A 72,089-nucleotide genomic window follows, 5' to 3' on the forward strand; every position below is an offset into this window, starting at 1 on the left:
TAACTGTCTGAGAACTCTTTGAATCTGGGGACAAATTGATTATTTATTCTTTTCTGCATGAACAGCAAACTCCCATGTAATAAGTCCAAAACACAATAATGCAAAACATCTACATGATTTAACCATTTAGATAAAAAGATAAATGTCTTCCCTCTCAAATAGTACATTTCGGCACTTGATGATTGCAAATTGCTTATACCCACATCCCCACAAATAATAATGACACTGGCTGAAAAAAATGTATTAATGTTCTTTTTCAATGCCTGGATTGGAAGTTTTTCCCGCACACTTTTTGTGAATGCAACACAGATGCCTTCTCTAGAGAGATATTTTATCAGTAGTTGATGATCTTTGTACCCGCTGTAATCATCAGATCTAAGAATCCCAATCCAGTTCCAGCCAAAATATTTCAGTAGTTTGCACAAAGCAATATATTCCCCCTCCTCACTCTGTACTGTCCGATAAACGTATGGGAACGTGACTCTGTCACTGAGGGAAGGGTCTGTAGCTCCGTAACTGATCTGTAAATAAGGAAAGAAAGTGACAGTCTCTCTTCCCACTCCCGGTGTCTCTTCCTACATCCAACACAATTCCCTTCCTCAGGAAATAACACCAGTAACATTAAGAACTTGTTTTTCTACCTGGAGTTGATAAACTTTTTTACGTTCACACACCTTCTACCATCTCAAAGACAAAGAAAAGCTCCTTCCTGTTCCAGTTATAATTAAAATTGACAATTATCCCACTGGTTTGATGGAATAAATGAGAAAACAGCATAAGCCACAAGTTGCCCACAAACAGATGGTTTGGCTATTGCCCTGATATTGACTGGGGCAATAGTACTGCCAGGACAGTAACTGGGAACAAGTTTATAAACTGCTGCATGACAACTTTATGTCACAGGTTGTTGAGGAGCCAACCAGGAACCTGCTATACTAGATCTAGTGATCTCTAATGGCCCAGAACGTATAGCAAATGTGCAAGTGGTTGAACCCCTGGGTAATAGTGACCATAATGTTATTTCATTTGTTGTTTGGTGCAGGAAACAAATTTACACGGGGGCAACAAAGACAATGAATTTTAGGAAGGCAAATTTTACCCCCATAAGGGCAGCGCTTCAGGGCATAGATTGGGGCATTATGTTTTCTGATAAAAACACAGAGCAGAAATGGTTGTCATTTAAAATGATATTAAATCATTACTGTTCTCAATTTATTCCATTAATAAGAAAAAGTAGAAGTGTAAGAATCACCCCATGTGGCTTAACTCTGAGGTAAAGAAGTTAATAGGGAGAAAAAGGAAAGCTTTTAAGAAATATAAGTCAGAGGGGACAGTAGCTGCGTTTAATGAATATAAACACTATAACAAGTGTGTAAAACAGCAATCCGGAAGGCAAAGATAGAAAATGAGGAGCGCATCGCGGCTGAGGCCAAGACTAACCCCAAAAAGTTTTTTAAGTATATTAATAGTAAAAAGATGCAGGTTGAGGGTGTGGCCCCATTGAGTTATAATAACAATATGGTTACAGCGGGTACAGAAAAGGCAGATGTGCTTAACCAGTTCTTTTCTTCTGTGTATACAGTAGGGGGAGCCAGTGGGCCAAGTCCCACCCAATAGCTTCACTGTTGCCTCAGCTCCAACTACACAGTGGTTGGCACAGGATATGGTGCTTAAAGGGTTACACACGATAAATGTAAACAAGGCACCTGGGCCAGATGGAATACACCCTCGGGTACTGAGAGAGCTAGGGGCAGAATTGCAGTGGCCCTTGTTTCTGATATTCTCAGACTCTCTTTCATCAGGTATGGTACCTAGGGATTGGAAGAAGGCGAATGTCATTCCTATATTTAAAAAGGGAGTAAGATCTCAGCCTGGCAATTATAGGCCTGTAAATTTGACATCCGTGGTGGGCAAGTTATTTGAAGGCTTGTTAAGGGATCACATTCAAAATTATGTAGTGGAGAATGGCATTATGAGCAGTAATCAGCATGGCTTTATGAAGGACAGGTCATGTCAGACCAATTTAATTGCTTTTTATGATGAGGTAAGTAAGAAGCTGGACAGTGGGGGGGCAGTAGATATAATCTATTTGGATTTTGCCAAAGCATTTGATACCGTTCCCCACAAACGACTGCTTTCTAAGCTAAGGTCTATTGGTCTTAGTGAAGCCGTTTGCACATGGATAGAAAACTGGCTACAGGATCGGGTACAGAGGGTGGTTGTTAATGGTACATTCTCTACTTGGAATAAGGTCCTCAGTGGGGTCCCTCAGGGTTCTGTACTGGGTCCACTTTTGTTTAATTTGTTCATAAATGACTTAGGGGAGGGGATTATGGGTAATGTATCAGTGTTTGCAGATGACACAAAACTCTGCAGCCCAGTCAATTCTATCCAGGATGTGACATCCCTGCAGCAGGATCTTGACCAACTGGCAATCTGGGCAGCTAAGTGGCAGATGAGATTTAATGTGGATAAATGTAAGGTCATGCACCTGGGATGTAAAAATATGCCCCCACTTATACCCTTAATGGGACTGCACTAGGCAAATCCATAATGGAGAAGGACCTTGGAGTCCTTGTAGATAATAAACTTGGCTGTAGCAAGCAATGCCAGGCAGCAGCTGCAAGGGCAAACAAGGTTTTGAGCTGTATTAAAAGGGGTATAGATTCACGGGAGGAGGGGGTTATTCTTCCCCTTTACAGAGCGCTGGTAAGGCCCCATCTAGAATATGCTGTTCAGTTTTGGTCTCCAGTGCTCAAACGGGACATTATTGAGTTAGAGAGGGTCCAGAGAAGGGCAACTAAGTTGGTAAAGGGTATGGAAAGTCTCAGTTATGGGGAAAGGCTGGCCCAGTTGGGTCTGTTTACACTGGAGAAGAGGCGCTTAAGAGGTGACATGATAACTATGTATAAATATATAAAGGGATCATATAATAACCTTTCTAATGTTTTATTTACCAGTAGGTCCTTCCAACGGACAAGAGGGCACCCACTCTGTTTAGAAGAAGGGAGGTTCCATTTAAACATTCGGAAAGGATTTTTTACAGTGAGAGCTGTGAGGTTGTGGGATTCCCTCCCCAAATCAGTCGTGCTGGCTGATACATTATATAGCTTTATATAGGGGCTGGATGGATTCTTAGCAAGTGAGGGAATACAGGGGTATGGGAGATAGCTCTCAGTACAAGTGAGGGAATACAGGGGTAGGGGGGATAGCTCTCAGTACAAGTGAGGGAATACAGGGGTAGGGGAGATAGCTCTCAGTACAAGTGAGGGAATACAGGGGTATGGGGGATAGCTCTCAGTACAAGTGAGGGAATACAGGGGTATGGGAGATAGCTCTCAGTACAAGTGAGGGAATACAGGGGTATGGGAGATAGCTCTCAGTACAAGTGAGGGAATACAGGGGTAGGGGGATAGCTCTCAGTACAAGTGAGGGAATACAGGGGTAGGGGAGATAGCTCTCAGTACAAGTGAGGGAATACAGGGGTATGGGAGATAGCTCTCAGTACAAGTGAGGGAATACAGGGGTAGGGGGGATAGCTCTCAGTACAAGTGAGGGAATACAGGGGTAGGGGGGATAGCTCTCAGTACAAGTGAGGGAATACAGGGGTATGGGAGATAGCTCTCAGTACAAGTGAGGGAATACAGGGGTAGGGGAGATAGCTCTCAGTACAAGTGAGGGAATACAGGGGTATGGGGGATAGCTCTCAGTACAAGTGAGGGAATACAGGGGTATGGGAGATAGCTCTCAGTACAAGTGAGGGAATACAGGGGTATGGGGGATAGCTCTCAGTACAAGTGAGGGAATACAGGGGTATGGGAGATAGCTCTCAGTACAAGTGAGGGAATACAGGGGTAGGGGAGATAGCTCTCAGTACAAGTGAGGGAATACAGGGGTAGGGGAGATAGCTCTCAGTACAAGTGAGGGAATACAGGGATAGGGGGATAGCTCTCAGTACAAGTGAGGGAATACAGGGGTAGGGGAGATAGCTCTCAGTACAAGTGAGGGAATACAGGGGTATGGGGAGATAGCTCTCAGTACAAGTGAGGGAATACAGGGGTATGGGGGATAGCTCTCAGTACAAGTGAGGGAATACAGGGGTAGGGGAGATAGCTCTCAGTACAAGTGAGGGAATACAGGGGTAGGGGAGATAGCTCTCAGTACAAGTGAGGGAATACAGGGGTAGGGGAGATAGCTCTCAGTACAAGTGAGAGAATACAGGGGTATGGGAGATAGCTCTCAGTACAAGTGAGGGAATACAGGGGTAGGGGAGATAGCTCTCAGTACAAGTGAGGGAATACAGGGGTAGGGGAGATAGCTCTCAGTACAAGTGAGGGAATACAGGGGTAGGGGGGATAGCTCTCAGTACAAGTGAGGGAATACAGGGGTATGGGAGATAGCTCTTAGTACTAGTTGATCCAGGGACTGGTCCGATTGCCATCTTGGAGTCAGGAAGGAATTTTTTCCCCTCTGCGGCAAATTAGAGAGGCTTCAGATGGGGTTTTTTGCCTTCCTCTGGATCAACTAGTAGTTAGGCAGGTTATATATAGGCATTATGGTTGAACTTGATGGACGTATGTCTTTTTTCAAACCAACTTACTATGCTACTTACTATGCTACTATGCTAAACTACATAATATCCAGAATGAATTTGCTTATCAAAACAAGTCTTCTATGAAATGTCACCTGCTTAATACTAAAATTTTTCTTATCTTATAAATGAAGAAATGTAATCAAGATCCAAAATTACTCCCAAACTGGTTTGGTGCCTTGCACTTTCTATACTAGAAATGAAATTAAATGAGTGACTCTTAAGAAAAGCAGAAGATATAAAATCTAAAAATAAGACCCTAGCATTCCAGGTACTGATAGGTTAAAGGAGACCTATTGTGTGAAAAACAAGAATGTGCCCGTGCATTATACACTTTTAAATATAGAAGGAATGTGCTGAGAAAAGTTGAGTTTTGGGCTGATTTATTGAAAATTTCCACCTATCTGTTCCACTTCCTGTTGCCTCCTTTCCCAGGTTTTGCAGGTATGCCATTAGCACACAGCACTGTAGGACAGGAACCAATCAGCATCTAGTCTGACCTGATACTTTACACAAGTAATAATGAGTGAATCTGTCCCATTTTGCTGAAAAATTTACGAAACTGAAATATACATGAAACATGTCATGTTTTTAACGCTTAAAATATGTCTGTGAATTATGCGTTAGTATTATTTCTATTAGATAATTGTCGCAATACGATGAAAATAACCCTTTGCGATAATTGAGATCTTTGCACATGCGATATGAGTAGTAACGCACGTGAAATTACTTTGATGAATCGGTACTTAATTAACGAACAAAAATATGCTTTAAGTGTTAACGACCTTTTGTGAATCGGACCCATTATGTTTTAGGATTATGTTTGAGCAAAACCCTTTAGCATAGAGATGTATATGTCCAAAGATGCCCCAGCATCAAATGGACTTGCTGTCTTTTTCTTGAAGAGGTTTTGTTAGGGATCTCATAAGGGTAAGGCGCTTACAGTGCTGTTTTGGCACCTCCACCTGGACAGTTTAATAAAACCTTATAGCTCCAATCATGCTAATACAATGAACACCTCACCTTCATGAGATCCCTGACTCCATGCTGGTTATGATAAACAGATTTAGCTGATTGGAGCAACATTCCAGGGTATTCATCCTGAATTAAGAAAGGCAGTTGGATGAATGGCAAAATGTCTTCAAGAAAAACACAGCAAGTCCAGTTGATTTGCCTTATTACTATAGATATAGCACCACTGTGGAGACCAATGTGGGGAAGCAGAATAGGAGTCCCAAAGTTTCCACCTTGAATGGCCCAGATGCCTACAGCTGACTTGAATCAGGGAGTTTAACTATGCCTGAATTCCCTGTCACTACTGTAGTCCCTTCACTAAGGCAGCAGAGCCTTGGGAGAACTACTCCCACAAGTTTCTCCTTGTTGGAGCCACAACTGCTCTTTCTAAATAATCCTGAACTATCTCACATTCCTAGAACATGCTCTTATAATTAGATAACCTGCACACTGATTTACCCTAATTCATGGGGTCCCTGATCCCTGACTTATAGTTATGGCTTTCTCTAGGGCTAGATGCTTCTGGGCCTAGTTTGTCCAGGCTCCCTGGAACACAACCTTCTGATGGAGAGAGGAAGGCCAAAGAGGAAGTGCCCATTTCCTGTCAACCTAGTGGTACAAATCTTCTATATAACCTTCAGTATAAGTGGGGTGTAAGTTACAAAAAAGATAATCACGTTTCATTATCCCATTTCCCTTTTTGGCAAATTCATTAGGGGCACAATTAAAGCCAAAACTGACTCAAGCTTTATGTTCTCTGATTGAAATACACTTCTAGCACCTTCTTCTAATACTTAGAAGCCATATTAGATACAAAATAAGAAGCTTTAACAAATAAAACTAGGTTTCTCACCTGGGAATAGCCCAGCACACCCAGAATAGATGCCATAGATATAGTTGGTTGAGACTCTAAATCCCCAATAAAGCCAACAATGTTTCTCTTTCCCACACAGGAATAATTAGGAACTGGTTCCCTGGTACCAGATAAAATCTTTAATACATTCATCAGAGCCTTTTGTGAGGCTCCACAGGAATCATGTATATGGTATCCCAGGGTCACATTGGGTAACCTTGATGGATTATCATTAAGTTCCTTGACAAGGAAGAGAAACTCCACAAGATAACGGAACTTCTGGGGACTTGGTCTGGGGAAAGAAATCATAAAAATCTTCTCTAGCTGCTTGTATCTAAAGCATAATTATATTTCTTCAATCTAAAAGTGATATAAAAGTTTCAAACAAGCAATTATAGACCTACCTCTCCAACATGAAAATATTTGAAATCTAGAAAACAAAGGCACAGGAGTGCCATATCTAGATAATCTGTGCTAAAGAGCATGCTCAGTTTGTTCTATAGCAGGGGTCCCCAACCTTTCTTACTCGTGAGCTACAGTCAAATGTAAAAAGATTTTGAGAGCAACACAAGCACCATAAAAGTTCATGGAGGTGCCAAATAAGGGCTGTGATTGGCTATTAGGGGCCTCTATGCACACTATCAGCTTACATGGGGCTTTATTTAGTAGTAAATCTTGTTTTTATTCAACCAAAACTTGCCACCAAGTCAGGAATTCAAAGGGGGTTGGTAAACAACATGTTGCTAATGAGACACTGGTTGGGGATCACTGCTCTATATCATAGCTGATTATTATGTATGTATCTGTCAGGGCCATAATATATTGCTTTTTGGCAGGATACACTGGCAGACCCAGAGCCCCAGCTATGGATAGTGAAATATGTCGCAACAACTATGAACATTTCCGAATTCATTCAAGCTTCAGTATGGTGACTTTCCTTGGGCCGGGTTGGAGCTGCAGAGTGCCATTGAGCCCTATAGTAGACTTTCCTTGGGCCGGGTTGGAGCTGCAGAGTGCCATTGAGCCCTATGGGAGACTTTCCTTGGGCCGGGTTGGAGCTGCAGAGTGCCATTGAGCCCTAGGGGAGACTTTCCTTGGGCCGGGTTGGAGCTGCAGAGTGCCATTGAGCCCTATGGGAGACTTTTCTTGGGCCAGGTTGGAGCTGCAGAGTGCCATTGAGCCCTAGGGGAGACATTCCTTGGGCCAGGTTGGAGCTGCAGAGTGACATTGAGCCCTAGGGGAGACTTTCCTTGGGCCAGGTTGGAGCTGCAGAGTGCCATTGAGCCCTATGGGAGTCTTTCCTTGGGCCGGGTTGGAGCTGCAGAGTGCCATTGAGCCCTATGGGAGGCTTTCCTTGGGCCAGGTTGGAGCTGCAGAGTGCCATTGAGCCCTATGGGAGACTTTTCTTGGGCCGGGTTGGAGCTGCAGAGTGCCATTGAGCCCTAGGGGAGACTTTCCTTGGGCCGGGTTGGAGCTGCAGAGTGCCATTGAGCCCTATGAGAGACTTTCCTTGGGCCAGGTTGGAGCTGCAGAGTGCCATTGAGCCCTATGGGAGACTTTCCTTGGGCCGGGTTGGAGCTGCAGACTGTCATTGAGCCCTATGGGAGGCTTTCCTTGGGCCGGGTTGGAGCTGCAGAGTGCCATTGAGCCCTATGGGAGGCTTTCCTTGGGCTGGGTTGGAGCTGCAGAGTGCCATTGAGCCCTATGGGAGACTTTCCTTGGGCCAGGTTGGAGCTGCATAGTGCCATTGAGCCCTATGGGAGGCTTTCCTTGGGCCAGGTTGGAGCTGCAGAGTGCCATTGAGCCCTATGGAAGACTTCCCTTGGGCCAGGTTGGAGCTGCAGAGTGCCATTGAGCCCTATGGGAGACTTTACTTGGGCCGGGTTTGAGCTGCAGTGTGCCATTGAGCCCTATGGGAGGCTTTCCTTGGGCCAGGTTGGAGCTGCAGAGTGCCATTGAGCCCTATGGGAGACTTTCCTTGGGCCGGGTTGGAGCTGCAGAGTGCCATTGAGCCCTATGGGAGACTTTCCTTGGGCCGGGTTGGAGCTGCAGAGTGCCATTGAGCCCTAGGGGAGACATTCCTTGGGCTGGGTTGGAGCTGCAGAGTGACATTGAGCCCTAGGGGAGACTTTCCTTGGGCCAGGTTGGAGCTGCAGAGTGCCATTGAGCCCTATGGGAGTCTTTCCTTGGGCCGGGTTGGAGCTGCAGAGTGCCATTGAGCCCTATGGGAGACTTTCCTTGGGCCGGGTTGGAGCTGCAGAGTGCCATTGAGCCCTATGGGAGACTTTCCTTGGGCCGGGTTGGAGCTGCAGACTGTCATTGAGCCCTATGGGAGGCTTTCCTTGGGCCGGGTTGGAGCTGCAGAGTGCCATTGAGCCCTATGGGAGGCTTTCCTTGGGCCGGGTTGGAGCTGCAGAGTGCCATTGAGCCCTATGGGAGACTTTCCTTGGGCCGGGTTGGAGCTGCAGAGTGCCATTGAACCCTATGGGAGGCTTTCCTTGGGCCAGGTTGGAGCTGCAGAGTGCCATTGAGCCCTATGGGAGACTTTTCTTGGGCCAGGTTGGAGCTGCAGAGTGCCATTGAGCCCTAGGGGAGACTTTCCTTGGGCCGGGTTGGAGCTGCAGAGTGCCATTGAGCCCTATGGGAGACTTTTCTTGGGCCAGGTTGGAGCTGCAGAGTGCCATTGAGCCCTAGGGGAGACATTCCTTGGGCCGGGTTGGAGCTGCAGAGTGACATTGAGCCCTAGGGGAGACTTTCCTTGGGCCAGGTTGGAGCTGCAGAGTGCCATTGAGCCCTATGGGAGTCTTTCCTTGGGCCGGGTTGGAGCTGCAGAGTGCCATTGAGCCCTATGGGAGGCTTTCCTTGGGCCAGGTTGGAGCTGCAGAGTGCCATTGAGCCCTATGGGAGACTTTTCTTGGGCCGGGTTGGAGCTGCAGAGTGCCATTGAGCCCTAGGGGAGACTTTCCTTGGGCCGGGTTGGAGCTGCAGAGTGCCATTGAGCCCTATGAGAGACTTTCCTTGGGCCAGGTTGGAGCTGCAGAGTGCCATTGAGCCCTATGGGAGACTTTCCTTGGGCCGGGTTGGAGCTGCAGAGTGCCATTGAGCCCTATGGGAGACTTTCCTTGGGCCGGGTTGGAGCTGCAGAGTGCCATTGAGCCCTATGGGAGACTTTCCTTGGGCCGGGTTGGAGCTGCAGAGTGCCATTGAGCCCTATGGGAGACTTTCCTTGGGCCGGGTTGGAGCTGCAGAGTGCCATTGAGCCCTATGGGAGGCTTTCCTTGGGCTGGGTTGGAGCTGCAGAGTGCCATTGAGCCCTATGGGAGACTTCCAAAATCATTTATTGAAGTTTCAAAGCCAGAGAAGTTTTTGCACCGTTTACGATCGTTCGGATAAGAAAATTTTGTGACTTTTGGATAATACCACGATATTTTCGTACGACCAAGAAAAGAATTTTCGAACATCGGAAATTATCGTGGTCACTCCGAATTTTTTCCAATTGTACTTTTAAGTGGCGAAAAATCATACTTTCAGGAGTGAGCCCCTAAGTGTAACTATCTATTCATTAATATAGGTATTCAGAGCAGCCATTTTGTAATAGTTTGCTGTTAGGGTAATCTTGCCCATGTACTTCCCTGTGTGTCCTCTCATAATCATTTATCATGAATAAAGTGTTGATGCTCAGTGCTTTGTAGCAGGGGCCCCACAAGGTACCATGGTCATCAAAAAGCACTGGACACTGGAAATTGGGTTTTTCTAATGCATAGATCTCTATAGCCCTCTCTGCACTAGTGTGATGCCCCCTGGACCCCCTCTGATGCAGTAAAGGTAAGCGTAAGGGGGGTGAGGGGATGGCATCTTAAAAGCCCCCCCAGATAGTTTTGGGCCCAGAATTTCCTCAGCTTTGTTCAGTATTATTGCCTTTCTTTCTTTTTTTTTATTCCACATTATCAACCAGCAAATCTTAAAGGGACACTAAACCCAACCATAAAGCTGTCCCACTGCGCCCCCTAGTTCTCTATAGATGTTGATGAAAAACATAATTACACATGGAAACCAATTCACCAATGAGAATTCTACTGACTGAAACCTTAATTAAAGATACAAGAGAAGTGACCAGTGAGAATGCTGATTCCCAGCACTGTGTCAGGCATCTTGCTGGTACCTTACATATAGAGATGTATGTATGTATAACTTTATTTATAAAGCGCCACAAGGGTATGCAGTGCTGTACAATTTTACAAAATTACACACAGGGAGAACAAGTAAGGTTTTGCTTAGAAATAAAGTAACCAGCAGGAGTAAACCCCACAGTATGACTTTATTCATCATTTAAAAACCTGCATAATTATTTTTATTTAAAAAGAAAAACAACACACATTATGTCAAGTTTCGAATGAATGTCAGTACTTGATACCTCACATTGTTCAGTACTTGATACCCTCTAATTCTTCCTCATCCGACCAGGTATTCAGAAACTCTAGTATTTCCTTGTCAGATCTCTTTTTCCAAAACTGATATAATTTTTCTCCTCTAGTATCATACTCTTCCTCACCAGATGGAGCTACCTGAAGGTCTCTGTTCTTCTCTTTCTTTTTCCTTTTGACCATAGGTGTTACCTCACTCACTGGGCTCGAGGGTTCAGATAAACTCTCTCCAGAAAACTGCAAAACCGGGGAAGCACTGAGATCAAATTCAGAAAGAAATGCAAGTGCCTTACCAAACTCACTCTCTGTTCTCCCTAAAGCCTCCACTCCCAAAGACATAACTGCTGGTTCTGTTGCAACAACCAACTTACCAGGGACCTCATTCTTAGTCTTTCTTTGTGGGCATACAGCGTATAAATGTCCTACGTGCAAACAGAAATTACATTTCTTCAGGAGAGAACAATTTATCACTTCATGCCCGGCCTTACCACAGTTCTGGCACAACATACACCCTTCTGCCATGTGCCCATATTGCCTGCACCTCCCACAGAAGTCCGGCATACCATTAAAGAAACAGTCTATGTTGACTGCTCTCAAACGAAACCTTGCTGGCAGAATAGTTCCCTTCTCAAAAACAGCCTTGAACCTGTATTTACAAGTCCAGATACCCAGCTCGTTAAGGATCTTACCTGCAACTTCTTGCAGTACCTACCGAGCACTGTTTCAATTTCTTTTAAGGGAACAAACGGAGAATACGGTTTCACCACCAGAAATTTCTCCTCCTCAGCAAAATGTGGCAAAATCTTGAAGTCCTTCAGTCAAGGATCAGACGAATTTTCTCCAAGATCTCCAGAAAACTCCGATAGATGCCTTCACCATCGAAAGTAACATCAAAGACACCTCTCCTCGGATAATCTTGAATGGCGAGGATCTCTCTCCTTGAAACCCTGCCGATCTCCTTTAGAATCACCTTCACGACATAGCTCAGACCCTTCTCCGAATCAGATGGATCAGCCGCGATGACTCTCACTGAGTGCTTGACTCTCACAAAGGCAGGAACAACGTCTTCCTTTGTAGCCTCTTGAAGAAACTTCCAGCTTCCCCCTCAGATTAGGGTTACCACTGGAGTCTAGGGTGATCACTCCTCGTTGCCCAGAATAGAAAGCCCCCTAATAGCAGCATGTGGCTTAAGGCTAATAGCCGATGCCACAAGGCCAAGGGGCGATGTCTCAGGGCACCTTAGGCTAAGACCTGCACTTGATCTTAGCCAAAAGGCCGAGAAGCGAACACATAGGGAGGACAAGTGTTATAATAAATACAATAAATAAGTATAAATACACAGGGAATAAGTGCCATGTGGTATGAGGACACAGTATGGAGGAGGTCCCTGCCCCATAGAGCTAACAGTCTAGGTTTAAGATAATTATGTCATTTTTTCCTGTCATTATATGGCACAGGAATCAGACATGGGGATAAAGGGACAGACTTGTTCAGTGCTGGGAAACTGTGCTTATTGCTCCCAACTCCAATTGCAGGAACAGAGAACAGGGAGCCGGATTTACTCACATCAGCTGGGATTCTCATTGGGGGATTCTTTTGCATTTCAATGCTGCCAATGTGGGCACTGGGGAGCCTGAAAAGTTTTATTGTGCAATATTGCTTTAAGAATACAACCCTGATGTTGCTGGACTACAGCTCCCAGCATGCCTCACACTTCATTATATGTTACATTATTCTGGGATTTGTAGTCCGGCAACAGCTGAGTAACGTTTGGTTAAACAGCGCTATACAGCAGGGTAAATAATAATTTACTGTGTTAAAGGAAAAGTCAACCCAAAACATAATTTTTTGCCTAAAAATAGAAAACATAATTTTAAAGCAACTTTGCAATATACATTTCAAATTTGCAATGGTTTTTAACTTATTTGTATATATAATTGCTATTAAAAGCAGCGTTTGTCTGTCCCTTTTTATTCCATGCCCCGGTGGCTCTGCCAAATGAAGCAATGTAACACAAGGCAGCAGCCTGACAGACCTGACTCGCTGGAGGAGACTGACCCCTGAAACATTGTAACACAAGGGCATTCATGTAAAACTATAGGGGCATTAATGTTACACTATGGGGGGGCATATGCAAAACTCCCTGATAGTCAGATGCTGAACCTAAAGCAATAAGTGATTGGTGCATGGCTGTATGAGGTGCAGACTAATTGGGCTATTAATTTACAGACAGACCCATGTCAATGTATGCATCTGGTTAGTACTTTAAACCTCTTTATTTCACTAATAATAACATTCACAGGGGAAGCAGCCATTTTTGAAAATGTTAAGATGCAATTTTGATGTAAAATTCGGGAAAACGTTATATAAAATTAGGTAAAAGAACCCACTGAAATTGGTGGGGCCATCTTTTTGTGTCTTGATGCTAAAACCATTCTACTATCCTGGTTAGGACTGTTGCCCCCCAGTATTTTTTTTATATTAGGAAGGCCCAGACCCCCTTCTGATTTCTGATGAAATAATGTATATTTGTTTATCCTAGGTTTAGCCCCTGACCAGATAAAGGTAGAAAATATTGGATTCAAATTGTCAAAAAAGCTCTTAGGTGGTTCTATAGATATTGTTTGAAATTGATAGAGAAGTCTTGGTAATATAATCATTTTTATTAGACCGATACGGCCAAACCAGGTGAGTTGTAAGTGCTGCCAGTGTTTTAGGTCATGAGTTATTTGGGAGAGGAGTATCATATAATTAAGCTGGTATAGCTTTTTTAAACCAGTAGGTATATTTATTCCAAAGTATTTTATGGATCCATTACTCCATTTGAATGGGTAGTGGTCTTGCAATAATTGTTGGGTCTGCGTCGGTAATGTAATATTTAATGCCTCAGATTTCCCAAAGTTAATTTTAAAATTACTGTATTTTCCATATTCCTTAAATTCTAGCATTAGCACAGGGAGAGATATTTGAGGTTGTGTAATATAAACCAGCATGTTGTCTGCATATAAGGCAGTTTTGTGGTGTTTACCCTTCATTGATATTCCCGACATATTATGGTTGCTTTTAATTGCAATAGCTAAATGTTCCATGACCAGAGCATAGAGGAGTGGGGATAAAGGGCATCCTTGCCTTGTCCCGTATCTAATATTAATCGGATCTGATAAGCTTCCATTGATCTTAATTCTAGCTTCGGGGTGTTGTATAATGCCATTATTCTTTGTTTAGTTTATGTTCTAATCCTATTTGGGAAAGAGATTCTTGAAGGAAGGCCCAGCTGATCCTGTTGAAGGCCTTTTCAGCGTCGACAGGGCCAGCATGGGTGTCTTGTGTCGTTTGGCATAGTCTAGTATTGTAATGGTCTTTAATGTATTATCTTTAGCCTTCCTTTGTGGAACAAACCCCACTTGGTCTGGATCTACTAATTAAGACAATTAAGTTTTAAGCCTTTCCACCAGTATTTTTGCGTATATTTTTATATCTGTGTTCAAAAGTGATGAGGTTTGTGTATTAAAGAAATGTGAGCCTCTAGCATGGCTGAGGGGGAGCATGGATTGGTATATAAATTGTTTTAACAATTTATATACCAATCCATGCATCCAACATCAAGTCTGAGGGGCTGATTTACTAAGACACGAATTCGAATCCGAATTGGAAAAATTCTGATTGGAAAACGAACATTTTGCGACTTTTCGGAAATTGTCGCGACTTTTTCATTACCAATATGATTTTCGCGAAAAAACGCGAGTTTTTCGTAGCCATTATGATTCGCTCGTATCTTGTCGCGACTTTTTCGTATTGAGCGCTCGTAAGCGGCGGGCAAAACTTTCAGACTTAGCATGATTTTGGAAGCCTCCCATAGGACTCAATGGCACCCTGCAGCTCCAACCCAGCCCAAGGAAAGTCTCCCATAGGACTCAATGGCACCCTGCAGCTCCAACCCAGCCCAAGGAAAGTCTCCCATAGGGCTCAATGGCACTCTGCAGCTCCAACCCGGCCCAAGGAAAGTCTCCCATAGGGCTCAATGGCACTCTGCAGCTCCAACCCGGCCCAAGGAAAGTCTCCCATAGGGCTCAATGGCACTCTGCAGCTCCAACCTGGCCCAAAGAAAGTCTCCCATAGGGCTCAATGGCACTCTGCAGCTCCAACCCGGCCCAAGGAAAGTCTCCCATAGGGCTCAATGGCACTCTGCAGCTCCAACCCGGCCCAAGGAAAGTCTCCCATAGGGCTCAATGGCACTCTGCAGCTCCAACCCGGCCCAAGGAAAGTCTCCCATAGGACTCAATGGCACCCTGCAGCTCCAACCTGGCCCAAGAAAAGTCACCATACTGAAGCTTGAATGAATCCGAACGCTACGAAAAAATCGCAACATTTTGCGCAACTTTCGGAATGGCTACGAAAAAGGCGTGACTTTTCACGCAAGTTTTAACGCTACGGAAAAATCGCCAGATGTTGCTCAACATTCGGAATGGCAATGAAAAAGTCGCGATAATTTTCCGAAAAAAACGCCAAATACCGGTCATTATGAAAAAAACGCAATCGGTTGCATTCGGCCCATTCGTGGGTTAGTAAATGTGCCCCTGAGAGTTCAGATCTTAATATTTTGTAAAACAGGGCTGTGTAACCATCTGGTCCCGGTGCTTTCCCACTTAGTGTAGTTTTGATAAAGAGTAATAATTCTGTTGTCCTATCGCTTCTTCAAGCAACTCTCTGTCTTCCTGCTTAGGGCAGGGTAGTGCAGTCCGGTCAATATATTCCCTTATGTTCTAAAAGAACATTTCATCTACTTTATCTGTGGGCTTTGTAACATTGTACAGCTCTGGGTAATATTTATGCATGGCATTAGCGATGTCTTTAGTTTTATATACAATTTTATCATTTTGAGTTTTGATAGCGGAAATGAAAGACATTCCCATTTTTTGTTTAACCGTACGTGCCACGAGTTTACCCGGCCTGTTACTGTTTTCATAGTAAAAGCGTTTACATTTCTGTAAAGCATATGCCGATTTTTTGTTTAGTTCTGCCTTCAACAATTCACAGGTGGCTGTGAGTTCACTCACATCTGGATCCAGGTAGAACAGTCAGTCTTGGAAAGGCCATTACAAGCACTTTGGTTGTTACAACTTTCTCAAAGACCAGATTGTTACTCTTACTCTTACCAATAATATGCAAAGAGACCATTTCCCAAGCTGATAAACTGCTTAAAGGTTCTCCCTTCTTGATTACCCATAATGGCCCTCTTTCCCCAATCATAGGAAACCTCCAGGTATAACTAAAGGTACATTCTTGGGGAAAAGGTACAATGAAAGCTTTACATGCTTTCAAGCACTCAAAGATAAAAAACTACATCCACTAGCAACAATAAGCCCCAATGAGGCAGCCACCTTTGTGGCTCAGCTGAAATATGCACAACTCCAACACTGGATAACGGACCCTGGGAATAAAAAAAAATGACAGATCTTTCTCTCACTCCTTTTGAGGAATTATGTTCACAAACAATTCCTACAAAACAAGTGATCTCTATACTATATTGTTACTAACAGAAATATTACCATACCTAAATTTACAAATAAATGGGAGAAATAATTACAAAGCCAATATACAGAAGAACAATGGGGAAATTGATTTTAGCAATATGTAAAGGTAGGTATTAAAATAAAAGGTCAAACATCAACTTCTGGATACAAGTCAAAAGGTTGATAAAGGAGCGACTGAGCGACTTTCTGGTTCCAGGTCCTGATTTCCTTACTATTACTATTTCCCCCCCCCACCTTCTTTTATTCTGTTCTGGTTTCTCATGTTCCTTCAGTTTCAGAAGCTATTATTACAAAAATGCTTGCAATAGGAGACACCACTGCAGAAGTACAATTGAGTAAAATAAATGACTCGGATGGTTTCAAATAGACTAATATTGACATTTCTATTCTCCATGCTGTTGTAATCATCTTAAGTAAGCCTGACTTACTCTGATTGGTAAAGTGTTCAATGTGGCTAATGGTGAGACCTCTCTTGTTTTATTATGTGTTGATTGTAAACAAAAAACTGAAAATAAAGAATATACAAAATATATATATAAATTGGTCGGACCACAAAAAACAGTGTAAAATATGGGAAAACTTAAAATCAGGGTAATTAAAATGGAGGTTTCACTGTACAGGGGCAAAAGGCCATAAACCCTGATGGGTTCCCAGCTTGAGTGACTGCATTTCCTGGGCAGTAAATCATAGTAATTATCAGGTTTATGATTAGCTGGAAGATTTGCCGCCAACAACAGCCTCTGCTGGAACATTGGGCCCAGAAATTCATAGATCTTTCCCTTCCCTCTCACTGACTGTTTAGAGAAAATGCATTTGGGATAAATATTAATATATTTAGGCATGAAAATTATATCCCAGAACAGAACGATCTGAATGGCAAAGTGCTTTATCTTTAGCGCAAGGGCTCTGGCTGCCTATACAGGGCAGATCCATTAGGTACCCAAGTACGGATATTTTCCAGATTTGAGATTCAAATGGGTGGTCCGAATTTGGAGTTGGGGAGTAGCATTTTGCCCAGCCCAGAAGGGTAACAGTGGAACCTACCCTGCTGTAAGTTATATCTTTCCTATCTCTTAGGGTAAAATAAAACTTACCTTTCACAGAAAAAAATTCTTTTCTTGTGTTCTGGTCCAAGAGACTGACTAACGGTCATCACTCCTCCAATCATAATATCTCCTTCCTTAATATATTCATATTCCTCATCTGTTTTAATGATCTCCAGATGGCAGGCAGGGTTGGCAGTCAGTGCCCCAGATCTGCAGGGTCCCACACACAGCATTATCAGATAGATCAGTTCTATTAGGGAGTTGCATACAGCCATGATTCCCTGGGAAACACAATGTTCCCCAATACAAGGGCATGTGGGGGTCCATGTGTAGAACAGAGTAAGGGGCCCGGCTCATCCAACCCTCATTTTATAGAGAGCAGAGAGAGGATTTGCCCCAGTAACAGTCAGTGGCACAGAGAGACACAGGGGCCCCAGGGTTGGGCTGTGTGTGTAGAACAGAGTAAGGGGCCCGGCTCATCCAACCCTCATTTTATAGAGAGCAGAGAGAGGATTTGCCCCAGTAACAGTCAGTGGCACAGAGAGACACAGGGGCCCCAGGGTTGGGCTGTGTGTGTAGAACAGAGTAAGGGGCCCGGCTCATCCAACCCTCATTTTATAGAGAGCAGAGAGAGGATTTGCCCCAGTAACAGTCAGTGGCACAGAGAGACACAGGGGCCCCAGGGTTGGGCTGTGTGTGTAGAACAGAGTAAGGGGCCCGGCTCATCCAACCCTCATTTTATAGAGAGCAGAGAGAGGATTTGCCCCAGTAACAGTCAGTGGCACAGAGAGACACAGGGGCCCCAGGGTTGGGCTGTGTGTGTAGAATGGAGTAAGGGGCCCGGCTCATCCAACCCTCATTTTATAGAGAGCAGAGAGAGGATTTGCCCCAGTAACAGTCAGTGGCACAGAGAGACACAGGGGCCCCAGGGTTGGGCTGTGTGTGTAGAACAGAGTAAGGGGCCCGGCTCATCCAACCCTCATTTTATAGAGAGCAGAGAGAGGATTTGCCCCAGTAACAGTCAGTGGCACAGAGAGACACAGGGGCCCCAGGGTTGGGCTGTGTGTGTAGAACAGAGTAAGGGGCCCGGCTCATCCAACCCTCATTTTATAGAGAGCAGAGAGAGGATTTGCCCCAGTAACAGTCAGTGGCACAGAGAGACACAGGGGCCCCAGGGTTGGGCTGTGTGTGTAGAACAGAGTAAGGGGCCCGGCTCATCCAACCCTCATTTTATAGAGAGCAGAGAGAGGATTTGCTCAGTAGAATGAATATAGACACAGCCACCGGGGGAGCCCTGCTCTATTCTAGGAATGGTACATTTACTGTTATATCATTGCTCTGAAGATGAACTGCCAGTAATGTCTGTGTATCGCAAGTCCCTTAGGAATCTGCAAACTTATGTTTTATCTTTTACTTGTTTTAACTCTTTCCATTGAACTGACATTTTTATCTTTCATTTCAGTCCCTGCTTTAGTTGAGCTTAAAATCAAATTTTAGGAAAGTAATTGGAATGGGGAGAACCCACTGTTCCATATAGCCAGCGCACTGTCCCAAACAGCCACCCCGCTGTCCCGTATAGCCTTTCCACTGTCCCACATAGCCATCCCACTGTCCCACATAGCCATCCCACTGTCCCACATAGCTGTCCCGCTGTCCCACATAGCCGTCCCACTGTCCCACATAGCCGTCCCACTGTCCCACATAGCCGTCCCACTGTCCCACATAGCCATCCCACTGTCCCACATAGCTGTCCCGCTGTCCCACATAGCCGTCCCACTGTCCCACATAGCCATCCCACTGTCCCACATAGCTGTCCCGCTGTCCCACATAGCCGTCCCACTGTCCCACATAGCCATCCCACTGTCCCACATAGCTGTCCCGCTGTCCCACATAGCCGTCCCACTGTCCCACATAGCCATCCCACTGTCCCACATAGCTGTCCCGCTGTCCCACATAGCCGTCCCACTGTCCCACATAGCCGTCCCACTGTCCCACATAGCCATCCCACTGTCCCACATAGCTGTCCCGCTGTCCCACATAGCCGTCCCACTGTCCCACATAGCCCTCCCACTGTCCCACATAGCCATCCCACTGTCCCACATAGCCCTCCCACTGTCCTACATAGCTGTCCCACTGTCCCACATAGCCGTCCCACTGTCCCACATAGCCGTCCCACTGTCCCACATAGCCGTCCCACTGTCCCACATAGCCATCCCACTGTCCCACATAGCTGTCCCACTGTCCCACATAGCCATCCCACTGTCCCACATAGCCCTCCCACTGTCCCACATAGCCCTCCCACTGTCCCACATAGCCGTCCCACTGTCCCACATAGCCCTCCCACTGTCCCACATAGCCGTCCCACTGTCCCACATAGCCGTCCCACCATACATAGAACAAAAAAAATACATTTACCCTCTTATGCAATGAAAAGCACTGTTGGCCCAGGACCAGTCGCCCATAGCAGCCAATAAGATGTTTGCTTTTAAACAGGTGACATTTTACCAGTAAACTGATTGCTATGGGTTATTATGTTAGTTTTAAAAACCAACCTACTATTCCTCGACTTCAGCTGATTCTTCTGATTCTTAATCATCTTCTTTTTCTTATTCTTAGCGCCCCCCATTTTCTAAACGCTACTCCTCCTACAGTTTTAGTGGTAAAACACCCAAACTCTCCACACTTCTTTGCCATATAGCGGAGCAGGTTGCTTGTGCGTTTCTAAGCGATCCCGCCCCCCCCCCGTCTTTCTGTTGCGCCGCTCCAAACCGCCCCAATTTTTTAGTCACTGGGCAACTGTGGTTTCAGGTTAGAAATAGTGGACGGAGACACCAACCACCAGATGTCACTCATTGACTTTTAGTGGGGAAATTTAAATTGCTGCCATACAATTCTATTATCTGCAATAATTAATTAGTAACAATATATTTTTTTAGAATCGTTTCAAAATACATAGAAAATACATTTCCCTGAACTCACCGCTACATGATGGGGAGATTGGAGGATGACTAAATCAGTAATCTTAGTAATTGTATTATGTTCAATGGAAACTTACTAATCAACAAACAATTAATTATAATTTAAAAAGATAAAAAATAAAGGTATTAATGCTATTATAAAGTTTGGGCAGAATATTTACAAGTTTTTAAAAATGAAAAATAGCCATCATTCAGTTGGTTATTTAATGAGTGAATTATTCAGGGTTAAACAGAAAGAGGATTACTGGGGGGCCCGTGTCCGCTGAGTTTGGTACCTAATTTACAGAGTGGGACAGCAGAGGCTGTAAAGGAGTCCCTGTGGTGTGCCCTGCTAGCTCCCCTATCAGCTCCCTCCTGGTTTGACTTATTAGTATTGAGTATATCTACACCGAGGAGCATATTTAATAAGTCATTTTAAGAAAAAGTCGATTTTTTTTTACTTCTAGATATTTTTCGAGATTGAAAAATTCAAGTTCTTTTTTTTAATTTTCCCTGAAAAAAATGAGTTTTTTTAAAAAAGAATTTGTGATTTATTATTGTTTAGTTAACTTTTTTTGTCAAAAACTTTTTTGGAAGGTTTGGTCTGTTGAGTACCATTGAGTCCTATGGAGGCTTAGAATAATAGAAAGATAGAATAGTCAGTGACAGCCTGTCTTTGACACATTTTCAAGGAGAAGTGAATCCCTCATTGTTTTCTGTTTTATCTAGTTTTAAGAACAAGTTAATCCCCTCAGTCTTTTGTTTCACCAGTTTCAATGGGAAATTAATCCCCTCATGGTTTTCTATTTCACACATTTTCAAGGAGAAGTCAATCCCATCATTGTTTTCTATTTCACCCAGTTTCAAGTGAAACTAAAACATATTATTACAATAAATAATCGGCCCCTTAGTGTAGATGGAAATAGGCCAAAGAGGAAGTGCTCTGTTGGTGCCATCTAGTGGCCAAACCCAATAAAGCCTTAACTATATACATCCTGGATTAAAGGGACATTAAACCCAACCATAAAGCTGTCCCACTACCACCGCCTAATTCTCTATAGAAGTTGATGAAAAACATAATTATACATGGAAACCAATTCACCAAAAATAATTCTACTGACTGAAATCTAATTACAAATGCAAGAGAAGTGACCAATGAGAATGCTGATTCCCAGCACTGTGTCAGGCCCCTTGCTGGTACCTTACATATAGAGATAATGATGGCATTTTCCCGTCATTATATGGCACAGGAATCAGACATGGGGATAAAGGGACAGACTTGTTCAGTGCTGGGAAACTGTGCTTATTGCTCCCAACTCCAATTGCAGGAACAGAGAACAGGGAGCCGGATTTACTCACATCAGCTGGGATTCTCATTGGGGGATTCTTTTGCATTTCAATGCTGCCAATGTGGGCACTGGGGAGCTGGGAAAGTTTTATTGGGCAATATTGCTTTAAGAATCCAACCCTGATGTTGCTGGACTACAGCTCCCAGCATGCCTCACCCTTCATTATATGTTACATTATTCTGGGATTTGTAGTCCGGCAACAGCTGAGTAACATTGGGTTGAGCCGTGCTGTGCCGCAGGGTTTAGTGTCTCTTTAAATGCAACATCATTCATTGGGGCTCATACACTGGCTGAAAGTGGACAGACTAGTCCATTATAGTAAATAATGGTGCCTAGTTCAAAGATTTTTTTTCCATTATCCTTCCTGCAGTTGTCAGATCACAAACAGTCAAGTTGTTATGGGTTATAGTATTGGGCAAATCTGGCAATGTTAACTGTAAAGTCTATAACTTGTGAACCGGTAACAGGAAAACAGGTTGAAGGGTATTTCCCCCTGAAGATATTGAAGATATTTTGAAGATATATTGATATATTTATTGATATATTTATATTATTTATTATTGATATATATATTGATATATTGAAGATATTTCCCCTAGGTTCATCTCCTACTCCCTCATGTATAGCGGCCCTGAGTGGGTTAATTCTCCAAGGGAGTCTCACCTGGGGAATAATTAGCGGCTAGATATGCCTGCAGTCAGAGAGAGTGGGGGCTCAGACTGAGAACTGAAATTGGTGTGAGAGGGTCTGTGCCTGTGTGGAACAGCTTGGAGTGCTGCTGGGATTTTCTCCTAAACAAAAGGACTCTCTCAAGGTACTGTGACTCTGGGGAGTTGTGTTTTGGTTTAGCCGGCAATCCCAGTAGGGGCCGGTAATAGAAAGGGAAAGCACCCTGTGTATTAGTTAGAGCCCAAGTATGGCAAGGGTTTTGTTTACTTTTGTTTTGCTTATGTTCCTGCTTGATACCAGAGTTACTGTACATAATAAATGGACTTTATTCATCTAAAGGACTGTCTGTCTGATCTCACTTACAAACTGTAAAGTCTTTAACACCAGAGAAAGGTATTTAATCTTGTTTTTAGAGAACTCTAAGTAGCCAGTGATTTAATTGGGTAAAATGTGCATAATTTATACATGAACAAAACCATTGGGATCATTTGGAGGCAGTGAACTTACCGGACTATTGTCTTTTTTCATCCTAAATGAACTACATAACTATGTACTAATGCCCAACATCCATGATTATAATGACTGGGGTTTTGCATGTTAGATGCTTCAAGTGAATCTTTTTGTAAGGAACTTTAAAGGTTTCATGTGAAATGTCAGCATTGTTGACTAGACATCACAATTCTAACCATAGAGAACAAGCAGAAAGTCAAGCTAGATAACACATTGTAGCTGAGCTAACATTTAGGAATGCAGCTCTCTCTAGTTGTACAATACACTCCTCCCCCCTAGCTAATGTAATCATCCATCCACTTTGGAGGCACCCTGTTGCATTGTGGCTGTTCATAACTGTAAGTCTGACCACAAGAGACATCTTGGGAGGAGTTATCACAGTTCTCTATAGGAGCAGAGTCATTCTCTGGTGGAATACTGGTTTCATTGGTCCCTTGGCTGCATGGGGTAGCCACTTCATATGGGAGAGAGTCACTAGGAACCACCTTGGGACAACACATGCTCTCCATTAAGGTACTATTACTTGGCAGAACATGCCTCCGCAACTGATCAACATGACGGTGCCACTCTTGTCCGTCATCAAAATGTACCTTGTATGACACAGGTCCAGTAACTTCAGTTATTACTGCAGGGACCCACTTTGGACCAGCCCCATAATTCCTGGCATACACTGGATCATTAGAAGTAAATGTACGTAGAGTCTTGGAGAATAGGGCTGAATCCAGGCTCTGTTGCTGTTTCCTTTCTACATCATCAGTTAGATCTGGATTAAGACGATCAAGACATGTTTTAAGGTGCCACCCCATCAGAAGCTCAGCAGGGCTGAAACCTGTGTTAGGACATGGGGTAACATGCTGAGCTATAAGGAATCGTGTAAGTCTTGTTGACCAGTCCCCATTAGTAATCCTTCTGAGTGCATCCTTCGCAGTTTGAACCATTCTTTCAGCTTGTCCATTTCATTGAGGTCAACATGGAGCAATGGTTACTGCCCTTATTAAGTTATTATTGGTAAAGGTCTTAAACTCCTCAGAAGTAAAAAGTCCCCTTGTCTGATACAATAACATCTGGTTTTCCGTGTGTTGCAAACAGCTGACGAAGGGTTGAAATAGTCACAGCTGATGTCTGAGATGACACTGGGATGACCTCTAACCATTTTGAGAAAGAGTCTGCTACTAAGAAATGCCTTCCCCCCAGACCCAAAAGAGGGATTGTTTGTTTGTCCATACATTGCAATATACTTCAAGCTGGCCAACTACATCAAAGTCATCCCTTCTGGCCAGTCCTACACTGACCTATATAAGCAAGCATGTTGCAGGTAAAACTTAGTCCCTTTGCTCAGTACTAATCTTAAATTACTTATATAGGTCAGTGTAGGACTGGCCAGAAGGGATGACTTTGATGTAGTTGGCCAGCTTGAAGTATATTGCAGTGTATGGACAAACAATCCCTCTTTTGGGTCTGGGGGGAAGGCATTTCTTAGTAGCTGGATGCACAGAAATGTCCTAATGTCCTATTTCTACATATTTATAATGGGTGAGTGCAAAGGATCTTTTGCAGTTGTTTATATCAATTCTGGGCCACCAGACATAACTCCTTGCAAGAGCTTTCATGCGCACAATTCCTGGGTGGGCTGCATGTAGCATATCTAGGACAATTTGCGTCCTCTTTGAGGCATGACTACTCTGCTTCCCCATAATAAACACCCTTTATGTGCAGATAGTTCATGTTGATGGCTTGAATATGGTCTGAACTCTTCAGTCAACTTTTCATTTGTCCATCCCCTCCACACCCAGTTGAGAATATGAGAAAGGATTGAATCCTTTGCAGTCATATGAGCAATCTCAGTAGCTTCCAGTGGAGAATCAGGGAGGGATTCCAGCATAAGTACTTCAAGTAAAGGGGGTAGTGAGCAGTCTGGGATCTGTAAAGGCAAGCGACTCAAAGCATCAGCATTTAAGATTGATTTTCCAGGTTTATAAAGAAGAGTGTAATCATAAGCACTTAGTATGATACTCCATCTGAGCATTCACGGTGACATAACATTAGGAGTAGGACTATCTTTTGAGAACAAACTCAGTAATGGTTTATAAGTGTGGATTTCAAATGTATGTCCATAGAGGTAATTATGAAACATCTTAACTCCAGCTATGATAGCTAATGCTTCTTTATCAATTTGTGCATAATTCCTCTCTGTAATTTTCCTAGAGAAATAAGCAACTGGTGCCTCTTTCCCATTTGGGAGAATGTGGCTAAAAAACAGTGCCAACACCATAAGGAGATGCATCTGTAGTAAGTATGAATGGCTGATCTTCATCATAATGGACAAGAAGAGAATCAGATGTCATCAAATGTTTAACTTTGCGGAAGGCCTCTGAATGTTTAGAAGTCCAATTCCATGGGACCCCTTTGTCAAGTAAGCGATAAAGAGGCTTTGCCACTGTTGCCTTGTGAGCAAGGAAGCTGTGGTAGAAATTTAGCAACCCAAGGAATGCTTGAAGTTCTTGTTTAGATTTTGGTTCAGGTGCATCATGGATAGCTTTCACTTTACTTTCTGTAGGATGAATGCCTGAAGCATCTATACGGTACCCCAAGAAGTTTACACTGGTAGCTCCAATCTCACTTTTCTTTTTTAAACAAATGCCTGATGAATAAAAATGAGAGAGCACTTCTCTAAGGCAGTCAGCCAGTATACTTTCAGATGGCCCCATTAGTAGAACATCATCACAATATGGTACAACACCAGGAATGCTGGATAGCAAGGTTTCCATAAAATGCTGGAATATTCCTGCACAGCAAGGAAAATTGAAATTCCAAACTGGAGGCGCTTTACCCTGAATGCACCCCGATGGGTAATAAAAGTCTGGGCATCTGCAGAAGCTTCATCCACCAACAACTGTTGGTATGCCTGGGCAAGATCAAGTTTTGCAAAAACCTTGCCACCAGCTAGTGTGGGTAAGTTGATTCACAGCAGGCACAGGATATGGCTGCTGATTAAGAGCTTTATTTAATGTACATTTATAGTCTCCACAGAGTCTCACGTCACCATTAGGCTTAAGAACTGGTACAATTGGTGTTGCCCATTGTGTGTGTGTCACTGGCTCAAAGACCCCTTGTGCTGTGAGATGTTTAAGTTCAGCTTCAATTTTTGGACATAAAGTGCATGGCACAGATCTGGCTTTCTTGTGTATGGGTGAGATTACAGGGTCTAATCTAAGTGACACAGGTGGACCCTTGTAAGTGCCTAGTTCATCTGCAAAAACTTGTGGAAATTCCTCAATGACCTTTACTGATCCCCCAGTGACAACATGGATGCCTTTGATGCTGATTACTAATGGAGAGAACCAGTTCCATCCCAAAAGGCTTTTCTGAGTACCTTTAGCAACAATCAGGGGTAACATTCCGTTGAATGTGTTGTACTGAACACTCACCTCACAACTTCCAAGAAGCTCAACAGACTGCCCATTATAGTCACGGAGTGTGCACCCTGGCTTTGATAATGTGGGAGGATTGTGAGGGAACAGTTTATCAAATAATTCAGAGCTTATTATGGTAAATGCAGCTCCTGAGTCAAATTCCATTTCACACCAATGGCCGTGTATAAAAACATTTGCAGTAATTTCATGGCCCTTACTGTTGACATGTTGGATATGATACAACTGGTTGACTTCTGTTCCAGTTGACTTCTATTGACTTCTGTGCAGTTTGTGCAGCCAAGGCCTTCTCCTGCGCAGCTGCCAGTGTCAGGTTAGGCTCAGCGAGAAGCCGGCGCTGCAAGGCCTCATTCTGAATCCCACAGACTAATTGATCTCTCAGCATATCATTTAGGGACTCTCCAAACTGGCAATGCTCTGCTATGTGCTGTAATTCTGCAATATAGGTAGACATTGTTTCATCTGCTCTTTGGTTCCTTTTGTGGAAGTAAAATCTCTGTATAATGATAGATGGTGTTGGAGAAAAATGTGCCTTTAACATTGCTAGTAACTCCTCATAAGCCTTTGTTTTTGGAAGTGAGTGAGCGAATGACTGCAAATGTTTTAGGCCCACAGACAGTCGGCAGCACTGCCCTCTTTTGCTCAGGGGTATCTATAGTGTTTGCTTCTAGGAAGTAGGAAAGTCTCTCTGCATACGAGTCCCAAGAAGAAGGGTCACTTACATCAAATTCCTCCATGTGTCACAGGGCAGCCATGTCTACAGTGGATCTAAAGTTTGTCCTGTGAGTTCTCTTTTCTGCACTTTTCCTATTCTGCTGCTCTGTCCAGACAGCAGAGTTCTAATCCTCATCACCACAAAAAGTGTTGGGTTCACAGTGGAGTTGTGCAGGACTCAATGGTAATGCTTAACAACTTATTTATTAGAGCTCCAACATGGCAAACTATATACAGACATTTAAAAGTAGGAAGTATATCTTACCATAGAGAACAAGCAGAAAGCCAAGCTAGATAACACATTGAGCTAACATTTAGGCATGCAGCTCCCTCTAGTGGTACACAACAAGAACTTAACTGACATTTTTCTGCCATACAATTACAGAAGAAAGCTGTGGGTGGATATAATCTAGAGATGAAAAGTTTTTGTTGTCGCTCTTGATTTTTCTACATGGGAGTACCACAAAGTATTTCAAGGTATTCAAGGTTCTAAAGGAAAAAAAGAGAAAGGTAAGGTGGGCTAGTGCATCATCTTCTGATAGAAACAAGAACAGAAACATTAAGCTGAATTGTATAGAAGTGTGTTTTATGTTAAATACTAAAAAAAGGCATGACTTCAGAAGGAGATGTGAAAGCATGTGAAAATAGGAAATATTATAATGGTTCTAATGAGAAAGCAAAGATAATTTTGATTTAATTATGAAAAAGGTATTAAAAGTCAACAAACCTTTACTTGGGTTAGGTTAGAGTTGATTTTTTGCTTTGCTTTTTAGTCCTGAGTTTGTATTGCTCAGAAGATCGGCTCAGATAACCTTTTACTGATATAATATGACTGGCAGTTTTCCATGTCTGAAAAGTCTCTGCAAATGTTCTGCTCACCAGGATATCATGTCTGGAAGTCAGGATGTGGCCCAACGATTTTGGACACAGAGGATGGGAAATGAGAATTGTAAAGAAAAAACCTGTTTCTCTGGCATCTTCCCTTCCCTATACAGGTTATGCTTAATTACCTAATCCAATAAAGTAATGGTTTTATGCTGTAAACTAATGTGTTAACCAATGAAATTATATAGGTATTAATATATAATTACTTATGCTAATGGTGTTCAAGGTTATAAAAAATGATGTCACAGAGAGGGTGGGGGACAAACTTGTGAGAAGCTGATGAATGCTGTACTGCTATTCTATGCTTGGTGCCCCAATCACTAAACTGCCTTTTCTGAGTGAGCATTGCAAGAGATCCCGAGGTGCCGTTTGTTGGAGGGGACGTTTGGCCTCCCAGTTACTAACCCTGATACAGTCACTTCAACTGCAACATCACTGTATGTGCAACACAATTGGTACATGGGGCAGATTTACCCAAATGAAAATATTTTCATCACTCTTTTTTGAGAAATTTATTTTTTTCTGAGAGTAAAATTTTTTTTCTCTCAGTACTAAACTACTATCAGGATAAATGGCAATTTTAAGCAAAACTGAATGGGGGCAAAAATCTAGCTTTAGTAATACATTTGCTCTCAGTGATTTAGGCTTTCATTTAATAGATTTTTATTTAACAATAAATATATAAACATTAAATAAACAATTGAATCAGTTGCCTGACACTTTCAAATAGAAAAATTCCACTTAAACAATATAACAAATTTTGAAATAAGAAATATTAAATCAACTACCAAAGAAAGAACTGCAATAACATAATAGCAGTTGTATTAGATGTATTTATATTCACTCTAACTGTAAGATATAAAGAAAATTAGATTAATAAATACAGTAGCTCTACCCTAAGATTTTTTATCAATTGTCTTTGTTTCCAAGCAAATTGTTTTTTGTGTTCATTTCTGGCCTGAGTAGTATTGTGTAACATTTGGGCAGAAATATACAGGCTAAAAGGCCCGCGCTTGAGGTGAGTATGGCAAATATCTCCACACACACAGTGTTTTTGCCTTTGGTGCTCAGATAGGCCGGGATCATTGTGATCCAAACACTGCAGAAGAGCAGCATGCTGAAAGTGATGTACTTGGCCTCATTAAAACTGTCCGGTAAGCTCCGAGCTAAAAATGCTAAAACAAAACTAACAGCTGCCAGAAGCCCCATATACCCAATAACTGAGTAAAAGCCAATAGCTGAGCCCTCATTGCACTGAATGATGATGGTTCCAGGGGAAGTGTGAATGTCCAGTTCCTGAAAGGGAGGAGAAATGGCCAACCAAGTCATGCAGATGATTATTTGAATGGATGAGCAGAACAAGACTACAGAATTGGACAGTTTGACTCCCAGCCATTTTCTCCATGAGCTCCCTGGCTTGGTGGCTTTGAAAGCAACACAAACCATGATAGTCTTGGCCAGGAGAGAAGAGACAGCTATGGAGAAGGTGATTCCAAAAGTGATGATGCGCAGCATGCAGGTTATATCCACAGGGCGACCGAGGAACAGAAACACACTGAGGAAGCTCAGCTTGATGGAGACAAGGAGGAGGAAGCTCAGGCTCCGGTTGTTGGCTCTCACTATGGGGGTTTCCCTGTGTGCAATAAAAACTCCCAGTATAAGCAGAGATGCAATAAAAAATAAAGCTGAGGTAGCTGAGAAAAATGCAGACAGTATATGGGTATATGATAAAAAATCTACAGTTTTTGGAATACACTCAGTCTTTTTTCTATTGGGCCATTCCATTTTGGGGCATTGGATGCAGTTTTCACTGTCTGTAAAGGTAATAAAAATAAAACAAGAGTCAAGAGTATAATATCATTGGAACGAGCTTATATAAATGGATGTTTTACTGTAATGTACTGTTTGGGCTCTCCTATTCAGGAGAGCTGTGCAGTGCTGAGTGGATCCTGGGTCGCGATTGTCCAGGGACCCCATAGGAAATGCCAGGCATGCTATTCCTATGTGCCTGACATTTCCTTCTCCCTCCCCACACTCATGGATCACAGGAAGAAGCTGCAGCTCTGGTTCCTTGGTCCCTCCTCCAGAATGATCTGTCTGCCTGCTTGTCCCCAGGTAGGTGTTAAAAATCTCACAAACACATACTTATACTTACACCCACACACACACATTTTGGGGGGGTTGCCAAGTGTACACACACACACACAATTTTGTGGATTTTTTGATGGCATTTTTTTTATTTTGCCTGAAAAAATGTTTTATTGCCATTGCAGATAGTGTATTCACTAACTGCACTGTGCAATACCTTTTGTATGTTGGAGCTTTTATTACATTTTCTGTGATTTTGGTGCATTTTTAGTTATGCATAGGTGTTGTTCACTTGATGTGTCTGTAAAACTAAATTGCCCAAGTCAAAATACTCAAACTGTGATTCTGACTGCAGATTTCACTAGACAAAAATTAAAAAAGTGGCAGGTTTGGTGCAATTTCCAGGTAGTTCATCAAAACTGCCAATTTTGGAAAAGCATTGCAACTCTGTAGTTTAGAGTTGAAAGACATAGGTGCCCATTTTGAATTCAGCCAAATGTGTACTTTCTAAAAATATATAGTTTTGGCGGGTTAATGTATTCTTTTTGTGTTTTTACCCCACAAAAATGCAGTAAATGTGTTGAATTTTCTAGAAATCTCTGGGGCAATTGGTATACACTAACTTCTTTTGGGGGTCTCTAAATGCCAAATACTTTAGTAATCCTATGCACAATGGGCATCAAACTGTTTAGTGGACCCTTGGCTTTCATATTTAGGATGTGTTGTCTTGGTACCTAATGCTATGTGGGAGATATGATGCTTGAAAATGGAAAATGAGGGGATTTTTTAGAATTTTTATAGAAACTGCTAAATTCAGGAAAGCATTGCTTTTTGGTACTTAAGAGTTTAAAGACATGGGTACCAATTTTGGATTCGGCAGAATGTGTAATTTTCAAAAATATATGGTTTCCTGGGGTAAACCTAATGTTCCAGGATCTTTGGCTTTGGAATGTAAAGTATGCCGTATTCTGCTGTAATGCTTGAAAATTTGGTAATTTTACTGCTGGGAGTTTTTGATCTACAGAAGTCAGAAATCTCCATAAACGTATACATATCAGGTATTGGCACGTTCAGGAGACATGAGGCTTTCCAAATCAGTTGAATTTTGTCCAAAAAATAAAATGTTTCTGGTATAAATCCCTATATCATGAAAAATATATATTTTTTTATTTCGAGCTCATAATCCTGTTCCATATGTGGAAATACACAAAAATTCAGGCTGATTTAGAAATCTTAGGTTCTCCTAAAAAGAATGATATATAGTTTGCCTACCTAAACTTAACCCCCCCCCACAGTAAATGCCCCTAAAATGAGAGAGCACAGAATGTTTAGAAAACGTCTGGCACTGAGGGGAACCGAAATGTCAAATTCTACTGGCACTTAAAGGTTAAACAGAGAAATCATTCTCTATTTATCAACACCTCCCTTAAGCCTACCTCTCCCATTATGGAAAAAAGGGAAAACTCACATTTTTACTCATTTGTTGGGTCACTCTACCACATATCCCCCCTCCACTGCTTCTGCTACTGCTTTCCTGCTCTAGGTACTTAGGGGCGTTTACTTCACAATTTTTAACTTTTCTCTGACCTTCTGATTTTAGTTATACACACTCTTGCTCCTTTAACAAAGTGGAACTGGGAATGAGACCTAAGCACATATTTGGAATCCCTACTGTACCACTTGGGATACCTGTTCTAGAGATACCTGTTCTAGGGGTACATTTTCTTCATCAGTGACCCCCAAAAAGTCTCCTTTCAAAAGCATTATTGGCACATTCACAATACTTTTCTGTTGGAACACAACTTTGAACCTGTGGAGAGAAAACATTAGACACCAAATTACCACAGAGTCAATAAACTCTTCTTTTGCCGTTACCACTCCCTTCGAACTTTCAGACATCACAGTTGTAGAGCATGTAAGTTGGTCACATATTTTAGCAACAGTCTTGTCACATTTCTTATTGTAGTTCTCTTTCCTTACTCCTTCCAGATGGACAGTCTGCATATGACAAACTGGACTTTCTACCTTAAAGTCACTCAGTTCTTTACCTTGAAGTATACTTACCACAGGGATCTTACCACCAAGGCTCTCTCACTGGTATGTACAGGACCCACCCCCAGATAATGTTGTTGGCACTTTTAAGGAAGAAGGACAGGCTAAGTCACTTGGGGGTGCCAAAATGTTAGGCACCCCCAAGTGACTTAAATCACCTATCTTTTACCCCGGGCTGGTTCCCCTGTTCGGAGAGAATAGCACCAGCCCGGGGTAGCTGGGATCGCTTCCCCCTTCCTGTTCGCTCATGCGCGCATGCGCAGTAGAGTGAAAAAGCCGAACTTAAACTATGAAGTCGACTTTTCACTCTACTGCACATGCGATTGTCCCAAACATTTGCCAGCAGTGGGAATAAGAAGGAGGAAGCGCTCGGTACAGATAACCCGGGCTGGTGCAATTTTCTCCTAACAGGAGGACCAGCCCGGGGTACAAGGTAAGCGATTAAAGTCACTTGGGGGTGCCTAACATTTTGGCACCCCCAAGTGACTTAGCCTTTCCTTGTCCTTTAAAGCTTGGGGTTCCAGTCCTGGCACAAACACAACACTTCATCAGAAGGTAAGGCTTTATAATGTAATCCTCCTGCCTCCTCAGGCCTAGGAGGAAAATTATTCTTTTCAATTTCATCTTCCAACTTAAATTTCTGATCCCTCGAAACTTTTCCTCAGTCTGACGGACTGTTAGTTGGGCCTGAAGCTGCTCCATAGCTTTGGCCTGTACCTGTAGGCACTGCTCCACATCCTGTCTCTGGGCTTTGCAATCACACAGCGGTGTCTCCAGCATTCCATGTGACTAACATTATCTAACAGTAACTCCAATGTTGCTCTTTCTGCAGTGTCTTTTTTCAGCTGTTCCTGCAGACTTTGTTCTCTTTCAGCCAATACGACCTTGGCATCAGTCAGCTCTGTACATTGCCTTTGCAAATTTACTGCATGTGTGCGCAGTGCTTCATTTGCCTGGGCTAACTCTGTTCACTTTTCCTCATATTTTTGTCAGGTCAGCAACCTCCTTCTGTAGCTCTGTCATAACGTTATTTTTCTGCTCTGACTCCAGGACATTTCTCTCAACCTCTAAAGCAAGACTCTCCTTTAGAGACTTAATTTATCTTTCCGTATCAAGAATCCTCATAGAGTGCATCTCTTTAAGTGTCCCTCCTTCGTGTTGGGACTGGTCACGCTGGCTTTCTTTCTCTTTAAAAGCCTTTGCCAGTTGAGCATACATCACTTTCAACTTTTCAATATATTTTACCTGTTCAGACTGATTACCCCTTTCAAACTTTTTTACCACAGCTTTAGTGGGCACTTTCACTCCAGCTGCCAACTTTACCTGTTTGCCTTGGGTACATTTGAGGCACCAAGCTCTTGAGATGCTACAGTACATTCACTCTTGATACCGGGCACACTTCCCACCAAGGATACACTCTCAATATTTGCCAATACCTATGCCAGTGAGAGTAGGGATGCCACAGTCTTGCTCCCCTCACCATCAGATTGCTGGATGTGGGACACCAGTTCAGGACACAGCACTTCTCCCAACATCACCTGGTTAGACTGAAAGTTATTAATGGGATGGACAAAACACAGGAGTATCCTTTCCACTGACTCCTTGTCCTGATGGTTTAACCTTTGTGATAATTCTGGCAAAGCTTTAGCAATCAAATGAAACTGAATTTCCAACATTTGGCAGCCATGGCTAAAGCATGCTCCACCACATCAAGGTTTCTTGCACACCCTTCCAGTAGTATGGGAACTGCATCAACTACTACTTCAGGAGAGAGAGGAAATACTTCCAAAATAACTTTATTATTAAATGTATTAATGACCTGGAGGGGGGCATAGAGAGTACTGTTTCTATTTTTGCTGATTACGCTAAATTGTGCAAAACTATAAGTTCCATGCAGGATGCTGCCGCTTTGCAGAGCGATTTGACAAAATTGGAAAACTGGGCAGCAAACTGGGAAATGAGGTATTCTTAAAGCAATATTGCACAATAAAACTTTTCAGGCTCCCCAGTGCCAGTGGTAGCATGGAAATGCAAAAGAATCCCCCAATGAGAATCCCAGCTGATGTGAGTAAATCCGGCTCCCTGTTCTCTGTTCCTGCAATTGGAGTTGGGAGCAATAAGCACAGTTTCCCAGCACTGAACAAGTCTGTCCCTTTATCCCCATGTCTGATTCCTGTGCCATATAATGACGGGAAAATGCCATCATTATCTCTATATGTAAGGTACCAGCAAGGGGCCTGACACAGTGCTGGGAATCAGCATTCTCATTGGTCACTTCTCTTGCACTTATAATGAAGTTATTTATCAGTAGAATTCTCATTGGTGAATTGGTTTCCATGTGTAAATATGTTTTTCATCAACTTCTATAGAGATCTAGGGGGTGCAGTGGAAAAGTTTTACGGTTGGGTTTAGTGTCCCTTTAGGAAATAAAATAAAATATCTAAAGGGTATGGTGAAAATTAAACAGTCACTGGCTATGAACATAAAATCAGTGATTAATAATGTATTAGACAAAAGTATGAAATAGGCAGCACACATTTGTTAGTCTGAATTATATTGCCTATTTGTAATTTTAGCTCAATGGTCTTTTACTCCTTGTATGTTTTTGGGTTACATCAGAAATGTAGGGACAACAGTTCACACAATGATTTTGGTTACTACTCTTGGTTACATGCAGTTCCAGTGCGGTTACATCTTTGTAAAACCATTGGTTGTACTTTACCTTTATATTGCTTACCAGTTGTATTGGAGATCTCTCCCTCAGGGCACCAGACACAATCATAGCAGCACATATATATCCCAGGCCTTGTTACCTTTCTGTAGCCGGGGACACAGCTCTCAGAGCACCAAGATATTGGCAACTAATAAAAATAAACATAAATTGCAAAAAGGTATGAACAGTATTGAGGCCAAATGATTTGTTGTAATAAATACAGATAAAAGATTGACTAATTTTGGAAGCCACAGCTTTAATTATTTGTAGTTAAATGCAAAAAGTTTGCCCAGGAGCAGTAACTCATAGTGACCCATAAGATATTTGCAAATGCTACCAGCTGATTGGCTATTGGGTAGGTGATTTGTAAGACAGCAAATTTTGCCTTTTATTACATAGCTGCTATATAACTATTGTAATCTAGGTTCCATTTAAGTTCTGGGTATGCTGAAAAGAATCAGAGATGACAGTTCTTGAGCTCAAGGTGTTTTGTTGAAGCTGATTAGTTCAACCTGACCCCTCTCCCATAAAGATTTATGAAAGAAAAACCATGAAAATAGTACAAAGCAAAAACTGTGAGAGTCAGTATGCTGTATGGGCCAGGGAGAGACATGGGGCAATGGACAGAAGTCTCACTGTCTGCTCTGCTTTATTTCCCCAAGGGCTACATAGGTTCTGGAAGGTTTAATGACTATTTTGATTGTATTTCCCGTACAGACGTGGTCACCAAAATTGGTTGTAGAGAAAGAAGAATGTGTATAGGTCAAAGAGAAAGTGTTGGAATAGTTATGAAATGGGAAGAGTAGGAATTGGAATAAGGTTAGAAAGGGTAGAGTAGGGAAAGAGAACTGAGCATGGAGCGGTAACCAGGTCCGGGAGAGATATCCCCTGCTGTTCTCTGAATTGAGAGAAACTTTGTAAGAAATAACATCTTGGTTTTACATGTAGACTTAGTAGAAAACCAGTTTTCCAGGCAGCTTACAATCCAAACAAAACCAGCCTCAAATTATACATATCAAAGGGGTGTTCTGTGAATGGCAGTTGGGCAGTATTTTGGCCACAGAAGAATGATCGTATTTTGGAAATATTTCTTAGGTGAAAGTGACATGATTTGATAAGTGACTGGATATGAGAAGTGAAGGACAGGGCAGAATTGAGGATAACCCCAAGGCACCGGGCCTGGGAAGATGGGGTGATGGTGGAATTGTTACCCTTTATAGATACTTCGGGAACAATGTGGGCATTGGATGGGGGAAAGAGAACCAATTCAGTCTTAGAAAAGTTTAATTTGAGGTAACGTTGGGACATCCAAGTGGAGATAGCAGACAGGCAGGAAGAGACACGAGTTAGAAGCTCTGGGGTTGAGATTAGGAGAGGAAAGATAGATCTGAGTATTATCAGCATAGAGGTGGTACTGAAAACCAAAAGAATTGATTAGTTAAAGAAAATATTAGGGGGCCCAGGGCAGAGCCTTGAGGAACCCTGACAGAAAGAGGCAAGGGAGAAGGTGATGCCTCATTGTAAGAGACACTGAAGGATTGATCTGAAAGATAGGGCAGTGTCATGAAGGCCAAGAGAACGGAGAGACTGGAGGAGAAGAGGGTGATCCAGAGTGTCAAAAGCAGCTGAGAGATCAAGAAGTATTAGTAGCGAGTAGTGTTTTTTTGGCTTTAGCCGATAAGAGATCATTAGTTAGTTGGGTTAGAGCAGTTTCTGTGGAGTGTTTTTGTCTAAAACCAGATTGTAGGGGATCCAACAGGTTATTGTCAGAGAGGAATAGCGTCAGTCGGTTGTAAACTAGGCGCTCGAGTAGTTTGGAGATGAATGGGAGCAGAGAGATAGGTCGGAGGTTAGTAGGATTGGAGGGATCAAGGGAGGGTTTTTTAAGAATAGGGGTTACAAGTGCATGTTTCAGTTGGGAGGGAAAGATTCCAGTAGAGAGCGAGAGATTGAATAGATGAGTTAAGGCTTTGATAAGACAAGGAGTTGGCGTAGAAGTTTGGTAGGAATGGGAGGGGAATGGTTATGGGGATTAGTTGTGCAATGTCACTTCGGATATATATATATAAAATTGTTTTTTCAATGTAGTATAATTATCTATTAGCAAGATTATTAGTATGGAATATTGTTATTTTGTTAAGTCGAATTGAACTATGCAAATTATTGCTGGTAAGTAGAAGAACTTCTGGAATTTGGATTCTGGATTGCCTGGAATTTCCTCTTGATTAAGTTGCGATAGCAACAAAACGATTGCCAAGTAGACGGCAGTGAATAGGAGGGGAGACCCCTCTCAAGACCCTGGTACTCACTCCGATACGGATGGCTTGACTCGAGGATCAATATGGAGCATAAATAATGCAGCGGCAACCATGTATGTAAGCTTATGGTAAATAAGATGCTGATGGTTACCATAAACCGCACCATGTATCACCCAGTATGAGACTGTTTCTCTCAGGTGTGAGCCCTTGCTTTCAGAGTGGAGGCCAGGGTGTTTTGTGAATATAACTCTCAATTAAATGGGTGCCAGTGGTTCTTGAAGTTGACAAGGAACGGTTTATTTACACATTGGAGTAAAAACAGGTGCAATATATGCATGTATTTAGTATCTCACTGGTCACTCATGACAATTGGTCACAATGTGACCTATAACAAGATTTGCCTGACTTGTCTGGGCCTACCTGTACCCAGGTTCCACTCAATATCCCCACCTGCCTGCTCAGGGGAAGAGCTTTCATAAAATGGTCTCCTGCCACATGGCTGCTCAGCCTTTTATACTTTAACACAGTGCCACCTTATGGCCAAACTGTGAACTGCAAAAGGTCATGCTATGACCCAGGAAAAGGGACTTACTTCCCAATATACAGAGGACCCTTTATAGCCATCCAAATAACTAGGGGACTGCCAGTCAGAAAATGGCACAATCAACAACAACAAGTATATAGTTGGGTGGCCACATGGAGACCTAAAAGTTTACTGGGGTTGTTCCTAACTGCTGTAAAGCTGCGAGTGTACAGGGGGTGGCAAGTTCGTTAATACCAAGGAACCTACACAACATACTGTACTTATATCCTGCAGAGTTGCTTTCATTCTCAATATATGCTGCACCAAAACTCTGCTAACTGATTTTCATGGCTGGTTATACACTGCACTTAGGAATTGCTCCATCAGGATCAGTGCAACTGCTACAACGTCTGATGAATAAGGTGTATAAAACTATATTGTGTGGATTAAACACACTAAGCTGTGTTGGATGTCGACCTACTATATCTATATGGAGTAAACTATCCATTAGGAATACATATACACTGGATTTCAGGTAAGAAATTTCTCTATAGGAGTCCATGGAAGGGGATTGGTAGTGAAATTTGAATAACATTAAGCAAAATTAAAAAAAAATCACAATTCAAACAATTTTCTATTATAGACAGGTTTTTATTTTTAAAAACATGAAGCTTTTTATTCTTTCCTCTGCTCTAGACTTTAAAAAGAGCTTTATAGAAGACTGTATGTTGAAAAAGCCTGGGAAACATTAAATCCTTTCACTTTAATGGTAGATATAATTGGGGGCATGTCAGTGGGTAGAACTCTATAGCAAAGTTGTGTAATGCCGCTCTGAATATGGCAGCTCTTTCTATAGCAAATCTTTCCCATCAGCCTTTGAATCCCCCATCCATCGTACCCCAGAATGGCACTGGGTAAAGTCACAAACTAATCCTGAATTCAATCCAGTAGATGAAGTAAGCCATCACACTCCTAGGTATGTAACCCTTATTTGACAGTCAAACCCAGGCTAGTATAGGTTTAGAGCATAGGGGAACATGCAACTCAATCCTTCAGGATGGGTCTGAAAGTGACCAGCAGAGCTAGAGTGTAGTGTAACTACAACTCACTGTAGCTGTGTGCAGTGCAACGTAACAAAAATGGGCACCAGAAAGTTCTTGCAGCTAAACAATAGAACTGGTTTATTGTCAGAGACAATCAATGTGCAGAGTTATTGCAATATACTCCCATACAGATATGATAGTAATACCCTGAGGACAGCAAAGAGAGGATACACACTGGTGTATCCAAACTCCTCGTGAGTCTGGGCAGGGTAAATGCACCTGGTTAGCTTGGTTCCCCTTTGGAAGCAGTCAGGATAAATACCTCAGTCCTCAGGTTGAATACTCTAGCCTTAAGAGTCCTACAGCCAACTGTGGATCAGGGTTTAGGTACTGCCTGTCTCCTATGTCTTAACCTTGGCCCTATGCTGAGGCAACAGTGCCTGTATGGAAGGTACTTCCAGCTACTTGCCTTGGTGGAGCCAAAACTGCTCTTGCTTCCTTCCCTCTGTATCTCCATTTCCTAGAAAGTGCTCCACAAGAGTAACTATCTAACTGGTCCTTGTTCATGGGGTCCCTGTCCCCAACTTCACTAGAGTAGGTGAAGACTCTAGGGTAAAGTTTGGCTTTACTGGGGCCCTGTTGATTCCAAGCTCAGTTGACCTTCACCTGAGACACAGAGGCAGCCAAAGAGAAAGACCCACCCCCTTGCTAAACACTATATGAGAGTGCAAGGGGTGTGGTCAACCCAAATATCCAATAAGGCATAACGCAAACGCTAACCTGATACATGTGTTTTTGCCCAGTAACAGCAGAACTGAGGAATTTGTAGGGTTTACAGCCATAGAAGCATATTAACCGTATGGGTCCCTACAGGTAACAATATAATCTTTCACATAACCACACAGGTTCACTACTTAGGAGTTATTTTTCACTTTTTGACAACTTACAACTAAATGCAGCTGCTCGACCCGAACCAATCATATCTCCAGTCTATATCCGTTGCTCCTCCATGCCATCCCCTTCAAAGGCTCCCAACTGCCTCTTAATTTAAATTCAAAATACTAACATATACAAGAACCTAAATAAAGAAATCTCTTCCTTCATCTTCATTCTGATCTCAGTGTTTAGATCAGCTAGAAGTAGGCAGTATTTGAATATGTGGTTGAGTTTGATGGATTTGTGTCATTTTTAATCTCAGCTTCTATTTTCCTACATATATAACTGTATCATGGAAATCCCATCAGGGTGTTGGTAGGTACGACTGGGTGTAAGATTAACCCTTAAGTTACACACAGTCACACACACTTGAATAAAACAACACCCTATAACTAAACATGAGGATAGGAAGCATTTGGCTTCTGACCTTGTTGTTTGGAGTTTTCCATCGTATTTTTTCTTGTGTTAATGTTAATCTTTGGGCCCAGGGTACATAATTTCCAACTGTGTTCCAAGTCCAAGTCTTATCAGAACCGAGTTGTGGATTCACAATCTGATATTCATAATTAAAATCTCCTTTTTCAGTAAAGGATAAGGCAGGGCTCCCATCACTTGTATAGGAAACATTTCTCAGATATTTATGTAACTAGAAAGTACAACATACAAAATGATTTCCAAGTAGTATTCTCTGAGTAAAGTAGGCAGTAAACTACAATAAACTGATAAAGGATTAGGGGCCTGAGCACCTATACCTCACTTACCCCACAGGTTGTTGCATTTCACTCCTACTCAGGCCCCCCCATCTCTAGTGAATTAGTTTTAGTTGCCATGTAATGTAATGTAATGTGTTTTTATAGTATATTGTATCTCCAGAGCCAGGGGCTGCCTTAAAATGCAAGAAATCCCCCAATGAGAATCCCAGCTGATGTGAGTAAATCCGGCTCCCTGTTCTCTGTTCCTGCAATTGGAGTTGGGAGCAATAAGCACAGTTTCCCAGCACTGAACAAGTCTGTCCCTTTATCCCCATGTCTGATTCCTGTGCCATATAATGACGGGAAAAATGCCATCATTATCTCTATATGTAAGGTACCGCAAGGTGGATTCTTTTGTATTTAGAATGACGTTTTTTATCAGTTGGTGAATTTTCTTGCATTTGTAATTATATTTTTTGAAACTTTTATAGCAAAACTAGGGGGCGCAGTGGGGCAGCATCATGGTTGGGTTTACAATCCCTACAAATTTTTCTTTATTGTCTCTGAAACATTGATCTACAGTAGCAACATTTGTCCCTGTGTGTATCAGCCCTCTTTTGTTCTTTTATTGGACTGTTTGCACCCAGGCACATGACCAAGCAAGTGTGTGCCCAATAGATATATATATATACATATGGGTGCAGAGAGGAGCACAAACCTAAAAATGTTGGTACCTGCCCGGGTGCTGGTCAAAATAAAGTAAATAAAGAGACAGAGTACCGCACACACTGGGACTTCATATACAGAAAAAAGTTTTATAACAAAAAATCCAACATTTCAAGCACAAACAGTGCTGTTCAAACTCTTCTTCATTTTCCAGTTCACCATCCAGAACTATCAATACACTCATATTTGTCTAAATCTATGTACATACAGATGTAACCAAGTTCCTTTACCAGTTGTGTTGTGTCTCTTCCAGATAACACAGGGGAAAAAATACCAAAATCCACCACCAGGTGGTTCATGGTCAAGAAGTTTTCTATTGTGTTTTTCTGGCAAGTCTTTACACTCTAGCACCATCTAGAGGCAGGATTTAACACTCAAAAAATGGTGTCTGGACATGGTGAGACAAAATGTGAACATTTGCTGGCTGCAAGAGGGGTGGTTCAAACAATCAGATCAGCTCATGGAGGGTATCGGAGGGTATATCAAGGGAAGATTCACTTGTTTGCTGACCTTGCCAAAGAAGTAGATGTTTACATGCATGGCCAACTTTAGTTACTCCTTTATACAATTGTTTGAGCCCATGTTATGATCCCTGTGCCCTAAATGCTCACCCACAATATTGCTTGAGATAAGTTCTGTATTATTAGTTATTACCAGATCCAAAAGAGTGTCTGTCCCAAGTTCTTGAACTGCCTGAAATACATTGTTGTCATCTAGCATATTAACAAACTAGGACTTGCAGAACTGGAAGGTGAACCACTGATTTCATCTTTGCAAGCTATCAGAGAAGAGACCTATGGAGAAAGTTCTGCAATCAGTAGCTTGTACTTAAAGTTAACTACACATTTTCCTCTCTTCTCCAGAAGAGATCCATGATGCAAGGATAACTAACTACTAGTAATACAAAAAATCTGGCTTACCTGGTAGTTATACATGTGTTTGTACTGGGAAGTTTGCTTGGGAAGGGAGTTCTGCATATGAGTCAGTGCAACAGACATTATTTCCACTGCATTCATCAGACTGGCAGAGTGATAAGGGACTAGATAAGCAGGAAGATCTGTAAGTTTTTCATTTCCAGAACAATTATAGAGAAAACGAAACATAAATCTATGATATGCATTTTTAGATTTATCTTTTGACAAACAGTGAAATCTCCACAACCACATATTTTCGAGCAACTTGTCTTCTGGGTAGTTTGAGGGTTTGTACCTGTCTGAGAACTCTTTGAATCTGGGGACAAATTGATCATTTCTTCTTTTCTGCATGAACAGCAAACTCCCATGAAATAATTCCAAAACATAACTATTCAAAACATCTACATGATTTAACCATTTAGATAAAAAGATAAATGTCTTCCCCCTGCAGTAGTAAAATTCAGTACTAAATGCTTTCAAATTGCTTATACCCACATCCCCACAAATAATAATGACACTGGCTGAATATAATGCAATAATTTTCTTTTGAAATTCATCGATTGAAAGTTTTTCCCGGACACTTATTGTGAATGCAACACAGATGCCTTCTCTAGAGAGAGATTTTATCAGTAGTTGATGATCTTTGTACCCGCTGTAATCATCAGATCTAAGAATCCCAATCCAGTTCCAGCCAAAATATTTCAGTAGTTTGCACAAAGCAATATATTCCTCCTCGTCACTCTGTACTGTCCGATAAAAGTATGGGAACGTGACTCTGTCACTGAGGGAAGGGTCTGTAGCTCCGTAACTGATCTGTAAATAAGGAAAGAAAGTGACAGTCTCTCTTCCCAATTCTGGTGTCTCTTCCTACATCCAAGACAATTCACTTCCTCAGAAAATAACACCGGAATTTCTTTTATTACCTGGAATTGATGAAACTTTTTTAAGTTCACACACCTTCTACCATCTCATAAACAAAGAAAAGCTCCTTCCTGTTTCCAGTTATAATTAAAATTGACAATTATCCAACTGGTTTGATGGAATAAATGAGAAAACAGCATAAGCCACAAGTTGCCAACAAGCAGATGCTTTGGCTATTGCTAAACTACATAATATCCACAGTGAACTTGAATATCAAGAGAACCCTAGTTATGTAACTAAGTGGGAAAACAAGTCTTCTATGAAATTTCACCTGCTTAATGCTAAAAAAATTTATTGTCTAATAAATGTACTAATGTAAACAATATCCAGAATTACAAGCTGGTTTGGTGCCCCACACTTTCTATACTACAAATGACTGAGTGGCTCTTAAAAAAAGCAGAACTGAGTTTTGGGCTGATTTATTGAAAATTTCTGCAAAACTCCCACTAGTCCCGCCCATCTGTTCCACTTCCTGTTGCCTCCTTTCCCAGGCTTTGCAGGTATGCCGGCAGCACTCAGCACTGTAGGACAGAACCCAATCAGCAGCTAGACTGACCTGATACTTTACATAACTAGTGATGAGTGAATCTGTCCTGTTTTGCTGAAAAATTTGCAAAACTATGAGAAAATTTGTGAAACGGAGAAAAATTTGTGAAATGCGAAAAATTATGTGCTTCAAAAATTGTAACAAATTTTTTTTAACACACTTCATTTTTGACATACACAACTTGTTTTTGTTGAGCGGCAAATTTTTGCCCCTATTTCACAAAAAATTTGCGGAAATTCACCACAAATTCATGCCTGGTGAAAAAGTTTGCTCATCACTATACACAAGTACAGGGCTATGATTGGCTATCCCCCTCCAACTGTGATTCTGGCAGGGACCATTGGAACACTCCCACCCCTCATTTGTAACACAGAGACAGTAGCAGATATAGGGAGCTTCAATAAAGGGGCCATTTTTAAAGAGAATATTAGTTTTTAGCCCAAAGTGAAACCAGCACCATTTATTATGATTGCCTACATTTCTTTATTGTGCATTGTACATTTTATTGTATCAATCTTTATAAAACTATAAAGAAAAAATACATTTTTAACATATATAACATCACTATATCGTGAACTGTATGTTGGGAGACCTATTCAAATACATTTTTTTTTTAAAAATCAGTCTCCAGTCCACGAGATGAATGTGCTTAAATAATTGAAATTCTGTTGAACATTTCTTAGGAGAGAAGGATAGTAAGTACCATTTTATAAATACCACCACTTTTTATGCTGTAAATTTTCACTCTGGTAAATAACAACCACATTAAATTATGCCTCTTGATGAATACACTGGATTTTACATAGTGATTCCTAGAGTTCCGGCATTGTGTTGTGTATTTATATACTAGCTCTATTCACATCATGATAAATAGGTCCCTGTAAACCTAGTGGTACAAATCTTCTATATAACCTTCAGTATACAGTGAGGAACATAAGTATTTGAACACCCTGAGATTTTGCAAGTTCTCCCACTTTGAAATCATGGAGGGGTCTGAAATTCACATTGTAGGTGCTTTCCCACTGTGACATATGGGGGTGATAACATCATGCTTTGGGGGTGCTTTTCTGCAAAGAGGACAGGATGACTGCACTGTATTAAGAAGAGGATGAATGGGACCATGTATTGTGAGATTTTGAGCAACAACCTCCTTCCCACTGTCTCTCACAGTGGGAATGCACCTACAATGTGAATTTCTGACCCCTCCATGATTTCTAAGTGGGAGAACTTGCAAAATAGCAGGGTGTTCAAATACTTATGTTCCTCACTGTAAGCGAGCCGTAAGTTACAAAAAAGATTATTATGTTCCTTTACCACATTTCCTCCCTCTTTGGCAAATTCATTAGGGACACAATTAAAGCCAAAACTGACTCAAGCTTTATGTTCTCTGATTGAAATACACTTCTAGAACCTTCTTCTAATACTTAGAGGCCACATTAAGATACAAAATAAGAAGTTTTAGCCACTAAAGCTAGGATTCTTACCTGGGAATAGCCCAGCACACCCAGAATAGATGCCATATATATAGTTGGTTGAGACTCTAAATCCCCAATAAAGCCAACAATGTTTCTCATTGCTACACAGGAATAATTAGGAACTGGTTCCCTGGTACCAGATAAAATCTTGAATACATTCATCAGAGCCCTTTCTGAGGCTCCACAGGAATCATGTATATGGTATCCCAGGGTCACATTGGGTAACCTTGATGGATTATCATTAAGTTCCTTGACAAGGAAGAGAAACTCCACCAGATAACGGTACTTCTGGGGACTTGGTCTGGGGAAAGAAATCATAAAAATCTTCTCTAGCTGCTTGTATCTAAAGCTCAATTATATTTCTTCAATCTAAAAGTGATATAAAAGTTTCAAACAAGCAATTATAGACCTTCCTCTTTAACATGAACATTTTTGAAACCTAGAAAACAAAGGCAGTGCACAGGAGTGCCATATCTAGAGAAGTTACCCAGACTGAGAGCCCTGTGAGCAGGTACCAAAGGCACAACCTGCTCAGACAGGATAAATGGGTCACATAGTAAAAGGAATCATTTGTCAGCCCCGGATGAAAAGATGAAATCCTGTTGGAAGATTGACAAATTACAGTACAAGTTACCCAAAACTTATTTCCATTTATCCACAAGATGGAAACTGACAAGGCTAGTAGAGGCAGAGGATAGGACGTCCCTTTACTAACAGCAAATCCCTTTAAGTAAAGTTAATACTATGAGACTCCAAGTGACTAAGTATCAAGACACTATAGCTAGAGGCAATCTAATGGGAGGGACACACAGAAATGTAAATATAAAGGAAGCAGATTCCATAACTGTTGGGGGTGCAAGCAGGGTACTGACTTATAGGAGGAAACAAGCGTCACTGCAATTCCAGGCATGCCAATGGACCTGAATTAGAACAACCTCTAAAACTTCCAGAGAGACCTAATGTCTGTGTGGACACTGTCTGTATCAGACACCATGCCATATGAATGTCCTTAGCATGACAAATACAGATCTACATTGTGAAACCAATCAGTGAAATATATCAACTGAGGCTCTACCCTCTTGAACAGAGAAAAGACTCAGCAGACCTAAAGTTGAAGTTCAACATCAGGTCTTCAGAACACAATCAAGATAAAATGACCTCTATATAAAACATTGTATCAGAGCACTAAGTTTATTAGTAGTAATAACCTTGTAAAGAAAGGCTTCCCCTTCTGGCAAACCCCAGAGTCCCCAGCAATGGATAATGAAATACACTGCACCATTAGATTGGAATAAGAAGCCCAATGTAATGTAATGTAATAAAAAGTCATTATGTGCCAAGCACGTAGGAGCTACGTTTTCTTTATCTTGCGCTCATTCTCTGCACTCAACGCTTAATCCTAGTGCAGAGAATGAGCACAAAATTAAGAACCCCCTAGACAATGAGCAGATGCCCCACGAATGGCCCCTGGGGGGCGATTGCCAGGGGCCCCAGAGGGAAAGCAAGGTATGGCATTTCTACGTGCCTGATATTTCCTGCTCCCCCCTCCCTCTGCACACTCACTGATTGGAAGGAAGACACTGCGGCTCCAGTTCCTGGGTCCCTCCTTCAACCTCCAGAGATTCTGTGTGACTGCTTGTCCAAGGTAGGTGTTAAAAATCACACAAACTACAGTAATACACACTTATACTTACACACACATACATTTTGGGGGGTTGGGGGTTCCACACATTCACAGCACTTCGATCACTCACACTTATTTGCACAAACATGCACATAACATGCATTTTGCCAAGTGTACACTTATACTCACACACATGCAATTTTGTGGATTTTTTTATTGCATCGTTTTTTTCTTGCCTGAAAATTTTTTTTTATTGTCATTGTGGATAGCGTATTCGCTAACCACACTGCACAATACCTTTAGTTTATTATTTTTGTGTTTTTATTACATTTTCTGTGATTTTGGTGCGTTTTTAGTAATTTTATTGCATTTTCAGTTATGCATAGTTGTTGTTCATTTGACTTTGTCTGTAAAACTAATTTGCCCAAGCCAGAATACTCAAACTGTGATTCTGACTGCACTAGGAAAATAAAAAAAACATTAATTTTAGTGAATTTTTTTTGGATCTTACCAATTTTATTGCATTTCACATTATTCTTTGTTACTTGTCTTTGCACATGGACATGTTTGGCTTCCTCTGTACAACACATAGTTTGGTAAATCTATGCATATTGGGCATCAAACTGTTAAGTAGACCCCTGGCATTCATGTTTAGAGTGTTTTATGTTGGATCATTACAAAATGTGGGGTACATTATGGGGCAAAATGCAAGCTTTGTGACGATTTTCAGCATAGCTTTATAGTTTGGTAGTTTGCAGTAGAAAGATGTATTTACCCATTTTTGTTTTGTCAGAATGTGTACTTTCGGAAAATGTATGGTTTTCAAAGGTCTCCATACTGTTAGGGGTCTTATGGCACATAATACACATACCGGGTGCAAAAATTGCACGAGCCAGAGTGTCATATGTGAAAATTCTATTTGGGTGCCCCTGGAAGCTACATAGTTTGGTAAATATTGGGCATCAAACTGTTCAGTAGACCTTAGGTGTTCCTATTTGGGGTGATTTGCCTTTGTATGTGAGAAATTGTGTGAGATAAATGCGGCAAATTGCAACATTTTTAGGAGATTTGCTAAAATGTCATAGAAACCACTCATTTTAGGAAAGTTTTGCAGATTGGTACTTTGGTGTAGAAAAGACTCTGTACCCATGTTGGATTTGTCAGAATGCGTACTTTCCAAAAATATATGGTTTTCAGGGGTCACCCTACATTTCTGCAGTTTCTACCCCTCATAAAACTGCCATGTGTTTATAAATTAGGTAAAGATAAGCCATGAAATTTGTGTGCTTTGATAAACCTATGTACAGTGGCATCAAACTGTTCAGTAGACCTCAGGGGTTCATATGTAGGGGCTTTTATCTTGGTACCTAATGACCTGTAGAAAATAAGATGCTGCATATTGGAAGTTTTGAGTTGATTTTTGGAAATGTCATAAAAATTGGCAAACTTAGGAAACCTTTGTGCCTTGGTACTTTGGAGTAGAAAGACATGTGTACCCATTTTAGATTTTAGGGAATGTGTAATTTCCAAAAATATATGACCTTCTGGGATGAGTGTTCTTTTTACTAGCTTTATTCAACATAAAATGGTGTAAGTATGTTGATTTTGCAGACGCTGAAATGACAGAAATGGTCATTGGGGCTAAGTTCATATTGGGGCCCCTATTTTCCACATAATTAGGTAAACCTATACATATTGGCCATCAAACTGTTCAGTGGACCCCTGGTGTTCAAATTCAGGCTGTTTTATCTTGGTACCTAATGATATGTGGGAGATAAGATGCTGCAAACTGGAAGCTTTGAGGGGATTTTTGGAAATGTAATCAAAATTGCCAAATTTAGGAAAGCTTTGCGGCTTGGTACTTTGGAGTAGAAAGACACGGGTACCCATTTTGAATTCAGGGTAATGTGTACTTTCTAAAAATATATGGCTTTCTGGGGTGAGCATACTTTTTGTTGCTTTATCCTACATAAAATGATGTAAATGTGTTGATTTTGCAGAAGCTGAAATGATAGATTATATGGGGGTATGTTCACATTGGGGCCCCTACATGCCACATACTTAGCTAAACCTATACATATTGGGCATCAAACTGTTCCGTGGACCCCTGGCATTCATATTTAGGGTGTTTTATCTGGTTTCTTTATGACCTGAAGGAGATAAGATACTATAGACTGGAAGCTTTAAAGCGATTTTTCAAAAAAAAATTCACTTATTTTGATAAAAACCAATAAGTTTAGGAAAGCATTGCAACTTGGCAGTTTGGAGTAGACAGACAGTTCTATCTATTCTGGATTCCCCAGAATCTGTTCTTTCTAAAAATGTATAATTATCTGGGATAAACCTTCTGTTTGTGGAATTTATGACCTTAAAATCTAAAGTATGCAGCTTTCTGGAGCAGTTCCTTGGAAATTTGGTAGTGTACTGCTGGGAGTTTTTGACCTATACAAGTGAGAAATCTCAATAAAACTATATATATTTGGTATTGGCACATTTAGGAGACATGGGACTTTACAAATCAGTTGTATTTTCATGCATAAAATAATTTTTGTTTCAGGTGTTTTTGTTTATATCATGGAAAATCGTTTTTTTTTCAATTTTTTAGACATTTAGAAGCCCATATCTTGTTACAGAATTGGAACTACACAAAAATTCTACCATATTTTGAAAGCTTTTGAAAGGACAGAGCCTTGAGGAACCCCCAACAGAAAGAGGCGGGGAGAAGATGATTCCCCATTGTAGGAGACACTGAAGGATCGATCTGAGAGATAAGAAGAAAACCAGGATAAGGCAGTGTCATGAAGGCCAAGAGAGCAGAGAGACTGGAGGAGAAGAGGGTGATCCACAGTGTCAAAAGCAGCTGAGAGATCAAGACGTATTAGTAGCGAGTAGTGGTTTTTGGCTTTAGCTGATAAGAGGTCATTTTTTTTAAATCGGGTTAGAGCAGTTTTCGTTGAGTGCTGTTGTCTAAAACCAAATTGTTGGGGATCTAGGAGGTTATTGTCAGAGAGAAATAGCGTCAGTCAATTTTAAACAAGGTGCTCTAGCATGCTTAGCATTCCACCTTAGTGACTGCTAGGTTTTACGCTGCAGCCAGCAAAGCCAATAGCAGATATTGGTACAGAATCAGCCTGCCAGCCAAGTGACCTACATACCATTAAATAATCCCAATAGGGCTGTTCTGCCCCCAATAAGGGGTAATTATATCTTAGTTGGGATCAAGTACAGGTACTGTTTTATTATTACAGAGAAAAGGGAATCATTTAACCATTAAATAAACCCAATAGGGCTGTTCTGCCCCCAATAAGGGGTAATTATATCTTAGTTGGGATCAAGTACAGGTACTGTTTTATTATTACAGAGAAAAGGGAATCATTTAACCATTAAATAAACCCAATAGGGCTGTTCTGCCCCCATGAAGGGGTAATTTTATCTTAGTTGGGATCAAGTACAGGTACTGTTTTATTATTACAGAGAAAAGGGAATCATTTAACCATTAAATAAACCCAATAGGGCTGTTCTGCCCCCAATAAGGGGTAATTATATCTTAGTTGGGATCAAGTACAGGTACTGTTTTATTATTACAGAGAAAAGGGAATCATTTAACCATTAAATAAACCCAATAGGGCTGTTCTGCCCCCATGAAGGGGTAATTTTATCTTAGTTGGGATCAAGTACAGGTACTGTTTTATTATTACAGAGAAAAGGGAATCATTTAACCATGAAAAAAACCCAATAGGGCTGTTCTGCCCCAATAAGGGGTAATTATATCTTAGTTGGGATCAAGTACAGGTACTGTTTTATTATTACAGAGAAAAGGGAATCATTTAACCATGAAATAAACCCAATAGGGCTGTTCTGCCCCAATAAGGGGTAATTATATCTTAGTTGGGATCAAGTACAGGTACTGTTTTATTATTACAGAGAAAAGGGAATCATTTAACCATTAAATAAACCCAATAGGGCTGTTCTGCCCCCAATAAGGGGTAATTATATCTTAGTTGGGATCAAGTACAGGTACTGTTTTATTATTACAGAGAAAAAGGAAATCAGTTTTAAAATTCTGAATTATTTGATTAAAATGGAGTCTATGGAAGATGTGCTTTCTGTAATTCAGAGCTTTCTGGATAATGGGTTTTTGGATAAGGGATCCCATACCTGTACTGCTAATGGTTCAAATAAGCAAATAACTTAGCTAGAGCTCAGCACCAACACAGATCAGAATAGGAACACATACTCTGCTGCTTCTTATGCCAGGTCACAATCAGGTCCCTGATAGGTCACCATATTGCAGGACATCAGGTTCACATACATCACTGCCACCAGATGCCTTTTGAGCAGGTTGGGAGGGCACACAGATAGGGGGACAAGCACTTGCCACCAAATGCCCTGACAGCAATACAGGAAGGCAACTGAAACACATGTAGACATTGCTACCAAGGCTACCAACATTGCACAACAGTGCCCTACCTGATCCAAGAGCTAAAACCCAGAAGACTCCAAGATATGAAGTAATGTGCTAGGGAACAAAAAGGTCCTACGGGCCAAAAACCTATGTCTCTGACACATTATGGGCAGGCCTAATGCTTTCCCAAGGTTAAAAAGAAAAATTTGCTTCCAATGGGAACAAAGGCAGAAGGAATAGAAGGAGGGTTGGTTGCTTAAAGGGGAGGGTCCTTCTAATGGGAGCAGGTGGGATGGGCCACCCCAGTGAGTACTGACATGGAGTTCATCAAGGGAAAGGGGTATTTATAACCACAAGTGCAGTTGTGCTTGGCTGCAGTCAGTTGCATGAAAGATACTTGAGTTCCAATTCTTGCACAGCTGCACCTGTCCATGGAGGTGACCCTGAACCTTTCACTGACTGTTTAGGGAAAATGCATTTGGGATAAATATTAATATATTTAAGCATTAAAAATTATATCCCAGAACAGAACGATCTGAATGGCAAGGTGCTTTATCTTTAGCGCAAGGGCTCTGGCTGCCTATACAGGGCAGATCCATTAGGTACCCAAGTACGGATATTTTCCAGATTTGGGAGTTGAATGGGGGGTACAAAGTTGGGGAGTAGCATTTTGCCCAGCCCAGAAGGGTAACAGTAGAACCTACCCTGCTGTAAGTTATATCTTTCCTATCTCTTAGGGTAAAATAAAACTTACTCATCACAGAGGAAAATCCTTTTCTTGTGTTCTGGTCCAAGAGACTGACTAACGGTCATCACTCCTCCAATCATAATATCTCCTTCCTTAATATATTCATATTCCTCATCTGTTTTAATGATCTCCAGATGGCAGGCAGGGTTGGCAGTCAGTGCCCCAGATCTGCAGGGTCCCACACACAGCATTATCAGATAGATCAGTTCTATTAGGGAGTTGCATACAGCCATGATTCCCTGGGAAACACAATGTTCCCCAATACAAGGGCATGTGGGGGTGCATGTGTAGAACAGAGTAAGGGGCCCGGCTCATCCAACCCTCATTTTATAGAGAGCAGAGAGAGGATTTGCCCCAGTAACAGTCAGTGGCACAGAGAGACACAGGGGCCCCAGGATTGGGCTGTGTGTGTAGAACAGAGTAAGGGGCCCGGCTCATCCAACCCTCATTTTATAGAGAGCAGAGAGAGGATTTGCCCCAGTAACAGTCAGTGGCACAGAGAGACACAGGGGCCCCAGGGTTGGGCTGTGTGTGTAGAACAGAGTAAGGGGCCCGGCTCATCCAACCCTCATTTTATAGAGAGCAGAGAGAGGATTTGCCCCAGTAACAGTCAGTGGCACAGAGAGACACAGGGGCCCCAGGGTTGGGCTGTGTGTGTAGAACAGAGTAAGGGGCCTGGCTCATCCAACCCTCATTTTATAGAGAGCAGAGAGAGGATTTGCTCAGTAGAATGAATATAGACACAGCCACCGGGGGAGCCCTACTCTATTCTGGGAATGGTACATTTATTGTTATATCTTTGCTTTGAAGATAAACTGCCAGAAATTTCTGTGTATCGCAAGTCCCTTAGGAACCTGCAAACTTATGTGTTATCTTTTACTTTAACTCTTTCCATTGAACTGACATTTTTACCTTCAAAATCAAAATTTAGGAAAGTAATAGGAATAAAAATACATTTACCCTCTTATGTAATAAAAAGCAGCCCAGGACCAGTAACCCATAGCAGCCAATAAGATGTTTGCTTTTAAACAGGTGACATTAACATTTTACCAGTAAACTGATTGCTATGGGTTATTATATTAGTTTCAAAAACCAACCTACTATTCCTCGACTTCAGCTGATTCTTCTGCTTCTTAATCATCTTCCTTTTCTTATTCTTAGCGCCCCCCATTTTCTAAACGCTACTCCTCCTACATTTTTGACTGGAAGGTTGATGGGAAGTACAAAACTGCAAGCAGTTGGCACATCCCAGGCAATGCATTGGGCCTTCCCAAGAGCGGTTAAAGATCCTCTGCCACAAGATCCTGAATTGCTGCCTGGTTCAGCCGGTACATCCTCCGCACATCATTATCAGACATCTCCTCAAGAAGATATTCACGTCTTCTGAAAATGCGGGGCTGTCTGATCCTAGCAGGGACCTGCACTTGTAGATGCACATCCTGAACAAGAGGTTTAGGCTCTGTTGGTCCCCTTTCCCCCTCCTGCTGGGCCCTCCTCAGGAGGAGGATAGCAGAGGGGGAATAATAGCCACTGGGAAAGAGACTGGGGCTGTGGGATAGCAGGTATAGTAGGGAGGGATGGGGCCTATAGTAGCAGTGAGGGGATAATAGCCTCTGGGAAGGGACTGGGGCTGTGGGATAGCAGGTATAGTAGGGAGAGATGGTGCCTATAGTAGCAGCGGGGGATAATAGCCTCTGGGAAGGGACTGGGGCTGTGGGATAGCAGGTATAGTAGGGAGAGATGGTGTCTATAGTAGCAGTGGGGTAATAGCCTCTGGGAAGGGACTGGGGCTGTGGGATAGCAGGTATAGTAGGGAGAGATGGTGCCTATAGTAGCAGTGGGGGGATAATAGCCTCTGGGAAGGGACTGGGGCTGTGGGATAGCAGGTATAGCAGGGAGAGATGGTGCCTATAGTAGCAGTGGGGGGATAATAGCCTCTGGGAAGGGACTGGGGCTGTGGGATAGCAGGTATAGTAGGGAGAGATGGTGCCTATAGTAGCAGTGGGGGGATAATAGCCTCTGAGAAGGGACTGGGGCTGTGGGATAGCAGGTATAGTAGGGAGAGATGGTGCCTATAGTAGCAGTGGGGGGATAATAGCCTCTGGGAAGGGACTGGGGCTGTGGGATAGCAGGTATAGTAGGGAGAGATGGTGCCTATAGTAGCAGTGGGGGGATAATAGCCTCTGGGAAGGGACTGGGACTGTGGGATAGCAGGTATAGTAGGGAGAGATGGTGCCTATAGTAGCAGTGGGGGGTAATAGCCTCTGGGAAGGGACTGGGGCTGTGGGATAGCAGGTATAGTAGGGAGAGATGGTGCCTATAGTAGCAGTGGGGGGATAATAGCCTCTGGGAAGGGAATTTTTTATTAGTAAAAACTTAACAAATACAATAAGCAATCAAGCCATAATACAGATCAAAAAATAACAATTTACAGGTAACCCACCATCAATTAAAGAACAGATAGTCCATCATTCTGTTTCATACCAGCATGAAATCCATCTCAAAGTCCTCCCTTTGTCCATTGGGATGTCCCCCAACCCCAGCACCAAACAACCACACCCACCCTGGCCTTTAAGTCCTTCAATAGGCCACTCATGATACATTCCCACCCCCAAAACAGTCCCATAAACACATATTGTAGCCTCTTTGCTTAAAACAAAAGAAAATGCATTTGGCTTGATTGGAGTGATTTTGTTTTTTCCAACAAGAATAAAGAAGCAAAGTCTCTGCTGTTGATGTTGGTGGGTTCCCCTGCATAACCCCTTATTATGAACTCTAACTTCAGAGTTTTCTATGAACAAAAAGAAATTCATATTAGACTCAAACCACATGACCATTAGAAGGGCCAAGCATGCATAACACAGGGAGGCAGTCACAGTCTTACACCTCTCCATTGTGATGAATTCTGAGCGTTGGCTCTCACTTCCTTTTCCTTCAGGAAACTTAAATCACTAATTACAGATTTCACTATTTGGCTGATTGAAACTTCCCTCTGGTCTAGGGACTGCCCACAGCGGTAGTGCCACAAGTGATACCTCATTACAGATATTAACATGTACATCGTACATTGGTTCAGGGGATGTTGTGTTGGTAGAACCCCATAAGCAGCAGCAGTGTAGGACAAGTGGCCAATGCATGGCACATTCAGGGTTTGCGCTAGTTTCTGACACACAACCTTAGTCACAGGGCAATTTACCAAAAAGTGCTCCTGGGTCTCCTCTGTGGGACACCCCCACGGACACTCCCTGCTGTCGAGGTTCAGGTACCGGAGATTTCCCCGGACAAAAAGTCTTCCCTGAAGGGCAAGCCAGCTGATGTCAAAGTACTTGGGGGTAATTCTACTGTTATTGAGCCACCGAAGGCTCTGGGACAGAATGTCACCTGTACAATCCTTTAAAGCTAAAGGAGCAGCAAAATAGTTCTCAAGGACCCTCCAATAAATTTGCCTTCTAGGCGTGGATCTGAGCTCTTCCAGACTAATGTCCCACTTTCTCAGCAATTTCAGCCCTAACTCAAGATGTGGTGGGAGAAAACCACGCACTCGGACTTCCTTCACGCTACCGCCTCGTACCCAGTCTCCCACCAAAGGCAATGCCCAACGTCTGACACAACCTTCCCACAGGGAATCGGTTCTTTGGCCCAGGTTCCCAAAATTAAATTTCAGGAAAATGGAGCCAAAGAAAGCCACTGGACACAGCATGTCCAACCCTCCCGCCTTCCTCTGTAGGTAAGTGATACCCCTTTTGACGGGATTCAGCCTGTTCCCCCAGATTAACTGGAAGAACAGACTGTGGATCCGAGCATAGAGAGCTTCAGGCAGCGGATACACATAGGAAACAAACAAAAAGATAGGAACCAGGTAAGTCTTCACGAGCTTCACCCTTTCCCTATAGGACAGCCTCCAATGCTTCCATCGCTGTACCTTTGCATTTCCAGCATCCAGTTTCTCCTCCCAGTTTTGCCTGACAAGATCTCCCCTCCCAAATTTGATCCCCAGGATTCTAACTTGGTTTGGGGCAGTTGGGAAATCCTGAAGCGGAAAATCAGGTTCCTTGTCCAATGACCAAAAAGCTTCCGACTTATCCATGTTGACGAGAGACCCAGAGGCCTCTGAGTAGCTTCTGATTTCCTCACTCAGTTTCCTCACATCCCCTGGATGTGAGATCATCACAGTGACATCATCTGCATAGGCAACTGACCTGAGGCGCTGGCCGCGAGCCACAGGAAGACCCTTCAAGCCACTCATCTGCAATCTCCTCAGAAAGGGATCAATCGCAAACACGTACAGAAGAGGGCTCAAAAGGCACCCCTGCCTCACTCCGGCCCCAACCTCAAAGTTTTTGCCACGCCATCCATTGATTAGTGGGAAGCTTACAGCCCCTTGGTACAAAACAGAAAGCCACCTAATAAATTGTCCCGGGATGCCATACTTTGCTAAAGTTGCCCACAGGTATTGATGATCCACTCGATCAAAGGCCTTAGCCTGGTCCAGAGATAGAAAGTAGCACCCGATGTTCTGAGCTTTGCATAATTCCTGGGCCTCTCTAATAGTAAGGACTGCCCCAAAAATGCTCCGCCCTTTCACCGTGCAGAATTGGACAGATGACAATAAAGTGCCTGAAAATAAAAGCAACCTAGTAAAAAGTATCCGTGTGAGAAGCTTCCTATCAGTGTTGAGAAGGGCAATCGGCCTCCAGTTCTCAACCCGCTTCGGATCCTTACCTTTAGATAACAAGATCAAAGAGGATTCTCTCATAGAGGGGGGTAAGATACCCCCTTCCAGGCTGTCTCTAAAGACCTCCACGAGAATTGGAGCCAGCTGATCTTTAAACTTCTTATAAAATTCGGCTGTTAAGCCATCTGGACCTGGAGACTTCTTTTTAGCTAAGCTATCAATAGCAGCTTTGACTTCATCCTCCTTGATCTCTGCCACTAAAGGCCCAAAATCCAATTGAGTCACATCAGGCCCTGGGGTTGCCTCCAGGAAAGTTGAAATCTTTTCCTCATCCAAAGCCTTAGCCTTAAAGAGAGCAGCATAGTAGTCCTTCACAATCCCAAGGATTCCCTCCCTCGAGACCTGCAACCCTTGGGATCGGTCAGGCCAGAAATCAACTTCCGCCCAACATTCTCCTTGCAGCTAAGAAAGGGATCCGGAGAGTGAAAACTCCCAAAATCCCTCTCCTGCAAGAGAGATTTGTAGCGGCTATACTGGCATTCTCTTATCTGGGCCTTCAGCTGGGCAATCTTTGACCCCTCCTCCCCCTCCGAAATGCAAGACTCCAGCTTACTTACGAGAGATAGGTACCTTTTATACTTGTTTCCCTCCCTGCGTACAGATAGTCTCTGGAAGAAAGTCCTAAAGGAGCATTTGGCATCCTCCCACCAAAGTGACACTGAGTCATAAAAATCAACTCTTCCAAGCTCATGATGAAGAAGAGCTTCAAAGGACTGTACCACTGCTTCACCCTTCAGGGAATCCTCACTGAGCCGCCATAGACCCTTGCCCTTTGCCGGAACAGAGGAAGCTCCCCACACAAAAGAAAGTGTGAGATGGTCAGAGTACTCCACTCCAACCTCTCTGACATCTACAAAAGCCTCCCCTGCCCCAACAAAAGCCATATCCAGGCGACTACTTCTCCCTGCACACCTGTATGTATGGGCTGCCTTTCTACCATTCTGAGTGGCAACATCAACCAGGCCTGCCTGCTGTATCATCTGGTTTAAAAAAAAACCCTCAGATCTCCTGGGATTCCCTGTGCGATCCTCAGGCCTAAGTACCTGGTTAAAGTCACCAGCCAAAACAACAGGGAGTGACGTGTGTAGGAAGGGTCTTATCTCAGCCAACAAAGCCCTCCTAGCCGCCACAGACTGTGGCCCATAGATGTTGATGAGACGTAGGCGCCTCCCACCCACAGTCACATCCAGGAGAAGGCAACGCCCTACCTGGATTTCAAGAAAACGATGTACTCTAACGTTGAGGTTATCACGAAATAGCACAGCAACACCCCCATATGGTTCCTCAGCTATGGACCAAAAAGAGGGACCGTACCGCCAGTCAGCCTTCGCCCTTCTAAGCTCTGCCTTAGTAGCAAGACGGGTTTCCTGAAGGAAAATTACCTCAGCACCAGATCTAGCCAAGCTCTCAAAGGCTAAAAATCTAGTTTGCCCAGCCTTAATACTGCAGACATTAGATGTTACAATTTTAATTGGAGACTGAACCATCATGAATGTTCTTTAGATTTTTCTTGCCTCCCTTAACTGGAGAAGTGGTTTCCCTATAGCGCTTCACTTGAACACTCGGAAAGTCAGACCCTCCTCCATCACCACTGACCAACTCAGGTTTTTCCAAAGAATCTGTGACTGCCCCCATAGGTTTTCTCCTAACAGGGTGATCTTCAGCTTCCCTGCACCTCTTTTGGGATGCCAACTGCACCTCCATATCCTCCTGCTCCCTCTGCTCCTCCTCCCTCTGTATCCTGGCAAGCTCCTCCTGCTGCTCCTCCCTCTGTATCCTGGCAAGCTCCTCCTGCTCCTCCCTTTCTGCCCTGTTACCCCAGGAATCCGGGTCCTCATCCAGCACCGAGTACTTATTCCCAGTGCTGACTGAGAAAATTCCAGACACACCTTCCCCTGGGTCAAGGGAGTGAGCCTGCTTCTTGTTCTTTTTATTTTGGGCAATTTGCCACCCATCCTTCTTTACCTGTTTAGGGCTGGCCTCCTTTTTTTTAGCTTCACCCCTAAACCCCGGTTCTTGTGCCTTCTCTGATTTTTTTTCCTTACTTTTAGCATGTTTGGCCTTTGGCCTTGACTTTTGTGCTACTGCTTCCTCCTGTGTAACTGAAACCTCTGCAGTTGGCTCCTGACTAATTTGCTCAGCTGGGGGTGACATCTCCTTTCTCATCTCTTTTGGCTCCTGACTAGTTTGCTCTGCTGGGGGTGACATCTCCTTTCTCATCTCCTTATCCAGGCCGGGAACAAGACGGACCATGTTATGATAGGCCTCAGGGCACTTTCTGTGTGTGTGACCCATCTTAAAACATAGATTACATCTTATGCGATTACAAGACTCGGCTTCATGCCCTACGGCACTACATAAGGCACACCTTAGCACAGCACAAGCCTTAGCCAGATGGTCTCTTGCACCACATTTAAAGCAGCGGCGTGGCTGGCCTGCATAAAAACAGATGCCGCGCTCCCTACCAATAAAGAAAGAATTGGGCAGGTGGTCCGGCACATTACCAGACACATTCAACTTCACCTGTGTCCGCCAAACACCTGCCCAGACCCCATCAATATCATACTCTTTAACTAAGGGAGTCAATACCGTACAATGGCGGCGTAGCCAAACCAAGATGTCTTCTTGTGGGACTGCGTCATTTTTCATCACAACAGTAATATGTTTTGTCTCTGGCTTTGTCATGGGGATTACAACTAAATGATCCCAGTGTTGGTGCCCTGCTCTTTTTTGAATATTATAAAGCCTCCAGAAATGATCCAGGGCCTCAGGTAAATTAAACGTGACATCAATCTCAACCCCTGACTGGGAAATCACTGCTGAGAGGTCACTCGGAGAGAATCCCATCCCATCCCATCCAAAAGAATGGTCCTAACAATAAACCTCCTAGGGGGCACACTCTCCTTTTCTCCATCCCACTTAATCTTTACCCAGTTTTTCCTTCTAAAGGGCTCATTATCGGAGGACAGATCTGGCACAGGGAAAAGTCTCCTCCTCTCCCAAAAATTTGCAGCAGCCTCCCCTCCACCCACATGTACCGACTGCACTTCTACAGGTTCCTGTACTGCTGGTTGCTCCTGAGTTAGCCCCATTACCTGCCCATTTACCCCCTCCTCCCTCAAACCCCTGTCTGCATTGGGATCTGATGGATCACTCCGCTCATTCTCTCTCTCATGCACCCCCTCTTGCACTTCCATCACATTCCCATTTGTCACTTCAACTTCTCTCTCCACTTCCACCCTCTCACCATTCTTACCCAGATTCAGCGCATTCACCTCATTCACACTGTCACTCTCAGTAGGAACAGCAGTAGGACCAGGCAGCGCTACTTCCATTTTGCTTGCTGGCGTGACTGGGACTTGGCTTTTGGGACGCTCAGTGTTCTTAGCCGGCTGCTCCGCTGTGGATTCACCCACTGGCCTTGGAAGGTCTGGAAAGTCCTGGTCTGATGCCAATTCAAATGCTGCTGGTTGCTGTTCTTGGTTCTGTTGGACCATAAAGCGCTTTTGCTCTGACTTCTTCTTCTCCTGTTCCTGGACATCGCGTTCATTAAAGGCCAAGTTCTGCCAGTTTATCCTTTTCCTGTACCTTGGGGGTAGCGGCTTTGCAAAATCAGCTTCGCTCTCAGAAGAGACTGGGCTGCTGGTGGTACTTGACTGAATGGGCTGATTTTTTGTTTTCTGTAAAACAGTCTTTTTCTTTACTTGCCCGGATCCAAATTTCATGTTTTCAAATCTTTGTCTGTTCTGATAAATTTCTTTCCACGGCTCCACTTCTGTATACAGATCCTCTATACGGGACTCCAGCTCTGCTAACTCAGCATATATTGCATCTCTTTTAGCTTTATTTGATTGTTTAATTTCTCCAGCTGAGCCAGCAATCAGATTAGTCAGGTACCTAATGGATATGTGCAGACTCTTTTTCCTGTTTTGCAATGTCTCTAGCTCTTTAAGAGCCTCTGCAACTCGCTCTGCTGTGATTTGAGTTGGTTTAACATGCTTTTCTTTAACAGTGACAGAATCTATGCATTTAACATTTTGTGGGTTTGCTTTCCCTTTAAATGCACTTGCCTTTCCTGCAGAATCAGTTGACTGCCTCCTCTGCAGCTTTCCTTGGCAATCCACTTGTCTGTTTAATTTGGCAGCATCATCGCTGACATCACTGCTAGTTCCTTGCTCCCTTCCAGCCGGCACCATCTTTGTTACTGGCATTTCCACACCAGCAATGGCTGCAGGGTGGTTTGTTTGCTGGACACTGTTTTCCACATGCATCAACATTCCTTCACCCCTTAGGGACTTACCGCACTCTCCCTCCGCAGACTGTAGCGCATCCCCTGGGGCAAAGCTGCACTTCCCAGCTGGTTCAGGAGCAGGTGTAACATCAGGTTTTAAACACATTTTTTCCTCTTGCTTTGAGAGTGGAAGTTCAGCTCTCCCATGCTGCAACACAGACTGTCCTTTCTCTGCCACTTTGCTTTGTTTAAAGACATGCACATTGTAATCCTTGCTTTCCTTACTTTCCTTTTGCTGAAGTTGTTTTCCCTGAGGCCCTCTCACTTCAGCATTCACAGAGGGGCCAGGGTGCAGTACCTCAGTAATGGAGCTCTCCTGTGGGATACCACGGCGTGCTTCCACTTGCAAATCCCTTGCAGCCTGAGCACTTTTCTGCTTCAACTTCTTAACATTCGAAATAAACATTTCTGTATCCACCTCAGAATCCTTGTTGTTCTTTGCTTTCGTAGAACTTGAGGCTCCCACAGAGGAAGACCTCAACCTGGGCCTTGGTGTTTCTGCCCAAGGGCAAGGCCCCAAAGCCTGGGCCTCAGTTTGCCGGGGAGCCCGACCAACCCTAGCAGGGCCTGGGCTCACTCCAGCCATCCTCTGTGCTTCACAGAGCTCCCAACACACATCCACACTCTTCAGTAGCAGTGGGGATAATAGCCTCTGGGAAGGGACTGGGGCTGTGGGATAGCAGGTATAGTAGGGAGAGATGGTGCCTATAGTAGCAGTGGGGGGATAATAGCCTCTGAGAAGGGACTAGGGCTGTGGGATAGCAGGTATAGTAGGGAGAGATGGTGCCTATAGTAGCAGTGGGGGGATAATAGCCTCTAGGAAGGGACTGGGGCTGTGGGATAGCAGGTATAGTAGGGAGAGATGGTGCCTATAGTAGCAGTGGGGGGATAATAGCCTCTGAGAAGGGACTAGGGCTGTGGGATAGCAGGTATAGTAGGGAGAGATGGTGCCTATAGTAGCAGTGGGGGGATAATAGCCTCTGGGAAGGGACTGGGGCTGTGGGATAGCAGGTATAGTAGGGAGAGATGGTGCCTATAGTAGCAGTGGGGGGGATAATAGCCTCTGGGAAGGGACTGGGGCTGTGGGATAGCAGGTATAGTAGGGAGAGATGGTGCCTATAGTAGCAGTGGGGGATAATAGCCTCTGAGAAGGGACTAGGGCTGTGGGATAGCAGGTATAGTAGGGAGAGATGGTGCCTATAGTAGCAGTGGGGGGATAATAGCCTCTAGGAAGGGACTGGGGCTGTGGGATAGCAGGTATAGTAGGGAGAGATGGTGCCTATAGTAGCAGTGGGGGGATAATAGCCTCTGAGAAGGGACTAGGGCTGTGGGATAGCAGGTATAGTAGGGAGAGATGGTGCCTATAGTAGCAGTGGGGGGATAATAGCCTCTAGGAAGGGACTGGGGCTGTGGGATAGCAGGTATAGAAGGGAGAGATGGTGCCTATAGTAGCAGTGGGGGGATAATAGCCTCTGGGAAGGGACTGGGGCTGTGGGATAGCAGGTATAGTAGGGAGAGATGGTGCCTATAGTAGCAGTGAGGGGATATTAGTCTCTGAGAAGGGACTAGGGCTGTGGGATAGCAGGTATAGTAGCCACAGTCCCTTCCCAGAGGCTATTATCCCCTCACTGCTACTATAAGCACCAGTGGTATAATAGCCTCTGGGAAGGGACTGGGGCTGTGGGATAGCAGGTATAGTAGGGAGAGATGGTGCCTATAGTAGCAGTGGGATAATAGCTTCTGGGAAGGGACTGGGGCTGTGGGATAGCAGGTATAGTAGGGAGAGATGGTGCCTTTAGTAGCAGTGGGGGATAATAGCCTCTGGGAAGGGACTGGGGCTGTGGGATAGCAGGTATAGTAGGGAGAGATGGTGCCTATAGTAGCAGTGGGGGGATAATAGCCTTTGGGAAGGGACTGGGGCTATGGGATAGCAGGTATAGTAGGGAGAGATGGTGCCTATAGTAGCAGTGGGATAATAGCCTCTGGGAAGGGACTGGGGCTGTGGGATAGCAGGTATAGTAGGGAGAGATGGTGCCTATAGTAGCAGTGGGATAATAGCCTCTGGGAAGGGACTGGGGCTGTGGGATAGCAGGTATAGTAGGGAGAGATGGTGCCTATAGTAGCAGTGGGATAATAGCTTCTGGGAAGGGACTGGGGCTGTGGGATAGCAGGTATAGTAGGGAGAGATGGTGCCTATAGTAGCAGTGGGGGGATAATAGCCTCTGAGAAGGGACTAGGGCTGTGGGATAGCAGGTATAGTAGGGAGAGATGGTGCCTATAGTAGCAGTGGGGGGATAATAGCCTCTGGGAAGGGACTGGGGCTGTGGGATAGCAGGTATAGTAGGGAGAGATGGTGCCTATAGTAGCAGTGGTGGGATAATAGCCTCTGGGAAGGGACTGGGGCTGAGGGATAGCAGGTATAGTAGGGAGAGATGGTGCCTATAGTAGCAGTGGGGGGATAATAGCCTCTGGGAAGGGACTAGGGCTGTGGGATAGCAGGTATAGTAGGGAGAGATGGTGCCTATAGTAGCAGTGGGGGGATAATAGCCTCTGGGAAGGGACTGGGGCTATGGAATAGCAGGTATAGTAGAGAAAGATGGTGCCTATAGTAGCAGTGGGGGGGGATAATAGCCTCTGCGAAGGGACTGGGGCTGTGGGATAGCAGGTATAGTAGGGAGAGATGGGGCCTATAGTAGGAGTGGGATAATAATAGCCTCTGGGAAGGGACTGGGGCTATGGAATAGCAGGTATAGTAGAGAAAGATGGTGCCTATAGTAGCAGTGGGGGGGGGATAATAGCCTCTGCAAAGGGACTGGGGCTGTGGGATAGCAGGTATAGTAGGGAGAGATGGTGCCTATAGTAGCAGTGGGGGGATAATAGCCTCTGGGAAGGGACTGGGGCTGTGGGATATCAGGTATAGTAGGGAGAGATGGTGCCTATAGTAGCTGTGGGAAAATAATAGCCTCTGGGAAGAGACTGGGGCTCTGGGATAGCAGGTATAGTAGGGAGAGATGGTGCCTATAGTAGCAGTGGGGGGATAATAGCCTCTGGGAAGGGACTGGGGCTGTGGGATAGCAGGTATAGTAGGGAGAGATGGTGCCTATAGTAGCAGTGGGGGGATAATAGCCTCTGGGAAGGGACTGGGGCTGTGGGATAGCAGGTATAGTAGGGAGAGATGGTGCCTATAGTAGCTGTGGGAAAATAATAGCCTTTGGGAAGGGACTGGGGCTGTGGGATAGCAGATATAGTAGGGAGAGATGGTGCCTATAGTAGCAGTGGGGGATAATAGCCTCTGGAAAGGGACTGGGGCTATGGGATAGCAGGTATAGTAGGGAGAGATGGGGCCTATAGTAGCAGTGGGGGGATAATAGCTTCTGGGAAGGGACTGGGGCTGTTGGATAGCAGGTATAGTAGGGAGGGATGGTGCCTATAGTAGCAGTGGGGGGATAATAGCCTCTGGGAAGGGACTGGGGCTGTGGGATAGCAGGTATAGTAGGGAGAGATGGTGCCTATAGTAGCAGTGGGGGATAATAGCCTCTGGGAAGGGACTGGGGCTGTGGGATAGCAGGTATAGTAGGGAGAGATGGTGCCTATAGTAGCAGTGGGGGGATAATAGCCTCTGGGAAGGGACTGGGGCTGTGGGATAGCAGGTATAGTAGGGGGAGATTGTGACTATAGTAGCAGTGGGGGGATAATAGCCTCTGGGAAGGGACTGGGGCTGTGGGATAGCAGGTATAGTAGGGAGAGATGGTGCCTATAGTAGCAGTGGGGGGATAATAGCCTCTGGGAAGGGACTGGGGCTGTGGGATAGCAGGTATAGTAGGGAGAGATGGTGCCTATAGTAGCAGTGGGGGGATAATAGCCTCTGAGAAGGGACTGGGGCTATGGAAAAGCAGGTATAGTAGAGAAAGATGGTGCCTATAGTAGCAGTGGGGGGGGGGATAATAGCCTCTGCGAAGTGACTGGGGCTGTGGGATAGCAGGTATAGTAGGGAGAGATGGTGCCTATAGTAGCAGTGGGGGGATAATAGCCTCTGGGAAGGGTCTGGGGCTGTGAGATATCAGGTATAGTAGGGAGAGATGGTGCCTATAGTAGCAGTGGGAAAATAATAGCCTTTGGGAAGGGACGGGGTCTGTGGGATAGCAGGTATAGTAGGGAGAGATTGTGCCTATAGTAGCAGTGGGGGATAATAGCCTCTGGAAAGGGACTGGGGCTGTGGGATAGCAGGTATAGTAGGGAGAGATGGTGCCTATAGTAGCAGTGGGGGGATAATAGCCTCTGGGAAGGGACTGGGGCTGTGGGATAGCAGGTATAGTAGGGAGAGATGGTGCCTATAGTAGCAGTGGGGGGATAATAGCCTCTGGGAAGGAATATAAAGTGTAGAAGTAAAGAAAGAATGTATCAGTAAATGCATATGTTTAACTATTGTTAAAATTTTCTTTACAAAGATATTGAAAACTGCCTTAGATGCTCAGCCATAGAATGGCCCAATGAATGGAGGAACAGACAGATAGCAACGGCACTCAGGAGCTTGATATAGGGCTATGCCCTTCAAATATTTTATTGCGGAAAAATGCAAATTTTGCAAAAAAAATGCATTTTTCCGCAATAAAATATTTGAAGGGCATAGCCCTATATCAAGCTCCTGAGTGCCGTTGCTATCTGTCTGTTTGGAAGTTGTGGGGAGGGTGCCGATCCCTCTGAGCACTGTGCACCGAGCGGTGAGTGGTTTTGGAGAGCGGAGGGAGTGCGGGTGAAGGTTCATTTTGCATCTACCAATGAATGGAGGAATCAGTGTTTTACACGATACTGATGCAATTTCAGTGGTTTTGTCATCAGTATCAGTTTTATTTTTCTTCTTATCTCTTCTGATATTTAGAGTTTTCATTAAACACAGGGAAACCCCCATAGTGAGAGCCAACAACCGGAGCCTGAGCTTCCTCCTCCTTGTCTCCATCAAGCTGAGCTTCCTCAGTGTGTTTCTGTTCCTCGGTCGCCCTGTGGATATAACCTGCATGCTGCGCATCATCACTTTTGGAATCACCTTCTCCATAGCTGTCTCTTCTCTCCTGGCCAAGACTATCATGGTTTGTGTTGCTTTCAAAGCCACCAAGCCAGGGAGCTCATGGAGAAAATGGCTGGGAGTCAAACTGTCCAATTCTGTAGTCTTGTTCTGCTCATCCATTCAAATAATCATCTGCATGACTTGGTTGGCCATTTCTCCTCCCTTTCAGGAACTGGACATTCACACTTCCCCTGGAACCATCATCATTCAGTGCAATGAGGGCTCAGCTATTGGCTTTTACTCAGTTATTGGGTATATGGGGCTTCTGGCAGCTGTTAGTTTTGTTTTAGCATTTTTAGCTCGGAGCTTACCGGACAGTTTTAATGAGGCCAAGTACATCACTTTCAGCATGCTGCTCTTCTGCAGTGTTTGGATCACAATGATCCCGGCCTATCTGAGCACCAAAGGCAAAAACACTGTGTGTGTGGAGATATTTGCCATACTCACCTCAAGCGCCGGCCTTTTAGCCTGTATATTTCTGCCCAAATGTTACCTTATTTTGGTTGTGCCAGAAATCAATGTAAAATCTAATTTATTTGGAAACAAACCAGGTAGTTTTATATGATAATTCATTAATTCTATATTTTTTAATTAAAAGCATATTTTTAAATATTGTACTATGAATATATTAGAAAGTAATAAAAGCTATGTGCAAATATCAAAAGCCCAATCAATCTAGATAATAACATGTATTTACTGATTTTTAAATTTCGCCATCATTTATAGGAAAATGTGTCTCAATACCATTGGATCTCACATCTCATGTTACACAAACACACAAATTGAATGCATATGGGGTTTTGTAATAAAAGGCACTAAGTTTGTAAGGAGCGGTAACCCATAGCAACCAATCAGCAGGTAGCATTTACTGGTCAAACATCTGATTGGTTCCTATAAGTTACTGCTACTGGGCAAGTCAAAAGAGCAACTTTTCTAGTATTCAAACTACTACAAAAAATATTTATTAAATTTAGATTTTAGATTCAAAAATGTTTATATTACATTTTTCATTGAGTTTCCTTTGAGTTGTAGAAATATAGCAACAAACTTACTTGAAATTGTCTTTATATATATTTTATTTATATATATATGTTATATAATTTTTAAAGATTTCCATGGGCTCAATCTCCAAAGGTTACTGTGAAAGTGACATAATCTTATTTTTTTTATACAATTGCATTTTTTAGCTGCAGCTTTTCTAAAATAAACTCAATCATAAATTTTTTCTTCAATTTTCTTGAACTCAGATTTCAATAACTAACCCGTTAGTATATTTATAAACCTGTGAGCAACCGAATTTATTTGTTTAGCTTCACCCAATTTTAGTAGCAGGTGGGCCATGGCCTTAAAGGGGACCTGTCATCCAGACATAAAAAATTGTATGATAAAAGTTCTGTTCAAAGGCATAGAGGCGGGGCAGACAATTACTTTCACTTTCCATTTAGCACTTTGTGATGTAACACTTTCCTGACTCACAATATGGCGCCTGCCTGCTTACTGTAGTTGCGTTATTCCAAGACTAAAGAAAACAAGATTTAAATAATGTATATAGTGTAAGTGAATTTTATTATGCGTGACTAACCCGATAGAAAATAATTTGGAATCATTTCTTAGGGGGACAGGTCCCCTTTAACTCTGGTTTCACATCAAGACATACCCTTAACCTTGTGTAATCCATCGGTCCCTTTGGAAAACTATGTATCCTCACAGGATGCACACTGTAGTCTATAATCAACTATATAAGGTCTATATGCCTGCACTTTACTTATTCAGTACCACTTAATTGTGATGTAGGGCCATTTGGTAAACTCCCAGTGTGTAACTTTGTATAACTTTATTCATAAAGCGCAACAAGGATACACAGTGCTGTATACAATGTACAGGGAGGTCTAGTGTTATAATAAATACAATAAATAAGTACAGGTATGGGATCCCTTATCAAGAAACCCATTCTCCAGAAAGTTCCAAATTACAGAATGGCCCTCTCCCATAGACACCATTATAAGCAAATAATTCTAATTTTTAAAAATGATTTACTTTTTCTCTGTAATAATAAAACAATACCTTGTACTTGATCCCAACAAAGATATAATTACCCCTTATTGGGGGCAAAACAGCCCTTTTGGGTTAAATGATTCCTTTTTCTCTGTAATAATAAAACAGTACCTGTACTTGATCCCAACTAAGATATAATTACCCCTTATTGGGGGCAGAACAGCCCTATTGGGTTTATTTCATGGTTAAATGATTCCCTTTTCTCTGTAATAATAAAACAGTACCTGTACTTGATCCCAACTAAGATATAATTACCCCTTATTGGGGCAGTACAGCCCTATTGGGTTTATTTAATGGTTAAATGATTCCCTTTTCTCTGTAATAATAAAACAGTACCTTTAGTTGATCCCAACTAAGATATAATTACCCCTTATTGGGGGCAGAACAGCCCTATTGGGTTTATTTAATGGTTAAATGATTCCCTTTTCTCTGTAATAATAAAACAGTACCTGTAGTTGATCCCAACTAAGATATAATTACCCCTTATTGGGGCAGAACAGTCCTATTGGGTTTATTTAATGGTTAAATGATTCCTTTTTCTCTGTAATAATAAAACAGTACCTGTACTTGATCCCAACTAAGATATAATTACCCCTTATTGGGGGCAGAACAGCCCTATTGGGTTTATTTAATGGTTAAATGATTCCCTTTTCTCTGTAATAATAAAACAGTACCTGTACTTGATCCCAACTAAGATATAATTACCCCTTATTAGGGGCAGAACAGCCCTATTGGGTTTATTTAATGGTTAAATGATTCCCTTTTCTCTGTAATAATAAAACAATACCTGTACTTGATCCCAACTAAGATATAATTACCCCTTATTGGGGCAGAACCTCCTATTGGGTTCATTTAATGGTTAAATTATTCCTTTTTCTCTGTAATAATAAAACAGTACCTGTACTTGATCCCAACTAAGATATAATTACCCCTTATTGGGGGCAGAACCGCCCTATTGGGTTCATTTAATGGTTAAATTATTCCTTTTTCTCTGTAATAATAAAACAGTACCTGTACTTGATCCCAACTAAGATATAATTACCCCTTATTGGGGCAGAACAGCCCTATTGGGTTTATTTAATGGTTAAATGATTCCCTTTTCTCTGTAATAATAAAACAATACCTGTACTTGATCCCAACTAAGATATAATTACCCCTTATTGGGGCAGAACAGCCCTATTGGGTTTATTTAATGGTTAAATGATTCTCTTTTCTCTGTAATAATAAAACAGTACCTGTACTTGATCCCAACTAAGATATAATTACCCCTTATTAGGGCAGAACAGCCCTATTGGGTTTATTTAATGGTCAAATGATTCCCTTTTCTCTGTAATAATACAAAAGTACCTGTACTTCACCCCAACTAAGATATAATTACCCCTTATTGGGGCAGTACAGCCCTATTGGGTTTATTTAATGGTTAACTGATTCCCTTTTCTCTGTAATAATAAAACAGTACCTGTACTTGATCCCAACCAAGATATAATTACCCCTTATTGGGGCAGAACAGCCCTATTGGGATTATTTACTGGTTAAATGATTCTCTTTTCTCTGTAATAATAAAACAGTACCTGTACTTGATCCCAACTAAGATATAATTACCCCTTATTGGGGGCAGAACAGCCCTATTGGGTTTATTTAATGGTTAAATGATTCCCTTTTCTCTGTAATAATAAAACAGTACCTGTACTTGATCCCAACTAAGATATAATTACCCCTTATTGGGGGCAGAACAGCCCTATTGGGTTTATTTAATGGTTAAATGATTCCCTTTTCTGTGTAATAATAAAACAGTACCTGTACTTGATCCCAACTAAGATATAATTACCCCTTATTGGGGGCAGAACAGCCCTATTGGGTTTATTTAATGGTTAAATGATTCCCTTTTCTCTGTAATAATAAAACAGTACCTGTACTTGATCCCAACTAAGATATAATTACCCCTTATTGGGGCAGAACAGTCCTATTGGGTTTATTTCATGGTTAAATGATTCCCTTTTCTCTGTAATAATAAAACAGTACCTGTACTTGACCTCAAGTCAGATATAATTACCTCTTATTGGGGGCAAAATAATCCTATAGGGTTTATTCAATATTTAAATGATTTTTAGCAGATTTTCAGTGTTCGGGCATACATACCTGATACCCTTGGCTGGGAATATATAAATAATAACAAATCCAACTTACAATGCTTTGTTTCCATAATCAACACTCTTTTTTATTTCTTGCCAAATCACCAAATAACATATCTGAACATCTAAGACGTTGCTGACTTCTTTAAAAGCAAAGTAGATTCTATCCACAAACAATATGTCCACCCTACAGACACAAATAATCTCAATGTTCCTAAGTCTCTTTAACTCTATTACTGTTACTGAGGCTTCTCAGCTTTTCCTTGCTTGATCCTATGCCCTCATCATTAAATCATTACATCAAAAAGTGTGCCTCTAGCTTCTGGTACTGTTCCCTCTTTATTCAAACAGTTCTGTGTCAGGTCCATTCTTAAAAAAAAGCTATACTGGACCCATCTGATCACCCTGTCTCTCTCTTAAAACTTCTAAATTCATAGATAGTGATGAGTGAATATTTTTCAACATCCTATTCCCTTCAATGCACTTGGAGTGAAAAAAATCTTGAGGATAAACACCCATTGGCTTTAATGCATTTGGAGTGGGAAAAAAAAGTTATGCACTTAAAAAAAGTTGTGGTGTAAAAAATAACTGCATGGTAGCCGCAAGGTTTTCCAGACTTCTGAGGCCAAAGGACAATCTATTCTCATTCTCTTGGACTTATCCTCTGCTTTTGATACCGCTGACCATTTGGTTCTAATTCAAATTCTCTTGGTATCCCTGCTCAAGCTGTATCCTGGCTCACTTTCTAACTGCCCTCACTTTCTAACTGCCCTCACTTTCTAACTGCCCTCACTTTCTAACTACTGGTGCTGGTACAGCACTCAATGGGGGAAGAGCCCTTTTTTGGAGTAAAAGTGGTGGAATAACTGGTGGAAAACACATTATCCATATTCACCAACAGAAATTCGCCTAAATTCCAACTTACTTTTTAGTTTTTGGTGAAAGAAAGACAGTTTACAGACACTTTTGTGAATTTGTCATTTAAACGACATTTATACATGTTTTAACGTCATTTTTCCCGACATTTTTCCCTACCATTTTCAAAATGCAGTAAAGCTCAGTGTAACTCTGTCAGACCAAATCTAAGCTCTTCAGTTTTGCTTTGTTTCACACCTCTGGTAGAAAACTTTAATTTATATTTTATATATACAGTATATATAAAAAAAATTACCTCACATTTGCATTGTTATGCTAGTTTTAGCTTAATGAATGAGGCAATAATAACATTTTGAGTGAGAATATTGTATACATTTTTATTTAAAGGAAAAGTAAAGTCTCCCAGGCATATTTTTAGTTTCACTTCACTGACATTTTCCCCAACTTATCTGTGCCCCCATAGCATGTCTAGAACTACAGAGCTTTGTGCCAGCATTGCCCCTCACCTTTAGCTCTGCCCCTTCTGTTCCCAGCAGCCATATTGGGGATCAGAAAATGGTATGTACACACTGGCCCCCAAACTGGGATATTGGGGTACAGGGTTGGACTGGCCCTGTTGGATATAAACCAAGTGGGCCCTAGTCCTGTTGGGCCCCTATTCACCGGGCATGTTGGTGTGTGGGGCCAGATTGCTGCTGACCAGTTATGAGTAGGGGCTAGAGAAGAAGGTATTTAGACCCTTAAGTCTTGTTACAGAAGTGGAATTACACAGAAATATAGGAAACATTAGAGAGCCCAGATTGTCCTGAAAAAATGATGTATAGTTTCCCTGGGCAAACTAAAATTACCCCTCAGGAAATGCCCCAAAGTGAAATGACAAATGGAAAATGAAATGCAAAATCCTGCTGGTAAAATCCTTCCCCTAAGGCTCCTGTAACTGTGGGACTGGGTTATATGGCACCAACACATTTACTAAAAGCTAAAGGCAAAGTCATAAAAAAAAAGGCAGGAAAATGACAAAATCTGAAAACTGTCTGTTTAAAAGACAAATTAACAAAAGTGGAGATAGAGGTTTGTGAATACGGTGGAAAATCCGACAAATCTATCGCCACTTTTATTTTGTCTCAGTATCAGCACTTTTGTGAATTCCCCCCTATGTGTTTCTAAATCTTGTATTTGTGATCAGAATACGGATGTGTAAAATATTTACCCTCTTTCACCGTGCTGTAACTTATTGAATTTAAATGACGATCATATAAACTGCAAGCAGTCAATAAAACTGGAATCACTATG

General features: G+C 42.7%; 1 protein-coding gene and 1 pseudogene across 1 annotated transcript; one reads left to right on the plus strand and one right to left on the minus strand.

Annotated features, from left to right (window-relative positions):
* Positions 1–10,882: 10,882 nt before the first annotated feature.
* LOC105946404 lies at positions 10,883–19,837 on the minus strand (annotated as a pseudogene).
* Positions 19,838–65,446: 45,609 nt separating this feature from the next.
* LOC116408381 (vomeronasal type-2 receptor 26-like) lies at positions 65,447–66,073 on the plus strand (the record flags this gene model as incomplete). The annotated part of the gene is made up of 1 exon (XM_031895155.1): positions 65,447–66,073. A coding segment is annotated over exon 1 (627 nt), but the record flags the coding sequence as incomplete, so codon positions are not given.
* Between the last annotated feature and the right edge of the window lie 6,016 nt (positions 66,074–72,089).

The sequence above is a fragment of the Xenopus tropicalis genome, chromosome 1 (assembly GCF_000004195.4).
Source record: "Xenopus tropicalis strain Nigerian chromosome 1, UCB_Xtro_10.0, whole genome shotgun sequence".
In the NCBI taxonomy this organism is placed as follows: Eukaryota; Metazoa; Chordata; class Amphibia; order Anura; family Pipidae; genus Xenopus; species Xenopus tropicalis.